Source organism: Apus apus, chromosome 3, assembly GCF_020740795.1.
Source record: "Apus apus isolate bApuApu2 chromosome 3, bApuApu2.pri.cur, whole genome shotgun sequence".
NCBI lineage: Eukaryota > Metazoa > Chordata > Aves > Apodiformes > Apodidae > Apus > Apus apus.
In genome coordinates, this window is record NC_067284.1 from 93,397,295 (window position 1) to 93,468,677 (window position 71,383).

At 41.4% G+C, this 71,383-nt stretch overlaps 2 protein-coding genes across 4 annotated transcripts; both read left to right on the plus strand.

The window, feature by feature from the left end:
- The first annotated feature begins 6,882 nt into the window (after positions 1-6,882).
- Positions 6,883-31,822, plus strand: WTAP (WT1 associated protein). 3 transcript variants are annotated; one of them, XM_051615305.1, is made up of 8 exons: positions 6,883-6,909; positions 11,174-11,211; positions 11,302-11,357; positions 16,650-16,708; positions 18,420-18,547; positions 23,717-23,895; positions 28,663-28,817; positions 30,595-31,822. In XM_051615305.1, exons 2-8 carry the CDS (start codon positions 11,182-11,184, stop codon positions 31,176-31,178), a joined length of 1,191 nt encoding a protein of 396 aa, XP_051471265.1. In that variant the 5' UTR covers positions 6,883-6,909; positions 11,174-11,181; the 3' UTR covers positions 31,179-31,822. The 3 variants fall into 3 exon arrangements, with proteins under 3 accessions (XP_051471265.1, XP_051471264.1, XP_051471266.1); XM_051615304.1 differs by lacking the exon at positions 6,883-6,909 and adding an exon at positions 7,264-7,359; XM_051615306.1 differs by lacking the exons at positions 6,883-6,909; positions 28,663-28,817; positions 30,595-31,822 and adding exons at positions 7,264-7,359; positions 24,108-28,632.
- A 2,915-nt stretch (positions 31,823-34,737) lies between these two features.
- SOD2 (superoxide dismutase 2) lies at positions 34,738-42,670 on the plus strand. The gene is made up of 5 exons (XM_051614246.1): positions 34,738-34,844; positions 35,851-36,053; positions 38,444-38,560; positions 40,974-41,153; positions 42,156-42,670. The coding sequence occupies exons 1-5, from the start codon at positions 34,816-34,818 to the stop codon at positions 42,299-42,301; spliced, it is 675 nt and encodes a 224-aa protein (XP_051470206.1). The 5' UTR covers positions 34,738-34,815; the 3' UTR covers positions 42,302-42,670.
- Positions 42,671-71,383: the final 28,713 nt, after the last annotated feature.

Consider the following 71,383-nt stretch of genomic DNA (forward strand, 5'->3'; position numbering starts at 1 on the left):
ACACTTATCTTAGATTTCACCAATAGCTCTGCAGAGCAACTTCATCACTCAAAGTAGGGTTCTCCTTTTAGAGTTCAGTCTGAAGGATGAGGCCAATAGGAGGGAATTGCTTGTGATAAGATTTCCTCAGTTACTTCAGGATCTCTAGCTTTTGGCAAGAGAAGAATCCCCTCAGATAACTTAAGGAAAAATGTCTGGAGAATCCTGTAGGCAGCCAAATCCTTGGTGGGCCAATCTTCTAAGGATACATCAATGGGCAACTGGCATGTGCTACAGCTTCTTGTTAATGATGCTATGCACTCGGGACAGGTGGTAACACTAATAAAGACCTCAGATTAAATCTGGATTGGACTAACATGTTTGGCGTCTTTTCAAAATCAGTAACTAGTAGATCTACCATACAAGAAAAGCTCAGGAATACATGATTTTAAGCAATACAGAATGACTGTTTTACAAAAATATTGTAGCATTCCTGAGCAACACTATGAGACTGAAAGTAGTCTTTGCCTCTTTAAAAAAATCAGTAGGGAACGAGTAATACAGATGTATAAGGACAGCACTGAGTAACCTAGTTTACCAACTGTATCATGTAAAAATACGTTATTCTTAATGTAATATTTGACTGATTAGAATGCAAAGTCAGGGCTGCAGGACCCTATTTAACTGTGCTTGATGGTGCCCAGGATTGAGATCCAATTGCATACAAGGCACATGTAAATACAAAATAATGTAGCAACTGCACAAAGGCAAATAGTTATGAAACCTGTGGTAAGTTACTTAAATATAGGAAAGAAACTTATTAAACATGACTAGGCAGCTGGGCTTTTAAATTGAGTATAGTTAATGAGCAGCAAACTACTGCCCTGTGTTGGTACACGTTACCATTTCTTGGAAATCTAAGCTCAGAGAAATTAAGTCAGTCAGTAAAAATTAGGACGTCAATTCAGAACAGAGAGCTCACTTGCTATCAGTGAAAGAGTAAGGCTACATTGCGCAAAGTTTATTTATTAGCTTTCTATAAACACAATGAAATGGACTTGTGCCTTATGTGAAGTACTCACAGTTCAAATAATTTGGCAATTTCGTTTGGTAATACTGGCTCAGTCTTACTAGTTAGGCTAAAATTTAGAGCATTTCAGTGTTCATTAATTTACTCTTCTGCTAAAAATTGTTTTCTAAGTTTAACCCTTACAGAGATCAGTGTTGTTACCAAAATGTGAAACCCTTGCTTTTTACCATAAATCTGACACTTGGTTGGTGAAGATACAGAAAAATGCTTTCGCTGGGGATGTGAGTTTGATTAAGACCTAAGTAAAAAAAAAAAAATAAATAAAAAATGCACAGAACAATTACTTTAAATTTATAAATCTTGATAGGAAATCATTCTGTGATTTTAAAAAATAAAACCAACCTTAACTTTCCTGTAATAGGAAATTCTCTAGTCTTTAAATCTTAGACAAAAATAATGGTACCAATATCTGCTTTGTTGGGATCCTTACAGAAAAAACATGCACATGGGATTCCTCAGGGAAGGAGATGTGGCTCCTCTCCTTCCCTGCTGATGTTGCCTTGCATCATTCCATACTGTACACCCAGAAGAAACTGGTGTGCTCCTCTGGTCATTCAAGGAGATACATGATTCACCTCCTCATCACTGTTCAGTTGATCTGCAGCTGTGTAAGAACACTCATGGCAATGGAATAAACAAATGCCAGCATCTCCTCATGATCAACATGTAAGTTTAAAGCAGAACTGATCCATCTTCTCATTTTATAGAACTGGCCCTTTGCTGTATGATATACTTAAATTTGTCACGGTTTGGTTCTGAGTTGGCAGTCAAACCAATAAGAATAATGCTCTCAATCCACGTCCCCATCCCCCCCAAAGTAGGGAAAGAGGGAGGAAAAAAATGAGAGAGGTTTTCTGGTTTTAAAAGTGAAACAAATTTATTTTAATTATTAGTGATAGGGGAATATATATATATATATGAAGGGATGTGCAACACCCAATCCCTTCCCTCCTCCCCCAGTGACTCTCACAGACTCCCGGCTGAACCGGGGGGAGTGTTGGGGTGCATGGACCAGGTCCTTGGCTGTGGAGAAAAGGGCTCTGTAGAGCCAGAGGGTGACAGAAGCAACAGTAAGCAGAAAAAGAGAGAGAAAAAGGAAACCAAAGGCTTGACTTCTGTAATGTCTTAACCTACACCAAAAGCCAAATAGAGAAAATATTATGAGAAGGGAATATTCTGATTTGCTGATCCTGCCTTCAGTCTAGTCTGCTCTCCCATGGGGGGTGGTGGGAAAACTGCACTTCTGAGCTTCAGAAGTGTACTGAGTTGTTATCAGTCCACTGTTGCTGCTAGAAAGAGTTCACTGAAAAGAAAAAAAAAATCAGCAAAGAGAAAATTCGCTCCACCCTAGCTCAGACCAGGACAAAATTTAATGTCAAATAATTGGCCAACATTTGGGACTTTCACAACTAACAATGGTAAGAGTACTCCAGTTTTCCTTATTTTTATTTTGTTTTTTCTTCTTTGCCACCAGCATGGAACACATTTGGCTATTTTTGTGGGATTGTACACTCAAATAGATGTCTTCACAGACAGGAGTCAAACCTTGTTGCAGTAATTATGTAAGACACCTCATAATCCTTGATACTTTTGTGGTCCATAGTTCTTATCTGAAAGCATTTAAGAGGTATTCGCCCTTTAGATACAGATTTTCTGAGCTTTGTCTGTGTTTGAATTTACTTTTATTCATGATAGGGAACAAGAATTGCTCTGATTGGTCTAAGCAAAAAGCCAGCTTTTTGCTCTTTGACAAAGGGACAGCAAAGTTGTCCTTTTTTTCTCCTTAAAAAAAATTAAATCAGCTACCAAAACAAGTAACCTTGACAAGCAGCATCATTTCATTAAAACCAGGGCCTTTTTCACTTGGGAAAGATCTGAGGAAGACTTTCGATTTCTCCACATACTGTGACATCATGTCAGGATATACAGGGCACTCAGGCTTGCCAAGCACCTTTAGTAAGTTTCTCAGGTCTAGAGAGACAAATCTTTCGCCTGATTTTCTTATCAGGATAAATTCAGCACGAAAGGTATGCTTCAAAGAACAAACTGTTTTCCCAGTAAGGATGAGATTTACATTTTCTAAAATTCCTTGACCTCGAACTCCAAACTGACTGAGTCCCTGGAAATCAAATTACCGATAGGCAAAAAATGTTCTTGGCTGTGTTAAGAGCCTGTGTTTTCCTTGAATCTATTTTTGCCAGGGGAAGCTCATAATCTAATCAGTGTTTAATATAAAGTGCTGTCCTCCCCTTGGACACAAAAACCTATTTATTATTAAAAAAAATCATGACCTTTCTATGGCTTAAAAAAAGGTATAGTAAATATCTGGGTTCATATCCTCAGCAACTCTATGCACACCTGTAATTCAAAGGCAAACTTGCAGTATTTGTCAAGCATCCCAAAACTGAATTAATTTGAGTCACCATTTGGCTGCAATTGTATCTTGATGGATTGCTAGTCAGGGGATGTCGTCAGGAAAGGCTCCCGATGTCACTCACTGCTGCAGTTAGTCCCTTACAGGAACAAAATGCCTGACCTGTGTTGCACACCCTGATTCACAGGTGTATGGTAGCAAGTCTTGTAGAAAAGAGCTGCCAATCAAATTGGCTCTGTGGAGCTTTACATTATCATACCGTTGATTTTATATGCTTTCATGCAGTTTTATATATATATGTGTAATAATAAAAAAATACTGGTAATTTAAAGAGAAGTCCTTATAAGAACTTTCTGAGGAAGCTCTCATTACTTCTTGCTTTAAAAACTGAAGATTCCAGTAAGAGCCTTAAAAATGTCTTCTTGGGGATATAAAGAAAGCATTAGACCTGCAGCCTAGTGTTCACAAAGCTTCTGTAACAGAGGGAGAGTTCATGGATGTCAAATTTAGGCTTTTTGCTGCTCAGATTTTTACCTAGTAGTTACCTGGAGGACCTCTCTGTGTCACTTTCTCCGCTGTGCAGCAACCCATATGCTGTATCTTCCCCCCACACCTGTAGGCTACCACAGCCTTTCCTCGTGCCCCCAGAGCTCCAACAGCAGCAGCACCGCGCTTCGGCCTTCCTCCGTCTCGTGTCCTGACAAATCAAGGACAGACACTGGAAGAGCTGATTAGCCTTGAGCTCCTGGTACTGCAAGGTCCCTTGAAACGCCATGAAATGTGCACAACAGTAGCCTGAGCACCGCTTTACAGCACTTTCCCCTTATTTCCTAGCTTTCCTGCTAGGAATCCTTCAGACTCTGATTTGATGAGTCCCCCCTCCTAGTCAGTGCTCTTCCTCACAGCCAGTGCTCCCCCCCCAGGCCTCCTGCTCTTCAGCCACCAGCAGCCGGGAGGCAGCACCTGCTTTTCCTGCAGGGCAACAAAACGAGCCAAAGCAGATGGGGACGAACAGCATCCCTCCCAGCTCAGTAGCGTCTCACTGCTCGTGTTCCTGCTGGCTTCCATCACGGACCAGGGGGCGAAAAGGAAACCCAGAAGCGGGCAGGTGAAATCAACGTCACACCTTGCAGTTAGTTATTAGGTAACTAAGTTACCAAACGATGTGCTGCTGTTCAAGGAACCTGAAACCGAACGAGGCAATACGAACAGATTTTAAACAACAACTAACAGAACCGTTCAGTCAGTATCTCCTACGCAGGCCCTGGGCAGGAAAGCAGCAGTGCTGCGGAGGGGCAGGCAGTGGTGCAAAGGGGCTCGCTCCAATGCCAAGTAGCTTGTCAGGACATCTTTCCTCTTTTTAAATCAACTTCTCCATCAAAGCCGAACATAAAACACAGTGTGCAACAAGCTTATCACACAATTCAGATGACCTCTAAAAAACCAGAAGAGATACAAACACAATATACTTCATGAAAGCGCAGTGGTTATTTTTACCTTCAACATATTTATTTATTGTGTTTAATTACAGCAAGCTGTCCTGCCCATGTGTCTGTAATCTGGTTGCTGCTTCATCTTATAATTACACATGAATGAATACATTAATTTGGCTTTTTTGTTGGTGCTTGGACAGGCTGTTACATGCCCTCTCACCTGAGGACAAAACTGGGGCTCGGGGTTGTGCTAGCCCCCATTACTTGAAAAGCAAATGTAGTCCTGTTAATCACACTGTTAATACACTCATTCCAGCAGCCCCAAAAAGTCCCAGGTTAGTTCTCATAGCATTAGGTGATGTGCAAACAGAATAAAAGACTATTTCAGTTAAATGTTCTCTTCCCATAAGTTTCTGAGGGTTGGTTAACAAATTGCTACTCTTATTTTCTCAAACAAAAGTTCCAGGTCTGGGCTGATAATGCGCGTGTTAATATGAAGGGAAGAAAGGCAGGGCAGAATATAAAGCTCTGCAAGCTGATTCTACTTATCTCTAGACATCTCTGGCTGCCTGCCTCTTGGCTCAGCTAGCATGTTTCCCACAAATGTAATCTACACTTGTAAAGATAAATTTTAAATATCTATGTGCTGACAAGGGGTAAAAAATGCAGGAATATTTTCTACATGCTCATGAACACAAAAAACACACCAGTGGAAGGTTTAAGGTACTGTGCCTTATGGTCCATCTGAGCTAGAACTTTACCTGTAGCACCAAAAACACACAAAGCAGGCCTGGTTTCTGAATGTAGCAAATAATAGTCCAACTCCAGGTAAATATTGAGAGATAAAACCACCGATATAGAGCAAATGCTAGGTAATTTATTCACATAATAGAAATACACAGAACAGAAACAGCTTAATGTAGAGCTCTGCATCCCTTTTATTTTGAAAAAGCTTCAACTTCTTGTCCTGACAGAAACTGAGGATCTTGCAGACAAATCCTTGAAGATCATGGTCCTTACCCTTTTTTGGATAACCATGTCAAATCACTTGGAAGTATGTAACGGGTTTCAAGTTCTCACTGAAAACCTGTGTGATTTTATATATGAATACACACACAGATGCAGCAACGTGTACATTGGAAACTGTTCTGTAGGAAATAAAGATTCTTCTATCAGTAAGAGAGCCGATTTCTAGAGCATCTTCAACAGCCACAGTGAGTGACAATCACACCTTTGTGGCCCAGTTGAGACTGATTTAGCCTACAGAAGCTTTTGCTGATGGCAAAAGGGGAATGCATTTACTTGCCCTAACTTCATTGCTTCAGAAATCAGAAGACAGATGTATTTGATTTTAAAGTAGCAGCTCGGTGCTAGACTGCAATGAAGGGCAAACTGTATGTTTTATTCTTTATTTTTCATAAATACTGAAACAGAAGTGTAACTCCTTCGGGAGCAAGTGGAATTTAACGCCCTCTCATTGTCGACTAAAGACACCGACTTGAACCGACCACGCTGAGCGCCTCAGCAGACTGAAAGCGGCCACTCCCCGGGCTGGCCGAGCGGCAGGAGCCCCAGGAGCCCCAGGAGCCCCAGGAGCCAGGCTGGGCAGCCGGGCGCCCACCTCGCACGTTATCAAACGCTACGCGCGGCCCTCCTCTTCAGAAATGCCGCCTTTCCCCTCAGCAGCCCCGGAAGGCGCCAAGAGCACCTTTCCCAGGCGACGCCCGGGGCTCCCGCCCCCGCCGCTCCTCCCCAGCCCCTGTCACGGGCGAGGCCGGGGCCGAAGCGCGGCCCGAGGCCCTGAGGCCGCCTGGCACCGCCCGCCCCCGGGCAGGAGCGGGCCCCGGGCAGGAGCGGGCCCCGGGCAGGAGCGGGCCCCGCGCCGCCCCCGCGGGCACCTGCAGCGCTTTCCCGCCGGCCGGGCCGCACCGCGCCCGTATCCTTCCGCCCGCCCCAGGATGCCCCGCGCCGCCCCGCCCCGCCCCTGGGCCCGGGGGACCGACGGGCCGTGCTGCGCAGACACCGCCGCCGCGGTAAGGCCGGGACGCCCCTGCAGCGCCTGCCGGCAGGACGAGCGGCCCTCGGGCGGACGCCCCCGGCGCGGCCCCGCACCTGCACCCGCGCCGCGGCCCCGCCGCCCCGCACCGCTGCGGCGCGCGGGCGCCCCGCGCCGGCTGCGCGCGCAACCCCAGTGCGGGGAGGCCCGTGGGCGGGGCGGCCGGGCGCTCATTTCCTCCTTGGGCGCCATTTTGTAGCGCAGAGAACCCGCAAATAAAGAGCGGGCGGGAGCGGCGCGCGCGGGAGCCCGGGCGGGGGGGGGACGCGGTGGCGAGCCCCGGCGGAGGAGCGGCGGCCCCGGCGGAGCCGGCTGCGGGCGCAGAGGCGGCGGCAGGCGCGAGCGGTGCCGGCGTTTGGCCCTCGATGTGACGGGTGCGGCCCGGGCCGCTAGCGCGCTGGAAGAGCGAGGCCTCCGCGGGCGGGAGGTGAGTGGCCGCGCTCCTCCCCGCCGCCGGCTCCCCCTTCTCTGGCGCCGCGTCCCGCGCCCTGGAGAGGCGGCGGGGCCCGCGGGAGGGACGGGGCACCGCGCGGTCGCGGGGCGCCAGGCTCCGGCGGCGGCTCCATCCCTCACCTCGAGCGGGGGAGGAGCGGAAGCACTTACAGCCATTTTGTGCGAGGCCCCGAGCCCGGCCCGGCTGCTCGGCTGGGTCCCTCCTCCTCCTCCGGCCTTCGGCAACCGCCGCGCCCGCGCGCGGCCGCCGCCGCACCCCCCGGCGCGGGAGACGCGTTTCTCCCGTCTGTGTTGAGGACGAGGGCGGGCGGCAGGGCGGGCCGTGCCTGGACTCGGGGGCGGCGGCAGCCGGGTCTGTCAGATGCGTGCGGCCGGCCGGCCGGGAAGCGGCCTGCAGCTGCGCTTGGCCCCGCCGGCCGGGTCCCCGCGCAGGAGGCGGGGCTGCTCGGCACGGGCCTCTCGTCCGCAGGCGTGAGGGAAGCGGGGAGCCCGGCTGCGCACCGCGGTTGCTGAGGCAGGGGGGAAGTCTGCACAGTCGGAGTGGTGTTTTGAAGCTTTTTTTTTTTCGTATTTCGGGAGCTTGGAGCCTGTGCTGGGGTTTTCCCCACGCAGCTCTTTTTCATATCATTAAAATAACTGGCAGTTACTTCAGGTGCAACTAGTAAAGCAGCATATCTGATAGTTGCTTTGTTTCTCAGGGATTTTTTAAGCCTGAAATCCCATGCTTTCTACACGTTGTAGGAAAAGGTGTACAGACTGCTGGACTTCCTGAAACTCAAATGCGCTTCACCTTTTCAGTCCCCTTTGTATTTAATTGGCCATAAAAGCCTAAAACGTGATTATATTACATTAGAATTCCTTCAGTGGCCATGACAATGTTATTTTAAGTACAGAATATGCTTTTTTTAATCGCTTGTTGCCAGGAACAGAGAGGCAGAAGGAGTGGCATGTAGCAGCCATCATTTCCCCAAAATGATGAAAGTGCTTAGTTAGGATAGAACAGTTAAGCTGTTCATCATGTAAATCTCAAAATATAATCGTGTTAATTCCAGTCAGTTATACAGGAATGTTGTTTTCGTTGATTCTTTCTGTTGTAGAAAATAGCACTCTATCATGGTCCTGCAGAGTATTTTTGATCTGTGCAGGAGACATCATCTCTTCTAGAGAACCAAGTGATGAGATGTACCTCTTGCTGCACAGTACTTGAAAAGTTACTGTATTCGATTCAGAGAATGAACACTTAAGTTATGATGTATTCAAGTTCATCTGTTGGTGAACAGAAAGCTAAGGCAGATCACTGACAACTGATGTAGTCAGCCTGATGCTCTTAATGTTTCAGAAGAGTGCTGTGCAAAATGTTAGAAAAATGCAGCAGTGATAAACTTCTAAGCTGTTCCTTAGGTTGCTGCATGGGAATAGTGATGTGAAATTCACAGATACAGAAAGAGTGCTGATCTTTAGATGTTATCAACCTAGCTTTTCAAAAAATAACCTGTAGAATTTTCTTAGCTTGTGTTTTTTCAGTTTACAGCTCTGTCAGTACAACTGAGGACAGTAAGACAGTAACTTCAGTAATGCAGTGGTCTGTAATCTGGTTCTTCAGCACTTTCTTTCTCTTGTCTGAGAGCAGGAGATGACTTTGAATGGTGGTGTACTGGGAGTAGATGTTAGAGTAGTCAGCTCCGGTGCTGCTGTAGAGATCTGGGTGCCGGAACCTTGCTCGAGGTCTGGAGTTACTAGGTAGACTACCCATAGGTGGAGCATCAGCCCGTGATTTCTTTCAGTCACGATTGTGGCAGAAATCAAGTGTGTACAAATGTTGTTTGCTGGTGCTAGCCCAAGTCTTTGGAGAAGCACAGTGTTTATTTGTATTCTTCTGGTTTTCCTGAGGAGCACACAAGTAATGACTTAACATGTGGGAAACTGTTCCTTTCTTCCCCTGTAGCTCCCCATTACTGGCTTGTGACACGTGTGCACGATTTAATCAGTGTTAGCTCTAGATCCGTGTGACATCTGAAAAGCACATTTCTCTGTCACTAACTTAAATTTTGCTGAGGTCTTCAAGACTACTCCCCAACGCTGAAGGAGTTAATGTTACTAAGGATTTTTAGACTCTTCTACAGAGGGAGAGGTAGGCAACCTAAATACAGGTGTCATGAGCATTCCCCCTGTGATCTCAAGTTATTCTGTGCCGTTTTGGATGACCAAGTTGAGAACCAACAGTTTGTGTCGGTAGCCTCTTATGTTTGAATATGTTTAAGGTGCGTTTTTAGTAAAACAATCTTAGATAAGGAGCTGCATTCAGAAGTTGAAGGAAAATGCTTGAATAACAACTAGTGTGTGACAGAGAAGGGCGTGGGGGCACTTTTCAGGCTAGGGAAGCACTGAAGTGCCTGTGTGTTACTAAGATGTGGAAAAGAAAACTGCCATTTGTCATTGAGATGCTTCTACTGAATGTCTTTTGAAACATTTCCCTGGGTTCTAATGTCAAGCTTTATTTTATGAAGGGCTTGAAAGTTGTTTCATCTGTATATTTTACTTGGTATGGTGGTAGGTTGTGTTTTTGATGGGATGTTGTTGTTTGTTTTTTAAATAATTGAGGTCTCCTTTGGAAGAGTGCTGTGTGGTTGGTTAGTGTAGGCTTAAGAGGCTCTACTTAACTTGGTGTGTATTGTGTCTTATTGACAAACAATTTTAGGATTTGTTTGTCTTAGGGTTTGGAAAAATCAAATTAGTTCATTGGATGTTGTTGTGAAAACAGTAGCTAAGGTGGTCTGTACAAGTCTTTTTGAGATTATAAAGTCTTTTTTTAACTATTTAAGAGCATTGTTTTTATGAGGCTAAGTGTTCACAATGAAGAGGTTGACACATCCTTTTCCTAGTATATGTGCATTGCAGCAGCTTTACAGGCTTGTGGGATCTTACTGTTAAAGGCAACTTTTCTGCTGAAAAGCATATTGCAAAGATGCATGCCTCAAGTAAATGTATTCATTGTTACTTATATGCTTATAATCTTTGCAGACTCCTTCTTTTATATAATTGTAATTGTAAAAAATACTAAATATTATCCTTTTGAGGTGGGGAAGCACATAATTCCACGTGTGAATGTTTAACCTAACACAGTGCAATCCTGTTATGCTACAAATGCACGGACAAATTCAATTCCAGTTGTGCATCCAAGCCCTTTATTTCACATCTCATTTTTCCTATAAATATTCACAAGGGTTTTAGAACAACTGGTTAATACTTCCTGTTTATTAGAATCTTAAAAGGAAAGTAATAAGTACTTGGAAGAACATACTCTTTTGACATAACACAAACATCAGTGGTAATGTTCACAAATTATTTACTTTTATTACAAGGAGATACTGAAGTAGTAGTATAAATTGCTTTCCTCAGACCCTGATTATCAGCTAACTCAAAATACAACGTTAAATAGCTGTAGACACATAAAACCAGTTTAATCTAAACAAATAGGGACAGAGTTGGTTGTTTTTGCTTAGTTAGATAGGAAGAATTGATTACTGGTAGGCTTTTTAGACATGAAAAGAAAATTTTGGTTAACTTGTAGGAAAAAAATACATCTGTTGACTGTCTAGACTACAGCAGCAATCTTGTCATAGTGTTTTTTTGTACTCTGCATTGTGTGAAAACAGTATTTCAGTAGTCCAATATCACAAATTTAAAAAAAGGTAAAAGCTAGAACTACTAAGTCCTGAATTGTTCTGTATTTTATGTACACTAGTAACTGTACTAAGTAAAGCTCGTTTTTTTCCCTCCTCCTTCAGAGTTCACAATGACGAATGAAGAACCTCTACCAAAGAAGGTATGTTGAAAAATACTTGTGACTTCCCCTCCACCCCCACCAGGTAGTCATGACAGCCTGTTAAGTTGTGCTTTTCCTTTTGCTCTATAGGTTCGCCTTAGTGAAGCAGATTTTAAAGTTTTACCTAGAGACGAGCTCATCCTAAGGTAAAGTAAAAAGCAGTTTTTCCATCTGAGCATTTTAATGAACTTAGAGTGGAAGATGTGTGACCTCCCTCTTCCACTGTTTTTAACATCTTTCTTCTGAAAAAAATTTTATCCTCTTCATGATACATCTCTCTTGTAAAGTTCTCATCTTGTCTCAAAGATTACATATAGTCGGGGGGAAAGACCTTTTCCAAAGAGAGAAAATCCTGAACAATATTTTGTGGGAGTTATTCTCTTTGCTGGTAACTTTAGGAGTTACAATTGCTTACATTCCTTGCTAGATAGCAAGTTATTTTTAAACATCAGAAAAATGTTATTTCTTTACTCTTACAGCAAGTTTTTTTCCTTAGTCCATACCATTGTCTTCTCAGCATGTTCAGATATTAACAGTAAAATGTTCACATTAATTTTTCATCATCTAGAACTTGAATAAATAAGAGCCTGGTCATCTTTTTCACCTTTTTGAAAGCTAGGTGTCACAATGGAAAAAATAGGCAATCCTGTCATGCAGATCACCTGCTTAAAGAAACCAACCCAAGCAACTTGTCTCTGTATACCTGAATTTACAGATTTGTTAACAAGAAGCTAACAAAGCCAGGCATCTCTGGGTCATCTGTTTGTCTGCTAGAGTAGTTTCTGTGTGTGTTTTGGTAAACTTTAGGTCTTGCTTTTTGTACATTGTAAGTTACTAGCATTATTAAGGTCTTTCAGGTTAAATACTGCTATTTCATAGAACAAAGACAAAACTGTGTAGAAACATTAGAATACAAATGTAATACTTAATGTGTATGATCACTCTTCTGGGCAAACTATAGTGCCAGCTACTTCTGAGGTGACAGTTCTTTATAGGGGAGTCAACATAGTCTGGCTCTGTATGTTTAAAACTGGTTTATAGCTTCCTCCAAGTATGTAGTCTTCTGGGTAGTAAAGGATGATGTATTTACACACTAGGAAAAAATGCTGCTTTGATGTTGAGTCGTTTATGCCTTGTGAAAGTTTCTGTACTCGATATTATACCTGGAAATAACAAACTCCTGCTAAGTCTGTAAAGCTATGGCTGCCCTTCCAGCTATAAAATTCTTGTCCAAGTACCAAAGCATACGTTCTGTGCCACTTTCTTTTTTATTGATAGTGTGAAAAAAAGGCATCAGGCTGTCATCAGTATCTGTAACTTGTGGTGATTAATTGCTACCATAGAAGAGATGTATTTCCAGCATATATTCAAATGAGAATGTGACGGAATACACCCAAGGAAGTAGAGTACGTCAGCAGCTAAACTGTGTTAATAGATGGAAGGAATTCACTAATGACAGCTGTGTTGATATCGAATCTTCTTAGTGTAGACAAAACAACTTCTGCTGTCAAAAAGGCTACCTGATTTAAGGAGAGTAACTGTCCATTATACCTATAAGTAGAAACTTAAATGATGTTTTGGCCATGTCCATTTTGTTTGGCGTTAAGCAGTCCTAGGAACAGTTTTTTCTTTGTATGGGATGCATATTTAATGGATTTTATAGTAAGTTCACGTTTATCGGGTAGTGTGGTTGATGAGCTGGAGGGAAGGGATGCCATCCAGTGGGACCTAGACAGGCTTGAGAGGGCCTGTGCAAAGCATGTGAAGTTCAACATGGCCAAGTGCAAGGTTCTGCACCTGGGTTGGGGCAGTCCCAAGCACAAATACAGGCTGAGTGGAGAACTGATTGAGAGCAGCCCCAAGGAAAAGGACTTGAGGGTGTTGGTTGATGACAAGCTCAACATGAGCTAAAAATGTGTGCTTGCAGGCCAGAAAGCCAACAGTATTCTGGGCTGCATCAAAAGAAGAGTGGCCAGCAAGTCCAGGGAGGTGATAAACATCCCCGTCTGCTCTCATGAGACCCCACCTGGAGTACTGTGTCAAGGTCTGGGGCCCCCAACATAAGTGGGAAATGCTTTCCTACTTAGTTAAAGATGTGCTAGTAGCAATGTTCAAATTTTAATTCTGATGTAATTGGGGGGAGGGAGAACTTCTGTTTATATAAATAATGGTGGGTTTTTTTTTTAAACATACTTCTTTTACTGGACTCTATAATGTTTTTAGGGGCAAAAAAAAATATTTTCCCTGATGAGCCAGTAAAGTGAGCTTAGTGGGAAAACACTAGAAATATGTAAACTTCAGGAATGCTATTTGTATGGAAACTTTAGTCAGATCTTTAACGTGTGGTGTCTTATGGGGAAGGTGCATGCTTTTACGCAGAGGATTACAGGGTGACTGGATACATTTTGCATTAAAGTTTTTAACTGCATCTGAAATAAAGATCTGCACTGGCATGGCATGACATCTGGGAGTTTGACTTTTTCTTAACAGTTTCCTGAGAGCAGTAGGCTTAATGCAGACCTCAGATCATACTTGCCTGTGTGTGTGGTTTTTGTGGGTGAGGTTTTTGTGGGTTGTTGTTTTGGTGGAGTTTTTTTTGTTAACTTTTAACTGAACCCTTGGAGTTTGCTGGAGCTGTGCTTGGTTGCTGTAATTTTTGTGATACTACATCCACTGTTATATTAGCCTCAGCTTCTGATGTCTAGTTTCAATATGGCATGGCTGAAATTCCGTTACTAGCCATCATTACAACATTCCATAAACTTGCTGTTGTTGTCACCTCTTTCAAGCTCTCTGTGAAAACTTAGCATGTGGATTCCTGTAATGGGAATGCAGCCTTGCATGTCAGCAGCTGGGAGTCCCTATTACTGAAAAATTATAGAAGCAGAACTGTTGTGTGTGGAGATTAAGTTTTACGAAGTAAGACCAAAATCATGCATCTGAAAACAAAGCCCTTTTTTTGTTCAGGTAAATACAGGTTTTCTGTGATGATTGTTCATTTAGAGAATGGTGTTAGAGACACAAAAATCATTCCTGTAGTAATTTGAGACCTAGAAATAGAGTTTATGTCAGTCCTGTTTGATCCTAGTATCATCTGGTCTTCTCCACCAGTATAGACATACTAAACAGAGAAGAAGGAATAAAATAAACTTTAACAATGTTCTGATTTGGAGCACTAAAAGTTGTCACTTATCTTCACCATATTTATTAAAATGCTTTGTTCTGTCATAGTTCCTTATTTTCCTTTCTGTTTTCTTTTTCATAATTGCAGAAGATACAACTTCTAACTTCAGCTTTTCAAAGATCAGAGTTCCACTTTAAATCCCTCTGTTAATGTGTGCTACTACAGCAAGGGAAAATGATCAGAGTGAAATAAGCTGGAAAGACAGTGTTTAGGAAAATAGATTTTTAAAGGCACTGAGCAAGAAAAGCTACTACAAGAGGAGGCTAAAAATTCAGAAATTACAAAAGGTGTTTAAAGTCTTAAGCCAGTTAATAGATGCATAAGTGAAAAATAAGTTACCAGGGTTGTCAGAAGACTGTTTTCAAAATACCTAAAACTAGTCAAAGTGAATACATAAAGAAAAACAAAATCTTTTTTCTGCCTTTAGTTTTATGAATGTTCTTCAGAAAGTTTATATTTTTTGTTGAATATTTTGGCATGTTACCACTGGGTAAATATATGCACATCAAATGAAGTATTAGAACTACAGGTTTGATTGAAAAGGAATCTTAAGGGCCTACCAGTATATTTGCTTATTTTCACGAGCTGAAGTAATTTACAGTAATTGTTTACTTCATTAATGTGAATGTTTTTCAACTTGCTGTTAGTCTGTTTAGTTGTCTGGTTTAACGATTTTTTTTAAATCAGTCACATGAAAAAAGTCGTCTTCTGATTTTTGTCTCTCTAGTTACTAGCTTTCCCATTTGCCTGAAATGAAGTGAAAAATAGCTCAGTTGTTAGAAAATTGCTTCTGAGATGTTCTGTAGTTGTAGCAAAATATAGATAATGCATATGTGTGAAAGAAGAGCTACTGTTTTAGAAAAAGTTCCAAGTTTTAAAGCTTGGCTTGCTTGTTCTCATTTGACTTTGTCAGTGTGGTCATCACAGGTATATTCTGTACAATTTTGTAGTTTTCCTTGAAGATTAACTGCAGCAGTCTTCAGCAGGTTTTTGACAAAGCACGTCTGTAGAGTCATGTTTCTAGAAGAGTTGGCAAGTACATGACTTGAAAAATCCTTAACATGATCTAGTGCACTCAGGGTTGTTTTTTTTCCAGCTAATCTTTTCTTGTTTCAATACAGCAGTTGTTGAGAGGTAACTTAGAGGTATCTTGGTGGCCATGGGCTACGTGATGGGGTTTTTTTCTGGGTATTTTTTCCAGTGGTGTTCTGTAATGTCTACCTGCTTTGTGTTCAGGTCTTCATTTCACTTTTTCTTTGTATAGCTCCTATTATGGAGGGTGGGAAGAGGGGAGGGGTGTCACAAATTGAAAGAATTATTATTTTCAAGCTATGAGTTGAAACTTAGAAGTCATATACTCCTGGAGCTGTATTTGAAGACCAGCTCTTTTGTTTCATGAAATTATGTAATGTAAAAATGAAGTTATTTCTTTCTGGGTTTACTATTTAGTAGACTGTTTCAGTTTCACTTTTCAGCAATTAAAATCTCCTGAACTAGCATAAAACTTCGTGGTCAAACAGTGAAGCTTATGTTTCTACCAAGTTCTTTTTGAAGCAGAGAGTTAAGTTTAAGGGTTAAGTGGGAATACAACTGCTCTCTTCTATGGAGTTTAAGAGAGTTAATTCATGCTGACTTCATGTTCACCTGAAGAGTTGCAAAATTTTGTTGCTGCTGGAAGGAAGAGATCTTGGGCTTACTTTTGCTTTTTCTAATGATGTGGTCTTACTTGCTGTTACAGATCTGTTTCATTTTAGACCCTTTAACAAGCAGTTTGAATTCACTAAATAGTAAAAAATTATCTAGTTAGGTGTTATAGTTTTGATTGAGATAGTGGTAGTGTGGGTTAGGGAATTAAAACAGAGCTGTTGTAATGAGTCTGGCATAAAACAGTTGTTGGGGGAAAGGGTAGTTGGGAGAATGGTAATAGAAACCTTCCACTTCTGCAAGCTATTTAGATTTATTTTTTTCAGAATGTGGAATTGCTTTGTTCACAATATTACAGTAAGTTTTAGGATGTCAATTTTAAATGTTGTAATGCACAGCTACCTTTTATACTTTTGAGATGCAAGGTCGATGTAACTATTTTCATTATTAAAAGCCCCTTTAAAAAACTAATTGTCTTTTATGCAGTTGGGTAATTCTCTATTGATGTTTTCTCATTATGGTATGAATGCTCTGAAAGTTTAGGAATGAGATACCTTGATTTAATAAATTGAGCTTCAGAAATTTTTTTTCCTTTTTGTCTCTGCAATAGGTGGAAACAATATGAAGCATACGTGCAAGCTCTGGAGGGCAAGTACACAGACCTTAATTGTAAGTTAGCCGAGTTTCAAAATGGCATGGTTACCTGAATGTTTGTACAGAGTGTTCAAGTAATGTCTGTGCTTTCTAAAACTGTTAGAAATCAGAGATAATAATAATCTGTAGGTCAGTTATTTGTCAGAACAAAATTCCCTGTTCTTTCTAGTGTAATTTTCAGCCTTTCCTGACTTTCTCAGCCACTAATTTTCTTTTGCAGGTTTTACACAGCTTCTAAGAAATGTATTTTTGCATCTGTAGGGACCATCTGCACCCAGAATTCTAGGCAGAAAAAAAAGTTTCAAAACATAACCCCACAAATAAGTGTATTTTCAGAACATTTCCATTAGAAAGAAAACTTCTTCTACCAAAATACTCTGATTGTTTGTGTCTTCAGTATTCTCACAGGATTGTAAACTACATGGGAAAGTGAATAGTTTGTAGAGGTCAAGGTCTAAAATGAGTTCCCAAGTAATATTTTACTTCATTAGGCAAATCAATTACTTGATTTTCAGTCTTGTGGTCTTAAAACTTGGTCTATACTCCAGTCTTGGAAAACAGAATATGGGAAAAACACCCTCTCAAACTGGAAAAGCTGGGCATGTTCTGGAAGTGACTGAATTACCAAGCCTAAGTCCTTACTTGTAAAAATTGTGTTGGCAGCTGGAGATGGGCTCTTTCCTATTTTCCCTTCAGTCAAAATACTTAAAGACTTAGTACCGCTGAATTTGGCAGGTATTTTTCTTTCAATCCAAACAGATGCCCTGTTTTCTCTGTTGTTAGATCCCTCTTCTACTGCCACCCTGTTGAATTTTGGAGAAACTGAAACATAGCAAATATAAGCAGCTGCTTTCATTCAAATCTCAAATTGCCTAATATAGATAAGTAGATTATTGTAACACTTCCAGTTTTGCAGCTTTGGAAACTTCCAAGACAGGCTGGAGTAATTGCTGTTACTGAAATATTTAGAAGTAATTGTTCTGAAGCAATTTGTGATGTTCCTAACTTAGATTTACAGCCATTTTTTTTCTGAAGTAATTAGAAAAAATATAAATGTTAATTATTCCAATTTTCTATCATTTTGTACAGTAACAGAATGAATGTTTGCTGTTTATATCAGTCTGCTTGCACGTGTTCCCGTTTGAGTAACTAGAAAATATGTTGGTTTGTCCCTTCTCATATTTTATATATTAACTTCCATAAATGGTAATAGAATTCTAGTTGTGACTGAACTGTGATTTCTGAAGTTCTCTAATGTCTTACGGTTTACTGAGGAAGTGTTGAGACCAGTTTGAGGATGATCACAAATGTCACTGTTTTACTGACTGGGGATTACTTTTTGCCAGAGTGTAGGCTTCTCCTCTCCCTTACCATTGACCTCAATATTTCTTATAGATAATAGGACAGTTCCAACTTTGAGTTGGAAGTAGTAATAGTTGGTTAAAAAGCAATTGAAAAGTTGCTTCCTATATAAACATGGCAACACTTTCAAAAGTCTCATAAATCTTAAGGATCAGAAAGATTTATTTTAAATCACCTGTTTTCAAGCTTTTCTAATACTTCACGATATTTTATCTTAGTTATGCTTATTACAGTTATTTTTATTGTAGTCATGCTTATTTATTACTCTCTTGTTTATTAATTTGTTTTTTAGATTTGTAGCTCTCTTAAAAAAACGGAGACTATGCTGTAAACCGTTCTTTTTGTGTGTTATTACTTCTGGTAGCTAATGATGTGACGGGATTGAGAGAATCTGAAGAGAAGCTGAAACAGCAACAGCAAGAGTCTGCCCGAAGAGAAAATATTCTGGTGATGAGGTTGGCAACTAAGGAACAGGAGATGCAAGAGTGTACTGTAAGTATTTAGAGAAGTGTTTTCAGCCTGTTACAGGAACTTTAGCTTTTGAGCCAGTACCCATATGCTGTGTTTTGTTAAAATCTATAGCATCACATTTTCTGTGCTTAAAGAAATCGTAGGGCACCTAAACCTCCACTGAATTAGTAAAGGTCACTTCTTAGAGCTTGCTTTTTAAATACAAGTCGTTTCAGTTGATTTTCAACAGCAATTGTGCTTGGAAGCACTTTTGGCTCAGAACAAACTTAATTCTTGCATGAGCCATGCTTACTTTCTTCTAGCGTTTATCAACTGTGGATATTTACAGAAAAATGTTACTTCTCACTATCACTAGATTCAGGAACAGATTGAAACGTAAGGGTACGATTGAGTTTACTGGGTTTCATTTAGGAGGTTTTAGGCTGGTATTTACATTGGATTTGGGTAGCAAGATACTTTTAAGCATCTGCTTGGCTAGGTAAGGGAGAGAGCTACTGACTTTCATAAAGTTATTTTGAAATTGGGCAGACAGGCTTACCAGGGTTTCTAATGTTCTTTTAGTGAATACTGTTTCTGTTTTTCTCCTTTATATCTTTTGGTATTCTGTGACTTTCTCTTGTGTTTAGTTTTGGTTTCTTGAAATGTCTTCTACCACTTCTGGACTTAAGATTTTTTTTTTTATTACCTTTTTAACATAATTTTCACCAGCTGCTTTAATTTGGCAGTTCCTGAGAGAAAAGTATAAAAGCTGCTTATTTGCTAGATTCTGTAATACGCTTCTGAGAGATTGTCCTATGAGAAATATGAGTTCTGTGCAAAACTAATAACTAGCATTGTAGCTTTCCTCTGTTTTCTTTTATGCCTTCCTTTCTTTTTTCCTGTAGGTTTTCAGAGCTGTCAGGTATAGTAGGGTGACAATTCCATACACATTATTTTCACTGCTCTTCAGACCATAAGATTACTTCAGTTTGTAGTAAGCACTGGTATGAAGAGGGCATGCAGCTTGCTTTGCAGTGGCAAAAAATGAATCACAAAGGCTGGAAGGAATTTGGAGTTTGTCTAGTTTAGCATGCCTGCTGAGAGCAGGGTTGGTTGGACCAGGTGACTAAGAGCCCTGCACAGTTGGGTTTGGGGCATCTCCTGGAATGGAGACCCCAAAACCTCTCTGGGTGACCTGTACTAGTATTCAACCACCATCACAGCAAAAAGCATTTTCATACCTTTAAGTGGAATTTCCTGTGTTTCAATTTGTGCGCATTACCTTCTGTGCTTTCAGCGGGCACCACTGAGAAGAGCCAGGCTTTGCCTTCTTTACTTCCCACTTCAGGTATTTATGCACATTAAGATTTCCCTGAGCCTTGTCTTCTCCAGGTTAAACAGTCCTGGTGCTCTCTGCCTCTGTCAGATGCTCCAGCCCCTCAATCTTCATGGCCATTCGTTGGTCTCACCTGAATATGTCCATGTCTCTCTTGTGCTGGAGAGCCCCAAACCGGACCCAGTACTCCAGATGTCTTGCCAGTGCCGAGTGGAGAGGAAGGATCACCTCCCTCAACCTGTTGACAGCACTCATAATGCCTCCCAGAATGCTAATAAAGATCTGTTCTGACACTATAGTTCAGCACTTCCTAGTAGTAAGACTACTATATTGATCTTGTTCCCTTGTTTTACTGATAAATTCTGCTACGAGGAGCAGCAGTAATAAGAGGTTGTTTTTTATTTTTTCTTTTGAACTTAGGAGCACATAGCTGAAACAATAAATTAAAAAAAAAAAAATTAAAGTGGAAGTTTTTAATAAAAACCTAATTTATGTGTACTATTTCCACCTTTCTTCCTCCCTTTTTCTAAAAGAACAAGTTAGAAAAAAAATTCAAGTAGTTAAGACCGTGAATTTTGAAAAGAATGTAGGATTTTTGGGTACCCTTCTTCACACATGTTTATTGATGTGATGTGTAGGCTTTCCAGAACATCTGTTTAGAAGAATTTCTGAAGAGGTTTTAAAAATTTCAGTGTATTTAAAGAAAAAAAACCATGGTGGAACAACTCACCAAAAGGAAACAAAAATCAAACACACACGTGTAACCAAGCAACCAATATTTTTCTAGATATTGACACGTGAATAACATGAAGGATGTAATCTCCTCCTTAGTGCGTAGAGGTAGGAAGATGCATCCTTGATGAAGATGGGTGAAAGCTATAATAGAGACATTAGTGCCTAAGTGTTTTGAAGTTAGGATGCACATAGTTTCATGAATCTCTGGAGGACTTCTTGGCTTTTTATTACTAGATTGTAATTTTTTCCAGTAATGTGTAAGAGTGGCAAAATAAATCATACAATGTTTTGATTTGGAAGGTACGTTACAGATCATCTAGTCCCAATTCCCACTAGACTAGGTTGTTCAAAGCCCTCTCCAGCCTGACCTTGAGCACTGGGGAGGACTTCCACAACTTCCTTGGGCAACCTGTCCCAGTCTCTCACCACACTCAATAAAGAATTTCTTCCTAATAACTAATATAAATTTATCCTCTTTCAACTTGAAACCGTTCCCCCTTGTCCTGTTACTGCATGCAGCACAGTTCTTACAAGGAACAGCTGAGGGAACTGGGGGTTTTTAGTCTGGAGAAGAGGAGGCTGAAGGGAGACATTATGGCTCTCTACAATTACCTGAAAGGAGGTTGTAGTGAGGTTGGTCTCTTGTTCCATGTAACTGATGATAGGTGAAGAGGAAATGGCGTCAAGTTTCACCAGGGGAGGTTCAGGTAGGATGTTTAGAAAAAATTTCTTTCCTGAAAGAGTGGTCAGGCATTGGAATAGGCTGCCCAGGGAAGTGGTGGAGTCACCATCCCTGGAGGTGCTCAAAAAGATGTGCAGACATAGCACTTCAGGACATGGTTTAGTTGGATGGTGTTGTTGGGTTGATTGTTGGACTTGATCATAGAGATCTTTTCCAACCTTAATGATTCTATCTGGTGGGCTGTTGAAAAATACCAGCTAGTGTGTGCTTTAACTTTTGGAAATAGGAACAGCCGTTAGACGCTTCAGTGTCAGAAGGGGCATGTCCTGGGATTTGACATTGGACATAACTATTCCTGTCTATTCAGCTCTGGACTGAGGCTGGTTCTTACTGTGGGCGTACTCTTCTGCTCCCCCTTGCCTACCACCTGAAATATCAATGGGAGGAGAGATGTGGTTAGAGGGGGCAGAATGGGAGGTTTGGACTGGCTAAGCAGGAAGATGAATGGAATAAGGAAGTAGGCAGAAGGGTTAAGAGATACGGGCTTACTTAGGAGTGGGTCATTTTGGGTGAAGGTTGTTAGATCTGGGTGGATGAAAAGCCTGACAGGTGAAGAGTTGCAACTCAAGAAAGCATTTATGGAGGGATGGAGAAGTTTGTGTTGAAAAAGCTGGAGGAACAAAGGTCTTTTAAGTTTAGGGAGGGAATAAGCAAGGGTTGTTAAGCTTGAGTGCTGCTGTTTTAGGAACAACTGATGTGTTATGTGGGGCATATTCAAGGGGTCTGTGGTTGCCTAGGAGCATAAGCTGGAGACACCCAAATGAGACTGTTAAATGGCTGACATTTGACAGAATCAGCTGGATCCTCTTAGAGTGTAATTATGCCTTTATGACATGAGTGAGGAGCAGGTGGCAGCAATTCTTTGTGCTACTGGTCCAAGAAACCTGTTGCAGTTCTTAGTCTGGCAGTAGAAGAGGGAGGGAGCTGGGTCAAGGTAAGGCAAGGAACATGGTCTTTTTTTCCCCTCAGTGTCTAAATATAGGTTTCAAACCATGTTGCTGTATCTTAATTATATCCCTGGAATATGTTGCTACCTGGAGTTTCTGTATGTATGCAGACATCTGTTGAACTAGGTGTTGAACCTTCTACCAGGGCTAGCCCTCACAAAGAACTGACAGGTTGAAATACTTCCAGTAGTGCATGTGTTAGAAAGTTGAGTAGATAGAAAAGATATATCAATATAAAAAAATTACATAGATAGTTATTCAGTGAGGTAAAGGACCTGTAGGGGTAAAATGCCATCCAAAAAATATTGGAATAATTTAATTTGGACTTCCTGCTTCTAAGTGATGTTTGTAGGTGGCTTCTTGAGTGCTTAATTTCTTTAAAATATTTTTATGCAGTGCTTTATTCCCTAGATATTTTATTCTGAACACAAAAGTTTGTCCATTTGAAATTTAAAATATTATGGTTATTTTAATTTTTTAAGTTTTGAAGTATTTTTATAATATCAAATTAATGTGGAGTTAATGGAAGTATTTTGGTAATTTTGATAACTTTGAAATGAAGTTTAATAATTGTTGCTACTTAACAATATATAAATTAAACCATGTTATCCTCAGTCAAGAAATGACTGAGGTTTCTACTGCATGTTTTTAAGGTAAATAGAATTTATTTACATATAAATGGTCTGTTGTGATGGGATTAAAACACAAGAAACTTTCAAAAAAGTTAATCTTGTTTAAATACATAGAAGTTTTGATGAATGCTATGTTTAAAATAAATCCTCACAGTTGCTCCTTCTGAAATTTTGACTGTTTTAAGTCTTCTGGGTTACAAGCTATAAAATTGTAAATATTTTGGGTTGTGTTTACTGCAAGAGAAGCAAATTCAACCAAAACATTTTTTAATTGTTAATATTACTGAATTGTTATTTAAAAAATAAATATGCAAACTTGTATCATAAGTGACTATCAAATTTACAAAAAGCCTTGAAAGTTTATAAAAAACTTTTTAGTAGTTGCTTCAGAATATTCCTTGCTAATATTGGCTCTAATGTTCCATAATAGTTTTTACTGAAGTTACAGGAAGTTAACCAACATCCATATACGTTTGCTTTTCCCTGAAAGACTGCAACCAACTATAAAAGAAAGGGAACTCTGTAATGCTCCAACCATTGCTTTGGCAAATGTAAACAGATGTAGAAAACAATTTGAAGCAGAGGGTTGTGTTGGGGTAAAATTGGCCTTGAAAGTTTAAGCTTGGGAGGTGGGGTAAATACACACATTGATAGGGTGCAGGTGGCCAAAAGTGATTTTTATCCTTTCTTTTTGAAGTAAGAGTCTTGAAAAAGATCAAGGTTCCTTGATTCGAATTAACTTTTTATTTGTATCTATGTGACTTTTAAGATTTCATTTAATGTTGTATGAATAACAGTCTCTTTTCTTACTTTATACAGAATCAGATTCAGTACCTCAAGCAAGTCCAGCAGCCTAGTGTTGCCCAACTGCGATCAACAATGGTGGACCCAGCCATCAACTTGTTTTTCCTAAAAATGAAAGGTGAACTGGAACAGACTAAAGACAAACTGGAACAAGCCCAAAATGAACTGAGTGCCTGGAAATTTACGCCTGATAGGTAAACAAAACAAATACTCCCCAGTCAAGACTTCCCTGACAGTCCCACTACGAGAATGCTATGGTGGGACAGCCAAGTACTCGTTTCCACACCAAGACTCAGACGTTTTGAGGCAAAAGCCACATTCTTATACTGTCCAGCTTGTAATGCTTAATGTAAAACTTACCAGATGAACCTTGTGTTTCAGCTTTTTTTCTCCCCCTTTGCTTCAGAGGCCTGACAGCGTCGGACTATTCTGAAGAAATGGCCATCTTCGAAAAAAATCTTTCCTAGAACATGTAGACATTTGCAAAATTGTTCTATTTGAAGAAAATAGAGGGAGAAACAGAAGTCTTAAGTCTGTGGCACACTGTGTCTACAGACAGTTTGGAGGAGAGAGAACATAGAGATTATAAATCATGAATTGAACATGTAAAATTCCCATAAAATGTAGAAGTGGAATGTGCTGCGCTCTTAACCTTGAGCCTAGTGACTTAGAGACACTAAGTCAGTTTTGCCAATAAGACTGTGGACTTCCTGCTTGTTCACTGAACTGCTGGGTCAAAACTTGATGAGGTGAATTTTGCGTTAAAGAGTTGACTTGCTAACCAGTTTTGAATAGCCACGAGAGTGCTATTTGATATCACAACAGTGATAGTGTACACATTTGACTGTTCAGCTTTGGGTTCCCTAGCATTTGATGGAGCCTTAAGTCAATGCTGCTAATGAATGAACTGTTTTCTGGATGGTTGGTAATACTGTGGACACCTCAAAATTAGGACTGTACGAAAATGTACATTCGATCTAATTGCAGGTTTAAAATCGTTGGAAACAATATATATTTGATCACAACTAGCATGTAGAAGAAAAACTGGTTGTGACAAGTATTTTGCTGCATGTTTTCATGCAGAAATGAGAATTTTTTGATCTTCTATACTAGAAACTGATCTCAAATGCTTAATACAGAAGGCACACAATGGCAACTGTCTTCAGTGTTGGTGGGGTGTTTTTATTTGTTTGTATACCGTTTTTTTTGTATTGCACTTCTATATAAAATGTGCCTTGACATAGTTGTAATAGTTGAAGGAACACTACTGGTTATACTGTTGTATTGTGAAACTTGTGGGACGAACGAGAATTGAACAGGTTGTTGTTTCTGCATTGTCTCGTTCTCTGAAAATAAGTCAGTATTTTAACAGACCAAAAAAAACAACTTTTAAGGCATGCATTTTCCTCGTTGGAATCAGCAGAGGAGCCCTTGCTATTCTCTTGATGCCTTTGTTCTGTTGTCCCGAGTTACTTGTAAGAGTAGTGATTTGGGACAGTTGGGAGTGGCATATCTGAGGTGTGTAAAGTGAAATGCAGATTTGGTATAGCATTTGTGTGTTTATTTTTTCCCTTAGCAATTTGAGTACTATTAGTGATCTGAGGTTTTGATTTTTCAGAGCAGTTGGACAACCTCTTATGCCTCAGTCTGATCCTAGAAAATTCAATTTTAAATTAAAAAAGATACCAAACTGTCACAAAAGGTGGTGTATTCTAACTGTTTTGATGATTTCTACTAAGATGGCATTACATATTTTTAACTGGGAAGTATCTTAACTGTTGTGCTTCAGATGGTTAATATGGGATTGAAGAGTAGTGGACTTAATGCAGGTTTATTTTTTTTGCGAGAGTAATGGCTTAACACCAAAAGAAAAACCAACAGAAAAAGTTTACCTTTTTAAAAGTGATACATCTGGAATGATTTCGCTATAGCAGTATCTTAAGATTTTAATGATCTAGCATCAAAACAGAGGTAAGACTTGCATTAATAAATTGTTAACGTATTACCAAGCCATTTGTAAAGCTGCCTATAATGTGCAGATAGAGGAATGCTGTTCAGACTGCTTTTTTTAACTTGGAGTTCAGAAAAATTATTTAATACATGAAGATACAGGTTGGTTGTTAAGTCCTCAGTCTCTAAATGTGTGTGTACAACTAAGGAGAGACAAGTAACTTACCAGTTTTCTTTCAAGAAAAAGTATCAAAAGAAAATTGTTATTGCTGTAGCTATGACATACCCTGATGTGCATCATAAAAATTTAAGTCAGCAGTGTGAGTATGCGTAAGTAATATATGCAGTAGCTAGAATACAGGAAACTTAGTTTATTTCCTGCTAAATAGTTGTGGCTGTCTTCGTTAACTGGGTTAAATACTATTGATTTCTATTTTGGAAAGGTAAAGAGTTGGTGACTCATGTAACATTTATAGGATTTTTCATTGTCTTAGAATCCTGCCTTGCACCACCCCTCCTTTAATTGCATTAATTGTCCAGTCTTGTGTGCAACTACTTCTGTTTCATGACATCTGACCTAGTCTTTGGAAGAGATAATTCTCCTGTTCAGATCCTGAACTGGTGTTCTTAGGGGGTAACATGTTAATTGAAACCCTAAGTGGTAATAGTTCTGGACCTTAACCATAAATAGGGGTGTAATTGTTGATATTTGGAGGGAGAAATACAAAGGGTGTGTATTCAAAGGAATGGCTATACTAAGCCTTGTTAGTTGCCATTAAACAGAGTATACACTCAGATTAAAAGTTAGTAGAAATGTCATTTGTAGTAAGTCTAGTACAACAAACACTACTGGTCTTCTGAAATTTAACCACTTATATTCTTACAGGTTTTGTTGCATGTATGATCAGGAGGATTTGTGAAGACAATACCAAACTTAGTTTTATAGCTAGTAGGAGTTATTTTAATAGTTACTGAATTTTAAATTCTTGCATGTGTTTTGTTTGGGTTTTTTTTGTATATTGCAAGAGAATGTTACTTGATGCCATACTAGGTCTGAACATCTGGAAAAAAATTAATGGGAAGAAATAGCATTATAGGTAACTATGCAAATTTCTATACAGGTAATAAAAATTTTACATCTTGGCAGGAGTTAACATGAAGAAATTATTGGGATTCTAAAATTGTCCCAATTCCAAGGTAACTGGTACTAATTCTACAGTTGACATTGTTTTGTGAAGAGAGAAGCATTAAGCACTGTGAACTTCTTCAGCTTGTAGTCATGATGAATACAGTAACAGGAGTTTGCAAATTGCTAAAAATCATTGCATGTCTGCCTAATAACTTTTGGGTTATGTCACATTGGTTATCTCCAAAGTGGTCCTGCTTTACACAGAATGAACATCTCTAAGGAAACTTGCATCTTAAGTGTGCGACTTGGACTGTAGTAGGTCAGCACAATTTAAACTTCAAGGACCTGGCATTGGACATCACATCAAGAAAGAAAACAGGTTGCTGCCTTTAGCAGAGTTTCAGGCTTCCAGGACTTTACACTGCTTCTGGAGCAACCCATCTGAAAGATTTGGGAGATTCAGTCGGAAAATGTTAAATGGGGCAGAGTTGGCAGAACTTTAAAGTTTTTGAAGGCTCGAATACTTAAAAGGTAGTTGACAAGGAAATAGTATTCTAAATTCTTCTGGTTGGGTATTTTGGTTGCAGGAGAGAACTGTGACTGTGAATTGTAGCAGAAATTTCCTGTTCTACCTTTTTAATCCTCAAAATTTCTTTCAGTCTTTGTCACTTGTTTAAAAGCAAACAAAACAAATTTAACGACCTTCTTGGTCTTGAAAAGTAATGCAAGTCCTGCCATTGGATTCACAATAAACCTGTTCAAGTTTGGGTTGATTTTTTTTGGTGGAGCTTACACTTCGGTAGAAAAGAGAACAGCTTCATAATGTAGCTGAGCCTATTAAAGGAGAACCATTTGTAGTTGATACTCTGACTTTAGCAGATCAAGAGTCTTAAAGGACTTCAATTTTTCTCTTTTATGGAGTCAGCTGTATTGCCTATATATTAATTTGCATATTACTTCCTATAATGCTTTACAATGCAATTTTTATCATGAAGATTAAAGATGTGTGATGTTACCCACTTAGTAAAGAAAATCTTGTTAGTTAAAAATACTTTTTTCCTACCTGTTTTTAGTTTCTTTCAGAAACTGAACATTACTCATAATCTGAAATCTCTCATTTTAAAGGAAGTAGTTTAATAATATACTCCTTCCTTAATTTCCTGCCAATTTTTAACTATGTTTTACTTGCTCCTCACCATTCAAGATGTGCTTAGGTAAAGCTGATCATGGAAATAATGAAACAGACTGTGTACATTACTGTCAAATACATAAATTTAGTTGAAAAATAGACATTTGATTTTTTTAAACAAGATACCTGGACAGCACTCCAAAGGCTGTCTAAGCCTCTTAAAAATGGATAGCACTATGAAAAATAAACATACATTTAATATTTTCCCCCAGGCAACTTTATTCTTTTCACCCAACTTTAATTACTAAGTTATACTAGTACAATAAATGAAGATGGGTTTTGTTGATAATTCGGTTTACATGTGTAATTTCTATGCAGCACTTGATCTTTTGAATTACAAGGCACATCTTTAATCAAATATTTAACTCCATTGAGAATTAGCACATGCAAGATTGTGCATATTGATAATCTAGATGTTGGTATCAGAAAAAGAACAACATGCTTATTCATGAATATCTGCAGTAATAAAACTTGACTTCCACTTTACGGGACAGTGACAGAAGATCGACCGAGATTGGAACATCACATGGTAACTATAGAGAGACTTTCTGCTATGACAATTATGTTGAGGCATAATGTTCCTTGAATTGTAACATGCAGAAATTGCATCTCCTTTTTGTCTGTAATTGTAATTGGGGAAGATTACTAAAGGTTTTATATTCATTTTGTGATAGATGGCTCTTTCCTTTGCAGCCAAACAGGCAAAAAGTTAATGGCGAAGTGTCGAATGCTTATCCAGGAGAATCAAGAACTTGGAAGGCAGCTGTCCCAAGGACGTATTGCACAGCTTGAGGCAGAGTTGGCTTTACAGAAGAAATATAGTGAGGAACTTAAAAGCAGTCAGGATGGTAAGGGATCTTTTTAAGAAAATGGAAGTTGCCTTGCACTTCTGCTAGTTTAAATTCCTGGTGTTATACATACTCTAAAACCATCTTTGCCAGAATTAAAAAGAACAATATTGAGTAAAATATGACAATTGTAAGGTTTCACTGGTAGCCTTAAGTTTTAAAAAACAACCAAACAAAAAATTAACTTACCTTTGGGGGACTGGTTGGGTTTGCAGCTGCAGTAGTGCAGCAGCGTTTGAATTTGAAATTGCCAGATTTCATACCTTAGGCCTTGCTTTTTCATAGGGAATCTTTGCACACATTACTGGTGACTTGGCAAGGTGAAAGCTGTTAACACATGAAGCTAAGCATGCATTGAAAACAGCATGCTTCTGGTTAACTGTCTCATTTTGGAATTATTTTTTTTTAAAATCAACTTTTTATCAATGCCTAAAAATAAGAAAGACATTATTTTTTTTGCTTCATATTATGTCCAAATATTACACCAACATAAACCTAAACTGAAATTATCTATAAACTCTGACCTCTTGCATAACTTAAATGGAGGGGAAAATGCAAATAGTAAAAATAATCAGTTGGGAGTTCAGCATAGAATGAGTGGGGTCTTGGGACATGAGCTATCTTGATATCACATAAAACTGACTAGGTTTTGAGTTTACAACTGAAGTCTGTAAGATAGCATAGACTTGACTGGGCATTATTTAAGTCTGACATTGCCTGTATTTTTAAGGGTAGATTTCCCTAGCATAGGGTCATATTTTTGAGAAGGTAGCAGTAAAATACATAATAACTAGAATTCTTAAGGTAAATTAATCTTTCTGTAATGACGAGTTGTTTGAATAGTTACCCTTTTACTTCTTAACTACTGTTTAGATAATGCGCTTATCTAAATTTATCAAGTTCATAATTGAAACAAGCATGGACATTCTTTAAAGATTTCTGTTCTTGAATTCAGTAAAGTGCATTCCAGAACTGAGATGTGTTCTTAGCCCCTATTGCTTTTTTCTTCTGTGAATGAGGATTATGATAATATTGCAATAGGAGTTTTCCTAATTATTTTTTTTCATTATAGCAAGATCACTTACATTTTATGAAGTTTTCTAATAATAAGCAGTTTATATTTTATTGGCTCCATCATAGCAATGGTGCAGTTGAATTGAAGACTAAGGGAGACAGTCTTTTACCATTTCAGGTCAATTTTTTTTTTTGCTCCAAAATGCAGTCCTAATTGTAACAACCTTTTTCTTGGTATATAAGTGCAAAACACCTTGTAGAATCAGTTAAATTCTGTTGATAAGAAAGTCATACTTTTGGTGTTCTGTTACACAGGATTTAAAGGATTAAAAAAAGAACTGAAACTTCTTGAAATGTGACTAAAATGTCTTTTTTTTGTTTTCACTGATTAGGCTCTTGTAAATATTCAGATCTGCTATATACAGACAGTTCATGGTCACTTTTACAGTTTTTCTGCTAAGGTTTTGTATTTGAGTAAAAGTAGATACATGAGGATGTACTTGCAAAATACTAATTGTTGGAATTGAGCTGTTTTCCAAATAGCCTTCTTTCTTGCCCAGAATTTATTCTCATATATTCTGAGTAGCAGTATAAAAAAGTATGTAGGTGATAGTTAAGCATTTCCTCCTTCAGAGGCAGAGTATCAAAACCAGTGCATACCTCATGGCTGAAAAATTAAATGTTGATTTTAATTGTTTTGTCTGAGATTGAAGCTTTATATGGGCTATTAAGTATTTGCATCAAATGTGTTTTCTTTATATAGAATTGAATGACTTCATCATCCAGCTTGATGAGGAGGTAGAGGGTATGCAGAGTACCATTCTAGTTCTTCAGCAGCAGTTGAAGGAGACTCGCCAGCAGTTGGCGCAGTACCAGCAGCAGCAGTCCCAGGCCTCCAACCCAGGTACCAGCAGGACTCCATCTTCTGAGCCTACAGACCAGGGAGAGGCTGTGGGTAAAGACTGCAGCCGTCTGGCAAATGGACCAAGCAATGGCAGCTCCTCCCATCAGCGGACGTCTGGGCCTGGATTTTATAGGGAGGGTAGCGGCATGGAAGATGACTTCCCGGCTTCTCCAGGGAATGGTAATAAGCTGTCCAACCACTCTGAAGATAGAACTGGTAGAGGAGGTGGTAGCTACATAAACCAGCTCAGTACTGGGTATGAAAGTGTAGACTCTCCCACTGGCAGTGAAAACTCTCTCACTCACCACTCAAATGACACAGACTCCAATCATGATCCTCAAGAGGAGAAAACAGTGAGCATGAAAGGTAACAGAACTGTGGGTTCTCGTCATGTCCAGAATGGTTTGGACTCCAGTGTAAATGTGCAGGGTTCAGTTTTGTAACATTTTTCTGCAGCATTTTTATACAGTGTCATTTAAATTGGGAGAGGATACTGTCCAGAAGCCGTTTAAATTAGTGCATACTTGTCACGATTTTGCCTTTTTGTGGGTTTCTTTTTGCTTCAATACCTCTGCCACTTTGGAAATTTTAACAGTTAATTACGTTGGATGTTGCTAAAAGGACGTTTGTGTAGCTCAAGTTATTTTTATATGAGTTAATGTGAAGTTGAAATGGAAATTATTTCCATAAAGTATAACATAAATGATGATGTCTGTACAAATCTGTGTATATCTAGAACCTGTGCTGTGTAAGGGCATTCTTACTCATACTGTTATACTTCCACCACCTTCAAGATTTGTCATAATAGCTGTGGGTTTATGACTGCCAAGTTTGCCCAGTACAGTAGTTTTATCACTAAAAGATGGACTTACTGAAGGAAGTCCTGTAGTAGTTTCAGTGTTAATTACAGTTTTTCCCACCATACATCTGTGCATTTTCTCCTTAGGTGACCGAATGTTTATGAATTGTGTGCATAGTTACTCAGTTTTTAAGAGCTGTTGTATCCTGTTTATGCATATTGCTCTGTGACTCCAATATTATCTTACCTGTACTGACCAAACCTAAATAAAAACTTTTAATAATGTAATTTTCCCATTGTTCTGCATTGGCTTACATTGGTTATTTGTATGCAGTGTATTTATAGTACTTGCTTTCATATTAAATTTGTTCTTGTGTCATTCCTATCTGATACACCTTTTTCCAAATACCTGAAGTTGTAGGTGTACACTATTCTACTAATCTTAGGGTCAGCCTGTAGTGCTTATTTTACAGGTTTTGTCCTTATCGGCAGATAAGGAAAAAAAAAAAGTAAAAAAAAAATAATAAAAGTAAACCTTAAGAGTTGGAACCTGACTTTTATAAAAGACTAAAAAAAACAACAAACAACAAACCCAACGAAAAAGCTACAAGTGTCCAACAGGTAAATACACAAATGAAACTACAAAACTTTAGGTAGTAATTCAGCCTTTTAAATCTGAGCGCTGTTGTTTTTAAATGCCTACCTGAGGGAACTGACATCTTAATAGGTGCAGAGAAGGAAACAATTACCTTTAAGTATACTTCTATTGTTCAGTAGCAGTGAGTTAGGAATTTTTCAGACCCTGAATTCCTGGTGGTTATTTTCTGTTTACTAGTTTAGTGATGATAGCACATACACAAGGGGATGAAAAAGCACTGGCTTTTTAGCACTGTTCAAAGGGAGAATAAAAGTACTTAGCAGTATACTTTCTGGTAGATGTCAGTCCAGTTTCAAGTTTTTTCTGCTTGTGGAGCTTTCCTTTACCAGCTGACTAATAAAATTCTCATGCATAGCCACTAAAACAATAGTAAATACCTTATAGCTTTGCAATTAATTGTGGAAACAGACTGCTTGAAAACAGTATTTCTCCAAAGTTCTATGGCATACTTGAATTTGTTTCAAATTTACATTTATAATAAATTCCTAGATTATAGAAGGGTGTCTGTGGTACCATTTTAAAGTGGCATATTATATGAGAATTAGCATCTGCAAGTGGTATTGTCCAAGACAAATAGAGAAAATACTACTAACTCTTATCTATGTTACAGACATGGTAGTCTATGTGCCACTGCTATTTTAATTTAATAGGGTTCACTTAAGTTTATTAAAACTGCTTAGTAGTTGTCAATGGAAGCATAAATTCCATTGGTTATATGTGGTAGTTTTTTGGATGTTACTTCAGCCCTTTACCTGAAAAATAGCAGTTATTAGTTGAGTGCATGAAAAGTGACAACTACAAAAATGTACCAGCATCTACTACCTGAAGTAATTTCAAGTTCACAGGAATTCCTGATGGTGATCTTGATCTGTAGTTGCTAGTGATACTGTATTTGGTCTTAGTGTCATACTGCTCGATTATCCATAGCACCATGTATTTGTACCTCCTGGATCCTGTTGGCAAATGTATTTGTAGGAGGCTTGAAGTGTTCATAATAGATTATAACTATGGCTTTATCTGATAATATAGATGGGGTAAAAAAAAAAGCCTTGCAGAAAAATCTGTGGTCGTGGTTTAAATCTCAGTCTCAAATATGAAAGTATCTCATGCAAATAAATGGTAAACATTGTTTCACTTAGTATAAGGAATTAGGGATATGTAAATTATCTTTGGAGTTACAGCAGTTGCTCTTAATTGTGGTAAGGGTTAAAACATGCATAGCTTTCAGGTGGTGACAGCTTGCTACTTAAATCTGTTACTACAAGACATTCATGTCTTAAAACCTTATATAAGGATGATTTTAATTTTCTCAAGTGTGATACTTTAGTTTTTAAACCTTTACTTTGCTATTTCAAAACTCAAATTAGACCCTCAGAAGTTAGTTGTTGAATGAACATAATCATAAGGCAAGATCTTTCTCTGCTTAGAGGACCTTCTAAATAAGCAGGCTGGGGTGTTTTGTTTAATTTTTTTCAAAATGAAAGTGACTCAGCAACTGCACCCATGAATAATAAGATGCATCATATATTTGACTTATTACGGCAAAGCTTTAGTGAATTGCAGTGTAAGAATACACAGAGAAATGCTAAAATGGTAATATTCAATGCCTGGCTATCACTGCTTTATTATGACATTTAATAATCCTGCATGTAGTTGGCTCGTTTTAACAGAAGGTGACATTTCCTTCATCACCAATAAATAAAATACATTCCTCTTTAAAATTAGGTACTTTCTTAATCTAGGGTCCTTAAAGCAGTGAGGGGACAGACACTGCTGTACTGTGCCTCAGTAAGCTGATTCCCTATGGGTCTCTCCTAGTGGATTTCACAGCAATTTCCAAAATAAGGCAACTTATTTTCAAGAGGGATGTTCAGACCTAATCCCTGCTGAATTTTTGTAACTTGTGGTTTTGTATAGTTTGATAAATGTCGGTTCTGTAAGATCTTAGAAAACAGATGTTTATTTAAAAAGATGACTAACAATGGAGGGGCTTGTGGTAGCAGAGATTATTTATGTACAATCTTACCTCATGTTTCTCTTGTCTGCAGAGTGTGACCTAACTGAAGTAAGAGTTCTCCTCACTGACCTTTCTGTAGGAACAATTATTTAATGGGTCTTTGAACTCATTTGCACTAAGGACACCAATTATTTTAGCCGGTGGTGTTAAGGTTACCCGAGTGAGGGATTCTCACCAGCGTTAAAGGCTGCTGAATTGCTACCAGAAAGCAAACATATTTGGAGACAAGATGCGCGCAAAAATGAGGAAAAGGACAGAAACAAAAAACTAAGTCGTAGACGAAATAGCTGGAAAGGTTTTTGTCAGCGCTGCCGGTCGTGGCAGTAAGCTGGCAGAAGCATGTATTTGCCAGGCAGGTTTTCAGAGCTGTATCGTGCTGCCGTGTCCCCGCTGGCGCCCGAAGGCCCCGCAGCGGGCAGACCTGCCCGGCGGGCATTTCCTGCGCGGCCGGCTCTGCCCTCGGGCCGCTCCGCAGCGGGCGGTGCCCCAGCCGGCCGCCCTCCCCTGAGAGCCAGGCTCGGCCCCCGGGCCGCCCGCCCCTCGCCCCGCCTTTCCGCCGCGGGGGGCCGGGCCGGGCCGGGCTGCCTGTGCCGCCGGACCGCCGCCATGTTGTGCCGCTTCGCCCGGGCGGGCAGGTGAGGGCCGCGCCGCGGGGCTGCCGCGTCGGCCGCGGCTCCGCGAGGTGCGGCGGGGGCCGGGCCGGCCTCGCCCGCCGCCTCCGAGAGGTGGCGGGAGGGGAGGAGGAGGAGGAGGAGGCGGTGGGGCTGCCCCCTGCGCGGCTCCCCGCCATTTCGCGGGGAGGGAGGTCGCGCTGCTGCCCGCTGCCCCGCGGCGCCGGCCCGGGTGGCGGCGCGGCCGGCGGGCCGTCCTTCCCCCCGCGCGGGCTCTGCCTCCGCCGAGGGCCTGGCGTGGTCTGGCGTGGTGCTGCCAGATCCTCTCGCCTCGCGAGCCAGGGCCGCCCCTCTCGGCCGCTCCGAACAGCCCCGAGGGTTTTGCTCTTATTTTGCCTCTGGTTTATGCCAAGGTCACGGAAAGGTCTTCGAGCGCTGACCTTCCCCCGAGCCCAGCGGCTCTCCCCTCCCCTCGGGCACTGCCGTGGCTCCGGGCGAGCGCGGGCTGTTACGGTGGGGAAGGGTAACGAGGAGCTGCCCGCTTTTCCCAGCCGGGCGCGGCGGCTGCCCTGTCGCGGCGCGGTGTGGTTTCCTGGTGCCCAGCACGGGGGCAGGGAGGAGAGGTTCGGTCCTGGGAGTTCGCCGACGGGTTTTCAGCCTTTTTATGTCCCAGCACAGGGACCTTGCAGATAAGGAGGGAAGGACACTTCAGGGACATCTTGGCTTCTGTTGGGTGAAACTGAATGTCAGCGTGTTACTGCTGGCTTTCCATTCCTAGGCCCAGCGCAGCTTTGTATGACTGTGCTGGCTTGAGAAGCGGCAGCTTTACATTGTGAAGCCCTGTATCTGGGACCTTTATGTGAATTAATCTTCGCAATTAAGCAATTAAGATGGAAATTTGACCTATTTACCAGATATATCACCCTGTATACTTAAAACAGCTGATCGTAATGGTCACGGTTTTGGTCTATTTTAGCAGTAAAGCTGAAGGATTGAGTAAGACTGCTTCCTTCTGTTTTTTCTCTTGCAGAAGTGGTGCCAAGTTGATAGCGCCATTGGGATGCTTGGTCTCTAGGCAGAAGCACACTCTTCCTGACTTGCCTTACGACTATGGTGCTCTGGAGCCTCATATTAATGCAGAAATCATGCAGCTGCACCACAGCAAACATCATGCCACCTACGTGAACAACCTGAACGTTGCTGAGGAGAAATACAAAGAGGCACTGGCAAAAGGTCAGTATACCCAGAGTCAACAGATGAGACAGAGGCTAGTTGATCTAAATGGTATAGGAGAAAAAAGTATGGAGATCCCTTTGTTCCAGGGGAAACAGTTTCTTTTACAGATTTTGGATTATGTAATTGAAGCTCCCTTTTTTCTCTGAATTTGATTGTTGTGGATTTTTTCTGTATTTATATTAGTAACCTGAATCAAAGACTTGAGTCAGTAGGAAACTGCAGTCATTTTACTAAGCAAATACTTTGTAATGGAAGATTAGTAATAAATCTGCCAAATTTGTGCACCTTGATCGTTTTAACATCAGATGCTCTGCTGATTCTTGTGAAATAGTCGTGTGCAAATGAAGCTAAGACAAATGTATGGTTAATGTATACAGCACCAAACTGAGCTCACGAGTCTGGGGCACCTTTGTGCTGCCTGTCTTGGGTGTACTTAATTGTCTTCTGGGGCTGTGTTGAGGAGTGCGGTGAGCTTGAGCAAAGGCCAGGGACTCTGTACAAATAAATTACAAGATTCTTCTGCTGAAACTTGTTACTTATTTCCCATTGTCTTTTCCAGTGCCAATTTCAACAGAACTGATATGATGGCACCACAGATACTGTGTTCTAAGGTCACTGGTCAAATGCCATCTGTGGTTCCTAGTGGTCTTGGGGAAGAGGTTCCTATAAGGAATGGTGGAATAAACAGTGATAAAAACAGACATTTAATACATCCTTGGTTATTTTTGGATTTCTGGCTTGTGTTATGTTGTATGTTCTGGATGAACTAGAAGAGGTCATTAGGGCATGCAAAATTCAAGGAAAATATCATGAAGATGCCACGTGAGTGAGTACAGGAGGTGTCTTATCTTTCACTTGATACCTGAATTCAACAAATACTGTTTGTAGGAACAGTAGTTTGGATGCTTCGTTGCAGTCCTGTACCCATCTGGTTTTGTTGATGCAGAGATCACATTAGTTACAGACTGTTTTTTAACTTAAAGATATTTTTGTGAATTGGCAAAATATTAAACTGTGTTGCATGTGAAAGTGAATTTGTGTGGGGATGACATTATTCTGAAGAAAAGTTTGTAGAAAACTGTTCAGTTTCTACATCTTAAGGAAACTCTTCACTGTATTTTTTTCTAGCAAAATCAAAAAGCCATAGGTGTGTGATTGAGCATTGCTGTAACCCCTTTTAGCAAAGCATTGAATTCTGTATATTTGGGAGATTTGTGAGTCATATTGGAGCAGCTTCATCCAGGTGTTTTTTATTTGTTGAAGCTTACCAAGGCTGTTGTAGTTTCTGAAGGATGTGAGGAAGTATGCACCATCCCTGGAGGTATTTAAAAGACATGCAGATGTGGCAGTTAGGGCCATGGTTTAGTGGTGGACTTGGCAGTGTTAGGTTAAAGGCTGGACTTGATCTTAAAGGTCTTTTCCAACCTAAATGATTCTGTGGTTCTATTAGGATGAGATGCTGAGAGCCTGGAATCCCTTATTTAAACCTTAGTAACAGGTGTGCTAGTGCTTGACGGCTTGTGTTCAGGTGTGTTAAGAGGACTCATTTATTGCTATAGAAAGACTTCTACTGCTCTTTTTGAGAATGGAGGAAACAGCTGCCCTTGCTGATTCCGAATTGGAGAATGTATTGAGTGGTGGAAAAAGCTTCAAAGTGTTTCAATTCTTTTAAAAGCCAAAATAGCATTCAAAATACTGTAGAAATAGTGCAACGCCATTTAGAGGCACAAGGCACCAGTGAATTCTTTTAAGCAATATGGCATGTTGTAGAGAAGGATGAAGTACAGGGCTGTCTGATCTTGATTTCAGATGCAGGGTTGTCATGTGGAGCAAAATAATCTGTCACTATCTCCACATTCCTCCACAAAAAACCAAAATTAAACAAAAAATAGGAGGGAGAAGAACATTTTGTGTATGTGCTTACAGTACTCTACTTTCTCTGAAGCACAAACTTCACTATAAATTGTTTAAGAAGCTTAAAAAATGGTAGTTTGCAAATCAGAGGGCTAATGGGTGAACAGTGTTTTTTAAAGTGGTAATACTGAGCAATATACAAGTGCTGGATCCTTAGAGTTTTCTGGAGGTACTAGTTGCTTTATTCTGCTGTAGAAGGGCAATAGATCTTACATGTGTAGTGTGGATTGTCTGATAGGTGCCATATTGGCAGATTACATACCATTACAGGCTAAGAAAAGGTCAAAGATAAAGAAATCTTCACGTAGTTCGTCAGTGACTATCTAAAATACCGGTAACAGTAACAAACCTTGTCTTTTCCATAGGCCAGTAAGATTTTGGAGATGGATGGAGGCCTAGTGGCAACTTAGTGACTAGTGTGGTGATTATAAAGTTTTTATTTATCTGTGTATTTTTATCTCCTGTCTCCTCAGGTGATGTTACAACTCAGGTGTCACTTCAGCCTGCACTGAAATTCAATGGTGGGGGTCATATCAATCACACCATCTTTTGGACAAACCTTTCTCCTAGTGGAGGAGGAGAGCCTAAAGGTTAGTGTTTGTTACAGTGGTTTATTGCATCAGTTTTAATTGACCAGTAGATATGATGATCTTTTCTCCCCTTGAAAGGGTCTAAAGGATCTTATTTTTTGGAGTTAATTTGCCTTTCAGTATGAGAGTTATCACAATTCTGAGGAATTCAGGGTTTTTTGAATGCAAGCCTATAATATAAAAAGCTAGCCCGGTGCTAAGTATTTTTAATTTCTAAAGCTGATTATGTGTACACTGCCAAATACTTGACTATTGCCATATGTAAGGAAAGGCTGGATGTGGCATTTGGTGCCATGGTCTAGCCGATGTGGTGGTGTTGGTCATAGGCTGGACTTGATGATCCTGAAGGTCTTTTCCAGCCTTGGTGATTCTGTGATATTGTCCTTTCCCTCTTAATACGAGAAAATAGTTGTACAAAGCGGTGATAATTAAGTTGCCATATATGTACTTGGTTCACAGAAAGGGAAGAATTGTGCTGCAGACCACTTAACCTAGTGGCATAAATGTTCCGATTTGAATAGAAATAGGTAAGCAGTGGAAGCCTAAATCAAGAATTCCCCTTGGGGAGGACAGAGAAATGATTGTCTACAAGTGACCTGCAGTTGAAGGTAAAGGCCCTGTAATACAGATCTCATAAAAGCTGTTGAGAGAAACTTGAGGGATTTTGAATGAGGTTTCTATGCCTCATAGTTTAACCTCAGCAAGCAACTAAGCCTCACACAGATGCTCACTTACTCCCCGCGGGTGGGATGGGGGAGGGAATCAGGAAGGTGACTGTGAGAAAACTCATGGATTGAGATAAAGACAGTTTAAAGCAAAAGCCGTGTGCTTGAGAAAAGCAAAGCAAGGAATTCATTCACTGCTTCCCACGGGCCGGCATGTATTCCACCATGTCCAGGACTCCAGGGCTCTGTCACATGTAACAGTTACTTGGGAAGACAAACACGATCACTCTGAACATCCCCTCTTCCTTTTTCCCATAGCTTTAGATACTGAACATGAGGTATGAAATATCCCTTTGATTAATTGAGATCAGCTGCCCCAGCTCTGTGTGTGTGTCCCCATCTTCTTGTGCACCCCCAGCCTACTTGCTGGTGGGATAGTGTGAGAAGCAGAAAAGGCATTTGCTCTGTGTGAGCACTGCTCAGCAATGGAAACATCTCTGCATTATCAACACTTGTTTTCAGCACAAATCCAAACATAGCCCCGTTCCAGCTACTGTGAAGAATATTAACTCTATCCCAGCCAAACCCCACAAATTCTATCCGTAAATTGGCAGGCTTCAGACACTTCATACTTCAGTTCATTGTTCGTAGGTGACATCTGCTTGTGATCTTTGACTCTCACAGAAGTACAAAGATGCTCTGAAGATGATCTAGTTAAGACTAGAGCATAAAGCTTTGAAGCTTCAAAGCTGAAATTTCAACAAATACTTCTGGTATCAGTCCCTTTCTGATAGAGTTTGTTTTCAGATGATGTTCTCAGAAAAGATGCTTTAAAGCCTTTATTTTTGTCTCCCAGTTTCTATGAAGTTTCTTTGAAAGTCAGTAGGCCTAAAATGTCGTATTTCATATTCAACTGAACGGTTCAAGGCTTTTGTGCACTTTGTGCATTTCAAGATGCACCTGTAGCTATCACCAAGAGATTTTCAGTACCATCTAGGTGAAGAAATGAAGAATTCTCCAACACTGTACTGTATGAAGTATTCTTACACATGCTAATTAAAAAGGAATGTAGACACCTTCAGGTTTTGAGCAAACACTTAAATATCTGAAAACCAAAAATGTGCTAGGGTGTAGGGAAAAGGAAGTAGTTTGGCAGTGCATTGTTACAGTAAACCTAGTTTATGTTCCCTTTTTCACAACACAGGTTAGCTTAACTGTACAAAAAAGAAGGGATCTAATCACAGAGCCTACTTATCAAATAGACCATTTAGCTGTAGAAGCAGATGTAAATCTAAACTCCAAATGAAGTGGTTAAACAACTCTTACTATGTGTAGGTTCATTATAGTGATACCAGAGATGTCCAAATGCATATTTGTACACAAATCACAGCCACTTAGTGTTGTCCTTTTAGATATGCAAACAAGCGCTTTACCTTCTTTCCTGGTCATCCTTTGTGGTGTTCCCTTTCTTCTTAGTTAAAAACATAAACACGAGCGTCCTATTGATAGCACCCTGACTGTGTCTTTGAGGATTTTTGACTACTGCGTTAATTTCTTTCCAGTTTGCTTGCCCTCTTCAGCAGGTTGGGACAGAACTGTTAATGATGCAGTTACTCTGTCTAGACACTTCCTTCCCACAGAACCCAAATTTTTCAACTTATCTTTCGTTCTATTTCCAGGTGATATCTAGGAATTGAAATATGTTAAGTACCTGACAATCTCTTATCTTTCTGTGTTTTTTTTTAAAGGAGAATTGATGGAAGCCATCAAACGTGACTTTGGTTCCTTTGCAAACTTCAAGGAGAAGCTGACAGCTGTATCAGTTGGTGTTCAAGGATCAGGCTGGGGGTGGCTTGGCTATAACAAAGAGCAAGGACGCCTACAAATAGCAGCTTGTGCAAATCAGGACCCTTTGCAAGGAACAACAGGTTAGGTTTCTGTCCTTCCCCTCTACTTCTTGGGGATTCTCCGGATATTTCGTAGACAAGTGTATGAGATCTGTAAAGATGTTTGTGGACAAATGCTGAGCAGAATTGTTGGATAAATAAGGCTGAAAAACTGAATAACACTAGAAGTGTAGGAGTGAAAAACAGTTGCCATTTTTAAAAGAGCATTTGTAAAGCAGAACTTAAAAACTGAAGAGCAGTAGGGTTTAAAGCCAGTCTAGTCAAAGGGTAAATAGATGAGGCATATTGTGAAAATGCTCTCTCTTAGACAGCTTAGTTTCAGGGTGTTGGTCTCTTCCAAGTAACAAGTGGCAAGACAAAATGGCCTCAAGTTGTGCCAGGGGAGGTTTAGATGGGATGTTACAAAAAATTTCTTCATCAAAAGGGTTGACAGGCACTGGAATGAGGCTGTCCAGGGAAGTGGTTGAGTCACTATCCCTGAAGGTATTTAAAAGATGTATAGATGTGATGCTTAGGGACACAGTTTAGTGCTAGACTTGGCAGTGCTAGGGGTAAATTTCATCCCTCCTCCCCATGAAACCTCCCAATTAAAAATTTAGTGAGAAGGATATATTGGCACAAAACCAACGAAAGTAGTTAGAAAATTAGGAATTTGTGATTAAAATTTTGGAAGCAAATTGCACAGCAAGAGACTCCTTCATGGTGTAACTTCTCATAAAAATGCTTGCATAACTGTACAAAAAATGTAAACTTTTCAAAAATTACTTTCTCTCATTTCATTTATGCCTTCAAGGCAGTTCTAGAGTATTCATAGGTGCTTATTTGAATCAGTTCTTTTGGTTTAGGCAGTATGGGTATGTGTGGAGAGCAAACAATTCTGTAAAATACTGCAGTGAGCACCTATGTGCTGGAGAGCTCTTTGTCTCCCTGCAGACAATGATTCAGAAATTGGGTACAGCTTTGGGATGCAATGTAAGACTGTACACATAAGGTGTGTAATTTATCCTCCTTTATTTTTTACAGGCCTCATTCCTTTGCTAGGAATCGATGTATGGGAACATGCTTATTATCTTCAATATAAAAATGTTCGACCTGATTATTTGAAAGCCATCTGGAATGTGATCAACTGGGAGAATGTATCTTCAAGATATGCAACTTGCAAAAAATAGAGTGGAATTGTTACACAGACTACTAAAATGTCACGAGTTCTACTCTGATACCACTCTTGTAGTAGTACATGTGGCTTACAAGTGAATTGCTCTACTGCAGAAAACACTTAGCTCATCCAACAAAAGCATTTAATAATCAAGCAAATTGTCTGCTTGTTTAATTCTGTGAGAGATACTTACTTAGATTTTTGAAGCTTTAAACTGTTGTGCAACAGAGAGACACTTTAAATAATCCTTTCCATTGCATATAAAATCGTAGATCACCTTGTTGAAGCTTATTGAGGTAATGGATTTCCTTGTTGCACTAAAATACCTAAGTGAAAAGATATATTTCATGTTGCTATAAACAAATAAATGTCAAAAGAAGAATCTTCTGTAACTGTCTATCTATAAGAGACTAATTTTTAATAATAGCTTCCATTGTGACGTCTCCCATTGTGATGTTGCCAATTGTGACGTCACCAGTTGTGAAGTTATGATGTCGCCCATTATCACATCTCCCATTGTGACATCACCCATTATGATGTCTCTCTTTCTGACATTTCCCTTTATGACGTATCTGATTATGATGTCTCCTTTTATGACTTACTTCTTTATGACTTCTCCCATTATGGCGTCACCCATTATGATGTCACCCATAATGGGTGATGACGTAATGGGTGACGTCATAAAGGGAGATGTAAAAAACAGAGGCTTCATAATGGGAGATGTCATAATGAGCAACATCATAAAGGGAGAAGTCATCATGGTAGACATCATAAAGCAAGACGTCATAAAGGAAGACATCATAATCAGACATGTGGTAAAGGGAAATGGGAGACATCAGAATGGAAGACGTCATAATGGGTGACATAAAGGGAGACTTCAGAGTTGGCCATGTCAAAAAGGGAGGTGTCATAATGGGAGACATAATAAATGGGCACTTCATAGTGGGAGATATAATGAGTGACATCAAAAACAGAGATGTCATAATGGTAGACATCATAAGGCAAGATGTTATAAAGTGATGTCATAATCAGACATGTCATAAAGGGAGATGTCATAATGAGTGACATCATAATGGAAAATATCATAATGGGAGATGTCACAACGGAAAACGTCATAATGGGCGACATCATAACCTGAGACTTCATAATGAGCAACATCATAAAGGGAGACATCATAATAGGTGACATAATGGAACATGTCATAATGGGAGATGTCATAATCGGACATGTAATAAAAGGAAATGTCATAATGGGAGATGTTGTAATGGGAGATATAAAGGGAAGTGTCATAATGGGTGACATCATAATGGGAGACGTCATAATGGGTGACATCATAAAGGGAGACATAATGGGCAACATCATAATGGATGACATCATAATGGGTGACATCATAATGAGCGATGTCATAAAGGGAGATGTCATGGGTGACATAACAGCATCATAAAGAGAGATTTCTTAATTGATGATGTCGTAATGGGTGACATCATAAAGGGAGACTTCATAATGGGAGACATCATAAAGAAATATGTCATAAAGGGAGACGTCATAATGGGTGACATCATAAAAAGAGACGTCATAATGGGTGACATAATAAAAAGAGACGTCATAATGGGTGACATAATAATGGAAGAGGTCAGAATGGGAGAAGTCGTAATGGAAGACCTAATAAAGGGAGACATCAAAATGGGTGACGTCACAATGGAAGATGAAATAAAGGGAGACATCGTAATGAGAGATGATGTAATGGACAATGTCATAAAGGGAGACGTAATAAATGAAGAATTCATAATGGGAGATGTCATATTGGGCGACATCATAAAGGGAGAAGTCATAATGGTAGATGTCATAAAGCAAGATGTCATAAAGGGAGATGTCATAATCAGACATGTCCTAAACGGAAATATAAATAATACAAAGGGACATGTCATAACAGGCATTGTTAATGGCTGACATCATAGAGGGAGACTTCATAATGGGTGACATCATACTTGGCAATATCATAAAGGGAGACATCATAATGAGTGACATCATAAAGGGAGATGCCATAACTGGAGATGTCGTAATGGGAGACCTACCTAATAAAGGGAGACATCAAGATGGGTGATGTCACAATGGAAGATGAAACAGGGATCCGTCATCAAGGGAGACATCATAACGAGATGTGCTAAAGGGAGAGGTTATAAATAGAAATTTCATATTGGGAGGTGTCATAATGGCAGGTGTCATAAAGGGAGAAGTCATAATGGTAGATGGCTGGCCCCTCCATCTTGCTCTGGGAACAGGAGAGAGCTTTAGGTGTCTGTACTGAAATAAAAGAACACATGCTTTTCCCCTCCAGCTCTACCTTCCACCTCACAATTATTTATTTCACCTTTATCCAGAGTGTGTATTAAAAGTAGTTGTAAACCCCAAACACTGCAGAAAATGCCGTGACTCAGCTTGTGAGCTGGCAGGCTCTTGCAGACCTATTTAAACCTCTTTATTTACACAAGACCTTCTTGTCTTTGTTGTGCGTTCAAGGATTGGGTTCTCTCTAGTGTAGCGAAATAGGTTTCCAACGCTGCTGTGCCATTCTGCTGGTATTTTATGTGCCTGTTGCATTGACCTTGCACAAGTTCATCATTGCACAAGTATAAAGCAAGAGTTGTGTTTGCAGTCGTGTCTAGTACCATGCAGATAAAATACTGGTAACTCAGTACGCTTAACCTGCCTTTTCCTTAAAGTGCTTTCTGCTTAATTATTAAAAATAATGCCCATCATAGCTGGTTTTATGCCTTTGATTCAAAAGCAGAGCTGCTCTGCGGGTCCGTGTTAGGTGTGCGTGTTTGCGGAGCTGAAGCTGCTCCCGTCCCAGAGAGGCAGAGCTCTGCGTCCCCCACTAGGTGGGGGTGTGGATCCGCTCTGCGCTGCTGCCAGTAGCACTTCCCAGGGGCCATGTCCAAGAGGCAGGTTAAGAAGCAGTCTGTGTGCTCTCGCTACACAGGAGAGGAGCTCTTTAAGCTGTCGCTTCTATTTTCTAAATAATCAGTTAGCACTGAAGCTGCCTGTCAATATGTGGAGAGAAGGGAACTCTGCTGGAGAGAAGACAGTTGATTTTGATACATACACTCAAATAGAGGTCTTGCTATAATTATAGCCAGGCAGGCAGAGGCTGAAGGATGGTACTCCTAATTAAAATAAAGATGCTTCTAGGATTCCCACCTGGTGCCTCATCAGGCTCTAGCTGTGTCTGTGTAGGGACATACAAAGTTTTCCAACTATAATTGTGCTGCTTCCCTCGTCCATTCTTGGTTTTGCCACCTTTTTTTTCTGTGGAGGAACCAAGTCTCAACTTCCCTGGCTTCTCTCTTCTGCTGAGGTCCTTTACTGAAGACCATCACCTTTAGGGCGAGCTCTGCAGTGCTTTAGTTCCTTATACCTGGGTTCCTTCCCACATGCTGCTCCATAATTACTGCATCTTAAGGGCTTGTCCTTAATGCTACTGGCAACAGAGCTGTAGCTATAACAAGTCAGGTTTAGAAGCAAGTAGCATGGTCATTCAGCCATTTTTAGCAATGAGCTTTGCAACACAGGCAGTATCAGAAAACTACTCCAAAGGATTATTTTTTCCTTATTTTTGGAGAATAGGTTAGAAGTTTTCACACTGTTATTGCAAAGACCAGGGCACATCGGAGGTCTGTAAACCTGTAAGGAGAAGGAACGTGTCAATTTAATTGTCATTATTTGAACATAATGCTATGATTCTGATAAGTGCTGAATCACTGTATTTCAGTATTTGGTATTGACAGGAGTGGGTAATATTGCAACTTCTGTTATGCCTCTAGAAATTTGGTCCTGAGGTAGCTAAAAGCAAGGGCTTCCAGCCTGCAGGAATTTTGAAATTTGGCTGTGGTCAAAACTGGCCAGAATTTAAAACTTGTCAGTGTTTCCAGGAATCCAGAAGCTCCCCAGGCCCTACAGCTGCCGAGGAAGTATGATGTTCTTGTCTGTCAGGGCAGCTGTCATGGGCTTCGAGCCTCAGGCTTCTCCTAAGGTCATTCAGAGCTGTTTCAAAACAGAGCATTTTGGGCTCACGAAAGTAGTGTTTCAGAAACCTCTCCCTCTCTGTCTCTCTGTGTATCTGTCTTCTGACTAAATGATTAATGGAGATGTTTCCAGTCACTCTTAGCCCTTAAGTTGAATTCTGTTCATTAGGAGGCTGTAGGAAGGAGAGGAAACGCAGTCTTTGAAATGATGCATTATTGTACTGTCTTCAACTTCTCCCTCCCCTAAGAGATGGAAACAAACCTGGCCAGTCTGCCCCCCTGGCGGAGAAGACCTTAGCTCTTGGGTCCTCTGAGTGTGTGAGTTCATTTCCCAAGATGCTGAGATAAATTATCATAAGACTCCATTTACCCTTTTCTTTCACCTGGGCTCCCCCCCCCTACATAAGATTTCAAGCCGTTCAAAAGACCTTGGGTTTAATTTTAATAAATGGTGCTGATGTTTACAGGGAATAAATGTTCATGTATTTCTGCTTATTTTTCTTATGAAAGAATAAGAATCCCAAAACTAAAACTCTCACCTGGATTTTTTGTGGATGGAGAAATATTATTTCAGAGAGTTAAGTGTAGGGCTTGATGATTTTTTGCATAACTCAATAGAATGAGAACAATGAACTGGAATTAGCCTGTCTGAGAGTCATAAGCTCCAGTGGGAGTTTTCCTCTTGCCTTCATGAGATCCAGGTCAGTTAAAAGCACTTCCGAGCCAGGACTGATGCTTTTCTGGATTATCTAGTTGGGAATGGGAGTTGTTCCTGGATCTGATTTCATCCTAAACATAACTTGTAGCAGTTAAGTGGTGGTTGTTGTCATCCATCTGCTGAGACTCATTGCTGTCCTAAATGCATTCTTTATGGCTGGTGTGGGACTTTGCAACACACGTTGTGTGTGTGTGTCAAAGCTGTGTTTAGTATGGGAGAAAGCAGAGGATATTAAATGGAACTGCATGGTTTTGTTCTACATGGGGCTGTCTGGCATAAATACTGTAGGATGGCGTTCTGGTTTGGTTTGGTGGGTTTTTTGGTAGTGGGGGAAGGGCCCCAGGGATGGCTCCAGTAAGAAGCTGAGCAGCTCCCTCTGCTCCAAGCCCAGCCAAGGAGCCATTAAAGGGACAATGGATGCGCCTCTGCGATTAACATACGCAAGAACCACCTGAGCAGAGAAGGTGTGGTGGAGGAGAGCAGTGCTGGGGAAGGAGAGTGGTGCTGGTGGTTGGTGAGGAAGAAGGGGAAGAAGGTGCCCAAGCAGAAAGTTCCCTGCAACCCATGGTGAGATGGCAGCTGTCCCCCTGCACTCGTGGAGGAACGTGGTGGGACATTCCCTGAAGGCGCCAGGAGGGGTGAACTTGGCCAGTGGACTTGGATTTTGTGGCCAGTGGATTTGCTGCCTGTGGACTCTGATTGTGCAGCTTTGGAAGACCCCAGTGACAGGGCAGTTTGTTCTCAAAGCAGAACGTGACTCTGGGAGAAGCTCAGGCTGGAGCAGCTCCAGACCTCGTGGGAAGGACTCATGAAGGAGAGGTTTGTGGAGGACTCTCTCCCATGGGAGGGACCCCATGGGGAAGCAGAAAAGGACTGTAAGGACAGAAAAGGCACAGCAAGAACCACCAGCCTGTGAACTGACCCTAAACCCCATCCCCTGTCCCCTTGTGCTGCTGGGGTGAAGGAGGGAGAGAAACCAGGAACAAAGTGATTTGGGCCCGGGAAGAAGGGAGGGATGGGGGTAACATATGCAAGCACTTCTCTTTGTGTTGTGTGTGTCCTGTGTGTGTTTGATTAGTGTGAAATTAAATTATTATTTTTTCCCCAAGTTGAGTCTGTTTTGCCCGGGATGTTGATCGGTGAAGAACCCTCCTTGTCCTTTGTCTTGACCCATGAGCTTTGTCCTCCTCATCCCAGAGTGTGTGTGTGTGTGGGGGGGGGCGGTTTGAGTGATCGGCCATGTGGCTGTTCCTTTGTTGTTGTGTTGTCCCAAACCACGAGAGATGGATAAAGTGTGGGCTGGTGATTAGGGTTTAGTCCTGAAATTTGTCCTTGAAAGTCACATCTGCATCTACTGATTTTAGGCAGACCTGCCCAGATTTCTCTCCAGTGAGCACTGTTGTCAGCTTCATTAGAAATAAGTGTGTGTTTCTGTGGCCTCAGAGAAGTATCTGAGGAGATGGCTCACATTGAGATCTAGGACTGTTCCATCAAAACCCTCTTTCCTTTGCCTGAGCCCTTTGCATCATCAACTGGTGTGTCACAGCACTGCAGCAATCTTCCTGCAGTGTTTCCTGTAATTCATCCAAAGAATGAACTGTAGGGCAGTTATGCATGGGTAGGAAAGAGCAAAGCTGTCCATGGCCTGCTGAGAATCTGTCCCTGTGTGCTGCACCCAGGAGCATACACAGATCCAGCTTCAGAGGGATTCTGTGGGCTGCACTCCTGGCCTGGTCCCACTGTCAAGAGAGTGATATGGAGAAGTCCTAATCTGGCTGCTGCTCACTTGAAGCTTCTTGCAGAATCTAATCTGGACCTGACATCTGAAAATCCTAGTTGTGCTGTCCAATTACGGATCCCTAGGGATTACAGTTTTGAAGGGGCTAATAATGTGCATATGGCTAAACTTGCAATGTGATCATGAGTTTATCTCTGTGTGTGTCATTCTGCTAGCGTCTTCTGTTTGGAGAAAAAATGGCAGAAAAACCATCTGGTTATGCTCAGTCTTGCGATCCAACATCTGGCTGCCAGACTCGAGAGGCTGTGTAATCACTGCTCCTGTGGTTTCCATGCTTGGATTCTCAGCTACAACTGAGCATTGGACATCGTGGCACAGCGTGAGCTGACAATATGTTGGAAGGACAGAAGGTGTCCACCATTAGACCTCTTTTACATGAAAGTCTTGCCAGGTTAATCCAAGTGGCAGTATATGCATATGGTTCTCATATTGCTTCATCACTGAAGCCTCAATCTTAAAAAAAGCTCTTGCATGGGCTGGAACTGCGCTTGCAATTACCCAGATGTATTGTAGGTGAAGTGCTAGAATGCCATAAAGTTCAGGCTTCTGAACTGAAATTCAGGAAAAATGTTTTGTTTTCCTTCCCTGCCACTGCCCCAGGGAAATGAGACCCTCAGCCTTCCCCACTTAATTTATTTCTGGATGAATGAAAAAGGGTGGGATGGCAGCACCATTCATGCAAAGGAGAGAGGAGGTGACTGCTGCAGTTTTGCCTCTGTTCACCAGGTAGGCACTTCGGACACTCTGCCAAAGTGCAGGAGAGCAGCACTGAATTCTTCCACTGCTGAAGTGGACTTGAACCTATACCTCTCACCAGGGTGTCCTGCCTGCCATGCCAGGAGCATTTTGTAGGTAATGAATTCCGAGTCACTGCAACCAAAATTACTGAAATGCTGGTTAGTTGGAACAGTCAGGCAAAGGTGATCACCTCCAGCCCAGTGCCTGAGATGCTCACCTAGAAGGAAGACTTTGTATTTCCATAAAAAGCTGTGGGCAGTGTCCTGACTGCTTGTGGGGAGCCATCTGCCCTCATCACAGTCTTATTCCACTAATTAAGCCCCACATCCTCTTTCTGGCTCCAAGTGTTTGGTGACTTTGGATGAATTGACAAGACATTTTGAATCAGTCAACACCCTGTATTCAGTAAATAAGCTACTTGCTTTCCTCAGTTTTGCCCAAAGCATTTTCCAGCTCCATTAAGCTATTTTCTATTGGCTTGAAAGGGGAGCAGGAAGAGAGAGACCATATAATGGCAACTAAACAAGTACTTTGATTTACTATTTTTCATCATGATCAAATTTAGACTTAATCTTCTATGGATATTTAGGCTGTGGAGTGGGTTGGTGGTTTTTTTCAGAATAATTCACAATGGATTTGTTCCTGTCAAGTCAGAATGACTGTCTTGGTTGAGGTTGGCAATGACATCTAGGTTATAATTATAGCACCAAGTAGGAATCAGCAAAATGAAAAATAAGTGAAAAAGGAAGAAAGAGCTACCTGTAAAATAGCAGATAAAAAAGAGAAAATTACTGGAAAGTCACAGCTCCACTTTTTAATGTTATTTTTTTACAGGGAAAAGCAAAAAGACCCAAAACAGCTATAGGGTGAGAACAGGGATAATCATACCTTTTAAAAAGCACCACAGCCTCAGCTTCTCTTGGATAAATGATCAGGTTTTATCCTTTACCTTGACTGGAAATGCAATGGAAGAGGCAGAGAGAGGAGAGAGCCCCTCTGTTTATTTTTTGTACTAATTTGTATGCTGTTCTTGACAGTGGTCAGAAAAAGAAAAAAAAACAAATAAGCTGAAAAAGGGTATAAGTGGAAAACAACTAAAACAAAAACTGTGCTTGTAGAAAACCAGATATTTGGTTATATGTTGGTGAAGTTATGGGATTTTTTAATTAAGATTAAAAGCTGCCCAGAGGTGTTAGTATCATCATCATCCACCCAAAACAACCTCAGTGACCTTCTCCATAGACCTCATCTGTCAAGTTCTCAGTTTGCAGTTAAAGATTATCGAGAATGTCCCAGCCTTGTTAATGTTAATCTTTAAGAAAATATGTCAAATAGAAGACAGGCCCCACCTAGGCCAGACAATATCCTATTGCCAGAACAACTCACTCTCTACTTGAACTAACATTAAACTGAGCAGCATTAACATATTTATGGACCCTCTGCTCTCCTAAAGGTAGTTGCTCCTACTTACCAAAGAAAATAGTCCCAGAAAAGCCTGTAGGTGCTCATAGGGTTTAGTGTCTGATGCATAGACAGCCCACACTGAAATATCCCCCTTTCCTGATTGACAGCAGGTGCACACTCCAGATCACCATGACTTGGGTGGAGCAGGCAGCTGGATCAATCAGGCAGACAGCTGTCTGTGAAGACATGATCTACATAGGCAGAGAAGAGTGCTTCCAGCAAGAGATGCTATTTATTTCCATAGGAACTTAATAATCTTACGTTACTCTCTTTGCCACGTGGCAGAAGAGAGAACAGAACAGGCAAAACCCTGTTGTTTGGGGTTTTTTTTTCTTGTGGTCTCTAAACCTGTGCAGCTGATGCCATGCAAGTTAAAAAATCAGGTTTTGAACAAAAAGTCTTTTCCATCTTTTCCCCCAGGATCACCCTACTGTTGTTCATGGTACACTATCAACTCAAGTACATGGGAAAAAGAAGAGCTGTCACACTCAAGGGACCTGCTTTTCAGTATAACTCATTCTTCTTGGAGTCTAGCCTTTCACTGTTCTGATAGGAACTTAGGCAGAATTACCACTTTCCTATAACCTTTCTGTGGACTATTTTCTGCTTTTTGTCATAGGCCTTAACTGGAATTGTGCTTTTTATTGGGACCAAATAAAAATAAAATTAAACTTTTCCATTAACCAAAGGAATCCTCTGGTTAATAGGAAATGTAAGGGTTTCTCAATACTGTGCTTCATCCGTAATTCAAAGTAGCCAAAAAAGCAAACAAAGCTGACTGAAAATTTCTTGTGTTCTTCCTAGTAGGATGAAGTATCACAATGCAGTACAGAATGGAAGTGCTGCTTGATACAGCTTGCAAATGATCATGTGATATTTTGGGAAAAATTACATTATGTAGAAAGCAAGGAGAAAATTGCCCTGAAATATATACAATTAAAAAGTATACATTTAAAACATATACATAGAAAATGATCGGCTTGTATGTTATCTTTCCTTTGCAAAATGTTTTTGTTTTCTGAGAGCCAGGCGTATTTTTTTTCTTCAGATTTGGCATGCCACCTGGATTCTCTGAACTTGGTTTTGAGCTTCAAGCTTTCCATGGATTCCATTTACAATAAATTATTAATAAACTTAATTTAGTTTTGAACTAATCCAAGCAAGGCATTATAATTAAAAGCTTAGACTGGCCCAGATTCGGGGGAAAATTTTGTGAAGCTAGGGAAGCTTTTGATAAAAAATCATAGAAATTATTAAAAATGAGGAAACAGGTGAATTTGGGATGCCAATATGTAGAGTTCTAAATTGTGAACACATACGTGTATCTCCAATTTATGTTAAATTGTTCACATGTGGTATTAATAGCTACAACTATACTGGAGTAAGAAGTCGGCTGCGTTTCAGTGATCTCTGTATCAAGCAAGCATCAACACTTCTTTAAAGCTGAGTGAGTTCATGAGGTCCTGACTGCTGGTCTTGTCCTGTGTCCCCGGCATGTAAGACATACTCTTCACAAGTCCTCTGGGAAATTTCAATTGCAATTTCTGTAAGAGACAGGATATTGATACACTTCAAAAGGGATACAAGCAATGGGGACCAGAAAAATGCTGCTGCTTCTACTGCTTTCTGAGAGCACATTGGATTTGTATGCATTTGGAGAAAGATTGAGTACCTCAATAAGTGTTTTGTATTGTTTTGTTGGGAACTGAAAGAGTGTGATGATGGTCTGTGAATGTCTGATCGACAACACTGCATTAGAACAACTGTGAGCAAGCGGGCTATGTGCACTTCTTTCAGTAACATTTAACAGATTAAGGTCAAGAAATTTATAGTGGCATAACATTGTCTCCAAGCAATTACTGCTGGGGCTGGGGTGGTGTCTAGAAGGTCATGTCCTGAACCCTTGGCCTGAAATTAAATTTGTAGTAAAAGAGCAGTCAGTGTAAGTAGGGCCCAGGGACAGCTGGCTGTGCGTGGGATGGGCTGGGCTGGCTGCTTGTTCCCCCTAAGGCACAGCCATAAATACTGCTGTGGTAATGAGAGCTTGTAGACAAATCTGAGACAGTTCTTCCTCTGAGGGATGTTGACTTAGAAGTTCGAATAGCAGTATATGTTCTCTAATAAAGAGGTCTGAGAAATCTTGTGTTCTGAGGCCCCCTAGGGAATGTATTTGCCATATCCAAGGTATTTTTGCACAATAATTCACATCCAGCATCTAGAAAGGGGTAGAGGAACGTATTCCCAGAAGGGGAATGGGTGATACTGGTAAAATGCTGTTTTATTGGCATGCAAGCAAATGCTCTTTTTCTGAAGATATCTGGAATTACAGCTGTAGAGGAACTAACCATGTATTTGTTTGGAGGTAATCAATCATATTGTGGCCTGGCTTATGCAGGAATTTATGTGAACTGGATGATCACGGTATCTCCTTGTGTTTTAAAGCCAGTAAATGTAATGTATTTTACTTTCCTTTCTTGATTCCCACCACATATGCTTTACTCTTCCTGTCTTTCTCCCTGATTAGTTGATCTGTCCCTACCTCCAGAAGTTGAGAGCTTTGATCAAATCCTTGCCTACCTCTTACTGATGTGTGTAAACCTGTAGATTAGTAGGATGCCTGTGGCTAGTCTGAGCCTCTGCACTAAAGTGTATGAAACAAACAGATTTTTCAAGGCCAACTAATCCCACATGATACAAGAGAGCCTCAGAAAGAAAATATTATCTCTGTTTTAGAGACATCAATAACTAATCCCCATCTGAATTATGCTGATGTAGTATAACTTTGTTTGCTTCTTTTTTTCTTCCCCCCTCCCCAGTAGAATAAGGAGTTTGGAGAGGAATCTCTCATGGGAAAACTAAGGAGATGTAGTACTAATGTAAGCAGGAGGCTCAGGTTGCCAAGAAGATGGTTTATACATGACAAGCAATGGGTTTTTCTGTAGAGTATAAATTTAATTAAGATGTTCACAAGCCAGTTTTGTGTTCACAGGTTTTGCTTTATTGAGCTGAGTTGCCAACAGGCATCTCCTCTATGGTCTGTCACCAATTGCATGAACACAGGCACCAACCAAAGCTATTTTTTTTTTTTCTTGAAGGTAATCTATGAACCTGCATCATTTTTCTAGCATCCCTTTGTATGCATGCTTGTTAGCCTGGCACTTACAGCTCTCCTTGTCCTGCCTTCACCAGTACCGTGTGCAGAGGGTAAAAGCACCTGTGAGTGATGCTTAATCCCTTCTTTCCTTACCACAGCATCCCATTAACTCTCAGGCTTTTGTGCTTTTTTAGAGAAATGATGTAAAGTTAAGAGAAACTGAGGCAGAATATATTGTTACTTATGAAATGTATATACTAGATAGAATAAAAAAGTAGTTCCTTGGGATCGTGGGATAACTTCGGTCATGGTTTGCATGAAAAGCCCTGAGGTGGACCCTTTAAAACAATGGGAAAAAAACTCCATCGCTGCAGAGGGATGGCTGGCATGACAGATGTTCTTTCTTCTCTAGTATGGTGAGTTTATTCTTCCTTAGTATGCTGGGAAGGGAAGTATATCCCACCAAAACACCTCCTTCCACCATAGGGCACAGAGGGTGGTGTTTAACTGTAGCAGCCTGCTGTACAAGAAGTCAGGATGGAGCCTTCTCATGTGTTTGATAGATTTTTAGACTAAGCCCTTTTCTTTGGGTTTGTAAGGGACATTGTTGACACTGCTGTTACAGCTGGTGACTGTGTAGGGGTCTGTAGCAGGAAGTGTTCTGGAAAATGTGAAAGGCAGGATCCAGCCCAAGTATGTCCTTCTGCAGACCTAGGAGAATTTCACTGCAGCAGGTGACCTTTTACCTTGATTCCTGGAGACAAAATAGCAGTCTTAAGAGTGGACATGCAACTTGCTTTGCAGTGCTTCAGGCTACCTTCTTGTCCAGTTTCTGCTGTGCTGATGACCAGCTATTTTTAGTAGCATGGGCTGTGTTCAGATGCCTTAAAACAGCTGCCTTTCTTTGGAGTCGTGGCTGTGCCTCTCCCCTGACTACAAGGGGAGCTAAGGTCTGGGAGCACAGAAGGACATGTTACCTTGGTCATATGTTCTGCCTGGGTGCAGGGCAAGAACTGGGGTACCCGGTAGATCCTGCTGAGGTGCTCACATATCCATAGCCCCAGGCTGCCCCTGCTGCTTCAGAGCCCTGTCCCTGGCTGTCAGACAGGGAGCACAGGGGCATCCTACCCAGAGAGGGGCAGCAACTGCACTTAAATCCATTATCCACAGGGATATAATTTCCAGTGCTGTAGTGGTTTTGCTACTGTTAAGAGGCTCAGATTCCAGTCCTGTGTGTAGCTAGTGACTCTCAGATACACGGGATGTATGTATGTGATGTATACATATAGTTGTGTACTCTTAGACACACAGGAATGGTTGTTCCCGAATCCAGCAGCCCCACAGTGTTGATTCAGTGCTGGAGAGGGGTGTGCTTAGAAGAAAACCATTTACCAAACTGTGTTTTGCCGACTCAAAGCCCCAGTCCAGCCAAGCACTTTCAGCAGGTGTTTGATTATGAGCAGAAGAACACTCACAAGCTTGAAGATCACACAAGCATGAATTACCTAGTAGAGCAACACTAAAGAAGGGCAGCAGCTGCCCAGCTCTGCCATTCAAGAGCAGTACAGGGTTCTTGGTGTAAAATCACCTTTTTGGACAACATTTTATCATGGATTACACTGATTCTCTTTGGTAGCCAGCACTGATAGTTGATCTCTAGAGATTTCTTCCAACTCTGAAAATTCCATGAAATGAAATGAGAAGGGAATCTAGCAAGCATAAACCTAAACCTCTAAAATTCCCAACTCTGCAATGACATGATTGTCAGTAACAAACCATGTGTGAAAGCTGAAATTTCACTTTGAATTTGTCAGTGGGCTCTTTTAGTACTAAAAAGTGAGAGGAGAGGAGAGGAGAGGAGAGGAGAGGAGAGGAGAGGAGAGGAGAGGAGAGGAGAGGAGAGGAGAGGAGAGGAGAGGAGAGGAGAGGAGAAGAGAGGAGAGGAGAGGAGAGGAGAGGAGAGGAGAGGAGAGGAGAGGAGAGGAGAGGAGAGGAGAGGAGAGGAGAGGAGAGGAGAGGAGAGGAGAGGAGAGGAGAGGAGAGGAGAGGAGAGGAGAAGAGAGAAATTACACTCCCTTCTGAAGTGCCAAGCGAATGCACAATAGTTGCATTCATTTTATTAGCCTCCTGACCTTTCCCTTCTCTGGTGAGGTTTCTTTTTCCTGTTAGCTCCTTTAGAGTGTCTACTGAGATGGCAACAAAACAAACACTATTATTGTTGGCTAATTCAAGCTTTTAGCAGGGAGTAGGGATGCATGGGCCATGAGCAGTCAGTTGCCTTGCACCTCCAGCCCATGACAGGCATGGGGGCCGCACCACTCCTGGGACACCAGGTCCTGGTAAAAGCCTTCACCATCAACACCTGCTTACTGAGGATGCTGCATCTATTTTCACAAAGCACTTCAACTCACACTTGACTCAGAACCTGGCAGTAATTTATTTACCTTCAATGGATGAGCGTTAATTCGTTTTGTACCATTTGTGTATTTTTACACAGATACTGGGGTTTTCCCCCACCTCTTTTTTTTTGTAACTGCCCCACAACACCTCTTTCTCTGGAGGTGATCAGTGCTAGACCATGTGGGGATGGCTGAATGGATCCTGTCCCCAGTGTTTCTAAGGCAGGTTGGTTTGCTACGATGCACTGGAACTGCTGGAGAGACAGGTGTGATAATTGTGGCAGCACTTGCCTAAAGTCCTATGCAGACTCTGTGTCCTTAATTTACCAATCAGTGTAACTGGCTGCTCAGCATCAGTGGAATTGGGTGTTTAATATGAATTTACACCAATCAGTAAAGGTCAGCTGTCATGCTGGCATGGAGTGGGACTGTGGAATTTTTTTACTTATATGGAAGTCTGAGAAAACTTAAGAAAAAATTCTGGAATATGCCCAGCAGACTGCATGGTAACAGAGGAGATGCCTGAGGAATTTATAGCTGTGGGGAGAGAATAATAATCTTTTTTTCTAAAGAAGTTTTGATCCCAGGAGGGGAAAAAACAACTCAGAAGGCTAGTGGAGAATTTATCAATTATTTTTTCCTTTGTGGTAACTTATCTGGGACCTATATACATAAATCACAGTACTAACACAAACACTGCTCAAATTACCAGCAGCATTTAAGCAGGGGAATCTGGGGCTGGGATCTCACCAGCTTTCCAGAATGCCAAGATTGCAGTGCCATGTTATTCTAACATTAGTCACTTATAGCAGATAAGATTGCATATAAACCACAAGCCATCTGCAGTCTCAGGAGGGCCAAGCCAACCCATTTAGGAACAGTTAAATTGCTAGTTCTTGAACATAAATGGCAGGATGATAAATGTGACCTGTTTGCCTTTAACTCCGGAAAAGGACAGCCAATTTTTCTTCAGTTTAGCCTGAGGGAAAAAAGCATATTAAATCTTGCATGTTGTCATTTGGAGTAATCTCTTTTTAGAACAATGGCTAACCACTTAAGAATTTAAGGGAGATGGCCTAATCAAATCCGTATAATTACTTTGTTCTCCTAAATAATTTCTTTATATTTTTTTATCACTCAAGAGACTTAGTTACTTGCTTTAGTCTGGGGGATTAGACACTCTTAAAACACAGACCACCAACAAAACCCCTCACATTTCCCTCTTCCTGTGGCTGTCTACATACTGGGAAAAAAAGTTTACAGTAGTTGTATTTATTGTATGTGACATGTCTTTCAACTGCTGTGTCTGCCTGGTGAAGAGGGAGCTGGAAGCATCACTGACACCCTGACATGTGCCGTGCTTGTCTTTAGAAAGAGATGGGGAAATTGCTGTTGTACATTTAAAAGTGAATGAATTACTGACTTTGCTATTAGAGGAGATGGGGTAAAACGGAGACACTTCAGACAGTGAGGATAATGGAGAAGAATAGGGTCAGCACCCATCCAGTTATGGAACAGGCCTTTTCAGCAAGGCTTTGGGATCATGCATCACCTCAGGCAGGGTTATACTGAGCTTTCTGCTGACAGCCGTATCAAGGTGATCTGGTACCCCAGATTCCCACCCCAAAGACTCAAGAGTTGGGACTGCAGTATTGCAAGTAAAATAAAAGCAGCTGCAGCATCACAAGGCCTTGCCTGCAGTATGAGCAGTGATGTTCACGCCTCTCTGTGATCTGATGTTGTTCCCACCTTGCCAGTCATTTGAACGCCATAAGCAGCAGAAAGCTGCTAATGACTGGCAGAACAGAAACTCTGCAGTTCTTCCAGCTCCCATGGCACGAGGGGTTAAGCCAGGACTAGAGTGAACAAGAATATTTCTGCTGTTTGTGTTGAGAGGTGCTTTAGGGCTGCCTCTTAAGAGCTATTGCCCAGAAGGCCACAATAGTGAAGAAATAGCTAAGAATAATGTTTGCACGTGTTTTTACTTTTTTTTTTTAAATGCATCTGATGTATGTGCTCAGCACAGCATGCTGTGGAGATGGTTGCCAGGCTCTGCATTTGTCTCACACCTGTGTAGTGCCAGCTGTGGAGTCCTGTCATGTTTGCAGGGTTCCTGTGGAATACATCAGTACAAAAATATAGGTGTGGACAAATAACTATCTTATTTAATCTTTTCTGTGCATGGATGTTCTTGTAAAATCCTAGTTAAAAGACAGAAAGGATTAACAATACCTGCTTCCAATAGTACCTCTAGTTACCCAGTCTGAGCCATGGAATATGTCAAGAATGTATGTACCATTATGCACTGGGAAGACCCATGCTCCATAAACTCTGAAGCCTTTATTGGCTCAGCTAGAAATATGTCATAGAATCATAGAATGGTTTCAGTTGGAAGGGACCTTAAAGATCATCTAGTTCCAACCTCCCTGTATGGGCATGGACACCTCCCACTAGACCAGGTTGCTCAAAGTAATTTCTAAATGAGTGTTGCAAAACATTCTGTAGTCTTTTACTATTTTTTAAGCAGGAGTGGTCATGAGAATAATAAGAGTCCAAGAAATTCCAACCCAATGTATTCATGGCATCACATTTAATAGCAGTTGACCAAACACTGCAAATTACCTTAATGATCCCTTTTGTTTTAATAACTGGGCTACCTCTGTATTTTTCAAATAACTGAGGTTGTAAAGTTTTCTACTTCTTAACTAGTTTGTTTTTTGGTGTCAGTTAATGTTATGTTTTATTTAGTCAACGTGGTGGTTTCTTGCCAGTTTTATTTCATATTTTACAGACAAGTCATCTCTATAGGGTACTGTTAAAAAATATTTTCTAACATTTCATGTCTATTTGCTAACCACAGACAGTCTCCCTGGTGAAACAATATGAGTTCAGTTATCTTAATTTTTACTAATTTCACTTTTCTTTGAAAAGCCCCTTCTGATGTGGAGAGCACAGCTGCACAGGAGGAAGCCAAGAGCAGCCTGAAAAGAAAACAGTGGTGCTGGCAGGAGCTGCAGATAGAGACCGCACTTCTCCTGGAAATCCAGCCCCTGGGGAGGGGACCCTGCACTCTGCTCCCCTCTCCCTGTGTCAGCCTCCAGCTTCTGCCCCCACTGCACGGGAGCTGTGGGCCCAGGGGTTGGCAAGGCAGTCATCCCACCTACAGGTGACAAGGGCATGGATGGAGATGCCCCGCCAGAACCCCGGCTCTGCCCGGTGTGTTTGGCAGGGACTGTCATAGTGGCTCCCAGCAGCCTGCCCAACATGGCTCTGCTCTTCCTCCAGAACAGTGAATACTGCGGAGTGACTTACACAAAGGGGTGCCAACAAAAAACATGCTGCTGCTCCACTTTTTCCTCTTTAGTGATGTGGACTGGCAGAGCCCTGCTCTTTGTGATCAGTTCAGGAGGCTTTTAATACTTTCCTATCTTGAGCACAGGAGTGGAGTGAATGGATTGACCTGTGAAAGCTGGTTGCCTTGACCTTGGGGTGTACATTGCTTGTAGTGTTAGGAGGCTGATTAATATCAAACTGGGATTATGAAAGGGCTGTCTTCACTTTGGAGCTTTGTTCAGAATACAATTATCTTTACCAACTTCTTCTACCCTATCCTTATTAGAAGCCAGCTGCTCTAAATGCTGTCTTTTTGAAGGTTCAGGATTCCCAATATATTTTCCATGTGATTTAGTTTTAAACACTGAGCATGCCCTTATGGCCAAAAGACTTTCTCATCTCTGCCAGCATGTGGATGTAAAATAACCCATGCAAGGTTCAAGCTCTGAGTGGTTTGCAAGGTTGAATCATTTTGTTAGAAGCAGGAGCAGACAAATGGAAAGAACAATTTTAAGCACACTCTGTCACTGCAAGGTGTAAAGTATGTGTTGGGTATAACTCCTGTTTATACTTGTGTTGCAAAACAGTTCAAAACCCAAGTTCAAATATTGCTCTTCTTTGTGCAGTGGAACAAAGTGCTCATCCCACACAAGGCCTGGATGCCTCGAAGGCATCCTATTACTCCAAGCAGCCTTTCCAGGGAAAATATGGCTCTCCAGATCCTCAAAGGCTTACATCTGAGGCACGAGTGCTGAGTGTCAACTCTGTGGTAATTCACCCCTCAAAGACCAGAGGGGGGGCTTGCAGAGACACATGCTAGATCCTAGCATTATAGAACCTCTAAATATTCTCTCAAAAAGTAATTCCTATCAACAGCAGCAGCAGCATAGTGTAATAGTGTAGAGCAAATTGTCCCCAAGGATCTACAAGAAAGGCCTGTTCTGCATGCAAAATATCATCACCAAAATACCACTGTGCATTTTAGCAGGTGTGGCTAGATAGGACAGTGTAGGTATAGGGTAGTGGGGGTTGAGTGGCTTATTCTGATTTATTTTAATCTGTTGAAAAAAATAAATGTGTTTAAGCAAAGCCAAAATACAGTATTGCAATATTTGGTGCCTTATTGGCTCAATCAGAGTCATTAAAATACAGAAGTGCAAATTACTATGTAAGTAAGACCTGAGATGCTCTTTCATGGAAGGAAGATCTTAGAAGAGATGTGGGAATAACTGACAAGATTGGACATAAAATACATCTATAGGAACATCAGAGCAACCAAGTCGGTCAGGGCAGAGAACCTCCCAGCCCAGCAAGCTAGTCCCTGCCAATCTCTAACAGTGGAAGCCAGGGAATGGCATAAGGCAGGGGCATATGTGAAGGGATGCTTCTGCATCCTCCAACAACTTGTATCTGAGCCAGAAAGGAGTGCTTTTTTACGTGATAGGTCTTGATCTACCTCTGGTTCATCAGCTTGTAAAGTTGTCCCTTGTACCCAAATAGACTTTCATATCTACAGCTTCCTGTGCCAAGCGTATTTGGAGTGGCAAGATACTGATGGTGGATGCCTCACATTGTGAATAGAATTAAAGGTTTTATCTGCCTGTTCACCATTGTCAACAGTGAGATCCAGGCTACTCAGTGTTCTTGCGGAGATTTTTTAGAATCAGATGTTCCAAATGACTTGAGATTAAGTATTTAGTAATAGTAATAATACGTGCCAGGCTTCTGACACAAAGTGTCTGCAGCGATGTCTGCCTTCTGAGGTCCAGGTATATTAAAAGAGTCATAATTCCCGTTGTAGTGATTCACACTGCATTTCTCTGTGGTGATTTTCCCATCTGGCATCCTTTATTCACAGCAGCATCTCTTCTTCTCTTCCAAGATCCTGCTTCTTTTTACTTTGTTGTTTTTCCTTTAAGGTTTGTCACCAGTACAGGGAAGGTAAGTGGATATGGAAATGGTGTTGAGCAGGATGAGAAGGAGTGCACACCTTCAGAGCAAGCATCCATTGTCATTGGCTTTTCTGATTTCATTGCAGCTCTGGTGCTTTCTCTTAGCTGCCTTCATGAAGGAAAACTCTAAGTAACAATGAAGCCTAAAGTTTGTCAGTCATACACAGTTGCTACGTGGGTCCGGATGCTGAGCTGCAGTCTCTCAAACTTTTTATTTGGGATGCAAAATATTCAGAGACTGGAGGGAAAAATCTTTGTGTAATTTCCTAAAGAAGCTTGAATGTGCTGCAGCCACTGTCTGCCTACAGCTCATAAATTAAAAACAATTAATGCACAAGACATGTTGAGTCTCTGCTTCCTGTTGGCCTGTCTCCTCCCTCTTGCCTTGCACAGTCAAGCTATAAGGAAGCAGTTTTTCTGGTGGAAAAAACCCGACAATCAAAACCCAAACCCAACTCCCCAAAAGTGAAAGAAGAAAAGCATCAGGGAAACAAACTGAAACACAGGAAGACAAATCTTGTGACCCATTAGCTCTTTTGTTTGCAGTGTAAATCACTCCATTATAATAATAAATTTGAGGAGATATTTGGACTCCATATATAAATCTATTGCCAACGTTTACAGACCAAGTGGCCTGAGTGATGGAGCCTGCGATCCAGCGCTGGTGCGGTTTGAGGGGAGGCCTTGGGGAGGGGGAAGGGAGCCTCTGCAGCAGCCAGAATATTTTCCATGAGCAGCTCTGTAGCTGGAAACAGATGCTCCATTCTGCCGTCCAGCCAGCAAAATAATGTAAAAAACATTACAAAGATACCCTTCAAAGCATTCTTCTCCTTACTCATTGTCCAGCAGTGGCTTCTCCTCCTCCTAGCTCCCCACCAAAAGCCCCACGTAGGTATTGTGAGGGTCTCTCTCTGCCCCACTCCTCTGAGAAGTGGGAAATGCCCCCCACCCCCAGATGGATAATATTGCTAATTCCTGTCCCAGGTCCTGACTGAACATCAGAACTACAGAAGGGCTTTTCCATCTCCTTGACAATATTTTCTGAGCAAATGTGAATGCTGGGCCTGCCGGAACAAAAGGTTAAACTCACTTCCCAGCCAGCCATCCACCTGGTCACCAGCTTGCCCTCTGCTGCCTCAGGGTGCATTTACCCTGCACCTTTCTCTGTGTGGTTCAGTTCACGCACTTAACCGTGTTACATAGCTATGAGTAGTGATCAGACCTGGGGGTGTAAAAGACCTGTCCTCATTTTGATTCATAACCTTTCTGTACAAGGAAAAGGCTTGTTATGCAGGGTACTGTGGCCTGGCACTGTGCCAGCCATTTTAAGTCAAGGTCCAACAGCTGGGTGCCAGGAAAAATTTGCTCAGTGACACAGTTGACTTCAAAGCAAAGATGTCCCACCAAGCCCCTGCTAATCCTGCTAAGGCTGGGGTTTTGGAGCTCTGCATTTACACAGTCAGGTTCAAGTTTGTGAAAAACAGCTGGATTATTGAGGCTGGATTTTGTACTGTTGCCTGCTGCTTCTCCCTTGTGTATGTTTCTGCACAATCTGTGATTCTGCCCTTAGCTGTGTTGATTCCCCATGGGAGTATGTGCTGACTGAAAGCAAATTCAGATGGACAGAGGCTGTTTGCTGGTGGCTACAATGCAGGCACACCTTAATGTAAATTTTATGTCTCCTTGTCTCCTTAGGGGCATGTTCCTGTCTCTGCCCTTCTACTACTGAAGGAGCCAAGTTGAGGGCATGTTGATGTGGAGGTGCCAAGGGAGAGGTAGGCCACATAAAAATGGGCTGAGAGAACTATTGAGTGAAAGGATGGGTCAGAACAGCTTTTGTGCATGTTGGAGGAAAAGAAGATGCATTAACCAAGATGTGAGACCAAGAGAAACTAGTTTTACTGGTAGTTGTCCTGTAATTACACATTGCAGGTGCAAGATGCAGACAGCCAAAGTGTGAGGATCTGGAGAAAAGCCCAAGTTCAAAGTGAAACCCAGGTTGTAGACAGGGTGGTGGGACTTTATCACAATGGCCAAGAAAGATGTGCCATATCCCTACCTCAGCTGTGCCACAGCTTTGCTGCTTCTTGCCTTTGTCCCTTTATCCCTTCTTGAGGCTTCCTGCCCCCTGCAGGATGCTGCTGTCCCCCACACCCCGATGCGGGGTGTCAGGTGAGCCCCTCCAGACGGTGAGATGCAGCAGTGTGTGGGACAGCTGTGGGCTGCTGTACTGGGTGAGGCTTTGGGCAGTCCTGATGGTGGGGGAGCCTCTCAGCTGGGCTTGACCCTTCCGTTATACCGTGCCTCAGTGGGCTACTGAAGAAAAAGTTCTTGCTCCTGAGAAAAACTGGTTGGTTTAATGTAGTTGACTGCATTTTTTTTTTCCTACCATTTTTTTGACTTAAAAAAAAAAATATCTTTCTCTTACTCCTAGCTTTGCATCCTTTTCTGCATGAGATGCTTAATGGTGTTTCAAATGCTGCATCCCAAAACCAGCGTGGCTGCTTTTCTAGCCTGAAAAGAGGTTGGTTTGCTTTCCAGTGACCACATAGATGCCTGCTGCTTGCATTCTAGTGACTGGTTTCTAGTTCCATATTTATTCTTTAAACACAGCATTTTGAGCCTCTAGGGTCTACATGAAGCAGAAATCCAGTGTTTCCCACATGCCCACCAGTACAGGTTGTGGGACAGATTTTTTGGGGGAAGCATTCCCCATGCAGGTAGAATTTTGGGCTTCAAACTGTGAAATGACTCTTCTTTCTCTCCCTCCCATGGCATTTTTCACTCCTCCAATAAGATATTTTGGGAGATTCCATGTCTAGCTACTTCTTATGTAGGAAAACATACTTGCTTCCCAGCTTGTCTGCTGCTTTTTTCTTCTGAATCTCTCTTAGAAAGTGAGAGCAAGTGCTAGATTTTCTTAACTATTGCTTCTTTCAAAGTCACTTCTACTCTACCCATGATACACTACTGTATTTGTCTTTCAAATAGCTTTTTATTGAATTTGATTAGCACACAATACTTCTCTTTTACAGAACTTGCATTTTCCTCTTTTAACACAGTATTTCCAGCCAACACCAATTTCCCCCCATCTTTAACAAGGCTTCTGGGAATATAAAAACTTTTGGCAGCAATAGAAACAGTTCTAATCCTATCTATGCAGCTCTTGTTGCCATTTGGCTTATTGTTTTTGAGTCTGTACCATGCTAAACACTCATTTTAGTCAGACTGCTGGTTCTTGTTTTTCTTCTTACTAGGATATGGAAAGGGAAATGGAAAGGGAAAGAAAGGGAAAGGGAAACAGAAAGGGAAAGGATATTGTTGGACTGAAAAGATTCTTGAAAACAGAAAAGCCACCACCATTATTTGAAGGGAGTTTTTAAAACATTATTACTTATTTCACAACTGCTGTAGGGCAGTGAAGACAAAAGGCGAGTATTAAAAAACAAAATGGAGCATATTCCAGGACATGGGGCACAACTCATGCCTCTCAAAACAGAGGCTTTCTGCTCACTCCTGTCAGCACCCTAGGAGTGTGCCATCAGTTCTTTCTGGGGAGGACGGGCATAACCACTCACGGGAAATCCACTTGCTTTTGGGTAAGGATATCACAAAGTCTCCAGATCCCCAGGTAGGAGGGCATCTCTGAAGGTCACCTAGTCCAGCCCATCTCTTGACAAACAGACAAGTTCTGGGGAACCCCCAAGGCAGGGAAGCACCCTGGTGCTGCAGTGCCTCCTGAGGAAAAGATTTTCTCTCATGTTAAGAGAAATCTCCTAAGCCACAATCCACAGTCATCGCTCTCCTTTGTATCATCTAGCACCAGTGAAACTGTTTTGGCTCTATTATCTTCACAGTTCCATACTCTTTCTGTGCTCACAGCTTTCTGCCTGTGCAGCTGATGCTTTTCATGGCTTAGACAGCACTTAGACACACCTAGGGGTTCAAGCTGAGACCTGACCAGAGGCCAGCTGTTGTAGAGGTGATACTGGGGTGTTGGTGGGGCCACACAGCCACCTGGATTTGTCAGTCTCCCCACTGTTGGGGTCAATGGCCATCACAGCAAGGCTGCAGCTCAGACACTCCAGGAGTCACCATCTGAGATGACTCCACTTTATGCTCTTTGTGCTAATCTTTGTTGGCCTAAACATCTTGTTTTCACTGCTGGATTTAATCTGAAATCAAGTTACTGTTGGCTGAATCAATTTGCTGGGTGGGGGTCAAAGAAGGGTGAGTGTGGGCACAGGTGAGGAAGAGCCACCCTGTCTGTTCTACCTCCATGAGATACTGCACAGGCTCAGCTTGAGCTGGCGGTGAGTAGAGGTGGGCAGGTTAGTCTGTGGAGGTACTAGCCTCTTTCATGGACTGTGGAGCAGAGCAGATGACCTGCTTGTACCAGGTGTTTAAGTTACACACAGTAAAAGTAAATGAAATGACACCCACATTTTGCCAGGCTTTTCTAACCATGTAGGTTAAGAAGACAGTGAAAGTTGAGATTTTCATCTAATCCAGATGCTTTCAGGAGTGGAGACTTCATCAGAAAGTTCAGTATCAGCAGCTCATGATACAATTGCAGATGTTGGCAATGCCAGCATTTTTAGAAGCCAAGTTGTGCAGTGAACAGTGGCGGCAATTGCAATATTTTCCTCATTTCAGAAATGGTTGTAACTCTCTGTAATGTCCATGAGACCTACCTGATGACATTCTTTGTAGCATTTTATGACAGATTACTTTGTACAAGCAATTAATTGCTCTCTCTGGATGGGTTCTGTCTTATTGATTACAAATTCAGAGCAGAAAACTGATATCAGTGCCCACAGAAGACAAACGAAAGAAGCCAAAGCATATGCAATTTACAATACGATCATACATTTAGCTCCGTTTAACATATGTTAGTGATGAGGGCACTGGCTGTTGGGTTTAATTGGATCCAGAAAAATTATTAATATTAATCCCTCTGGAATTATTGCTGGTGAATCTCCAGGAAGACTCACAAGTATTTTAGTACATTAAACACAAATAGAAAAGGAGCGGGGAGGAAAAAGAAATCAGCCTCTTTCTTATTTTCAACTCAAAGATTCCAGTTTCAGATCCTCACAGTCCCACAGGCAATGCTCTGGGATGCTGCATTCAAACAAACAAGAATAACATCCAATGACAGAAGTAACTTTCTCTGGGTCTCTGAGATGCTAAAATTTATCTCTATCATACTGTGATGCTTTCCTTAGCTAGGGCCAGCTGGATTGCTAGGGTAGGGCTCCCAAGTGTAGGACGACACCTCTCCTGCCACAAGTCAGCCCCAGGCTCTGCTGAGTGATTCCAAGGGTCTGTGTGCCCACAGCTGCTGGAGCAGACCCCTGTCCAGAGCAACCTGGTGCTCTCTTTGTTTTTTTCTCTCCTAAGACAAACTCTGGATACCTTCTCATGTGTTTCTCTGCAGGGATAGGAAGCCTGTGCGTGGAGCAGGTGGATCCCAGCCATCACCCTCATGCTGCTGGACCAGGCTGAACTGCAGAGGAAGGAAAGCTGGGCAGTGGGCTGGAGGTGGGCATGGGCCTAGGAGAGAGGCTCTTGCATGGCAAGTTCAGTTCTCTGGACTGTGGTCAATGGGGCATGTGGCCTCACTGTAGAAAGCAGCCAAAGAGATTCCACCCTGCACCAAGTTGGCTGCTTGTCCCAGTGGAGTCTGTGGGCTCTTCCTTGGCCTCATGGCATCCTAGGCCAGGGATTTCTCCTGATTTTCAATCTCATGGCATGGCAGTCCAGTTTGTGCTCTTTTGTGCCAGTGTCAATAGCATTCTTCTGTGTAGGCAGTTCCTTCTCTGCTATTAGCCCAGGATGTGTTCATGAAGCACTGGTTTACTCTTTCTGTGCTTTACATTTTCAGACAAACTGACCTGAGGAAAACCAAGCCGGTTTTTCTGATCTTCCTGTATTTGCATGCAAAAGAGATCATTTAGCACTTTCTAAAGAGAGTGTTTTGACAGACCAGTGGAAGGTATATTCCTGATTCCCTGCTTTAAGCAGAAGAAGGTCAGATTTCCATGCCTCTTAAACATTTGGAAAAAGAGGTTATGTTTCTTTATATTGGAAGACTAGAACCAAAATATTAACAGTTTGCCTAGCAGTTGTGACAGTCCTTGTGGCTTTCTTTTGTGAGACATGAGAAAATCCAAACTCATAGCTGAGATGTGGAGGAGCCCTGGGATAAGTTGTCTTCATTTTAAAGGAGGTATTAAAATGAACTGTTTTTATCAAGAACTGGCTAAAATATACTTATAAGGTATTTGTGCATGGGGAACCAGCTTTTGGGTTCATAATGAATTTTTATCTTTTTTTCTCTTCAGTATAGGGAATTTCTTCTGGTATGAAACACCCAGGGTGTACAAAGAATTGGCCACACTGCGACGTCCAAAGGATGTGTCAGGCCATGCATTTTGCAAGGGGTCTGGAGGGAGGCAGGTGGGGGAGAGTGGGCACTATGCATGTTTTGCTCTGCACAGCTTGGGCACCACCTGTGTGCCTCTGTGGTGGCCTATGCAATGGGCAGGGTGGATGTGGCAGGACTTCAGGGATGCTGGGTCAGCATCTGCATCTGGGAGTCTGGACTGGAAAAAGCAATTGGGAAGAAAATGTCTTTGACTGACTGATTGAGCCAAATGAGAATGAAAAGAGGTAAATTAAAAAGACAGCACAGTGTGAGGTGACACTCAGAGGGAGCAGCAAAAGAGCACCCAGCAGGGAAGGAGTTAAAGAAAAAAGGTGACAAAGGGGAAGAACAACTGTACTGTTGGTGTTCAGGCTTTGGGGCAGCAAAGAAAATGGTTTGTTAAGATGCAAGAACCCAAAGACTTTGTGCCTGGAGCTGGGCTGGTGCAGGGAGAGATGGACTGTACAAATACTGAGGGGCAGAGAACCTTCAACAGCCAAGAGAAGAGGCATTTGCTATGAAGCAGGGGCATTTCTCTGCTATAGACTGAACAAACAAACCACTGGTTCAAAACTTGATACAGAATGTGTCATGTATGGTGTGAAGCAAAGGAATCAATGTCTCTGCTCAAGCAACCTGCTATGAAATGGAAGGTCACTTGGGGGCACTTGTTAGTGATGGGATCAAAGAAAAGACTTTAAGAGTGAGTGGATGGTGACATATATTCAAGAGGCTATAAAAGGGGGAATCCTCAGGGCTGATATTTTCTCTAAGACACAGGCACAAAGCAATGGCCATGACAACAAAATATGCAGAAAATATGTGGCTGTTAGAAGATGGCAGCAGCCTGATGGTTCAGATTAACCCAGCAATAACAGCAAAGCCAAAGTACAACAGCAGGTGGGTCAGGCCTCAGCAGAGCTGCAGCTGAGCAACAAGCCATGTGTCCTCCATCATCTTTACAATGGAGTAAACATCTGGCAATGGGACTTCAGACCTCACGCTCTTTACCTAGTATGTTAAACTCTACTCTGTACTTTGGCCCCTAGGATAAATTCAAGCCTGGTTGTGAAAGAAATTGGTTCTGATTGCATGAGCAATCAGATGAGAAACTTACTGTTTCAACTGGTTCATTAAAAGAGTAGTGCCTTGGTAGGTTTGACATATGCCACCCAGTAGGAAGACATAAGCTTACCAGTCAGACAAGGGATCACACATAAGGTTTTGGTGGAGCATCTGAGACCTGGACCAATGTTTGAGGTCGTGCAGTCGTGGGGAGAGTGGACATGAATTCTATGAAAGAAGTAAAGAGAAGTGTAGACTCAGTGGAGGAGTAGGAAGGAGGATAAGCTTGAGGATGTTTTTGTATTTGAAGGGACATGAAGACCTGGAAGGATAACAGGCAAGTGAAGAAATCGGTCAGAGAAAGTACACTAGAGATTTTAGAAATAAACAAAGATTATGAGCCTGTAGATGTATGAATGTGGCATTCTACAGGCAAAACTGTATGATGGGGGCAGCACCTGGTAATGGTGCTGGCTACCAAGCACACTGAAGGGGTGCAGCCCTTGGGGTCAGCAGGTTGTCAGCATGAGCACACAGGGTTTTGCCAAGCCCAGCACTGCCCTGCTTTTTGGGCAACAGGAGCTGAAGCAGAGCAGATTCCTGAAGACTGCAAGACACGTTTAACTTGGCTTCTCTCAGAAGGGTCTGGTTTATATGTTTTCCTCTTGGCACAGTGCAATTTTATCATTCATTTTTACTGTATAGGAATTATCTGCACATTTTGGAAAGAATGCCTGCCAAAAGGAATGAGTTCTGTTGCTTCAAAACATAAGAGTCTTAAAAAAGCCAAAGAGGTTTCTTAGCTCTAGTGCTGAAAACGTGGCACTTCTGAACAGATGATGTCCTCTCCAGAGACACAGCAGCACGGGGCTGTGAACACTCCCAAAAAGCAATTGGACGTCTAGGGCTTTCTCTTTGCAATATAGTGAATGGGGCCTGCATTGCCTAAAATTATCAACAGCATAGTAATTGTCATTAATGTTTGGCCAATAACCTCATTTATTGTGTTGGCTGAAGCCTGGCTGAAAGTTCAGTCAGGCACTGGACTTAAGAAAGTGTCTCTGGGAAAATATTTTATTACAGAAGTTTAAAAGTGCTTACACTCTAATCCCTATTTGATGGTTAAAAAAGAGCTTTAAATGAAATAAAACAGTTGAACACAAATGTATGTATGTCACTTACACAACAAACTTGTTTGTAACTTACTGGTAAAGTGCTACAATTAGACATATTTTTTGACTTATGGCATCTTCTGACTGATATTTTACACCTGTCCTCAGTGGCTGAAACAGGAATTCAGAAACATTAGTATGAATACCAAAAAAATTCTGATAAGGGTGCATTGAAGTGCTGTAATTAGCCTGTTCTACCTGCCTCCCTTTGGAGCCTGCATGGCTTTTTAAGGTGTTGACTTTTCAAGTACTGCCCACCCTGCAATTTAATTGTATTCAGCATGTGTCTTTATTGTATATATGCTACTCCTGAAGTATGTCCTCTACATCCCTCTGCATTTATTGTAATGCCACTAAGCTTTTTTGTCAGGTCTTTTTTTGGTAAAATCTCCCATACAGTTATTTAAACTTCTTTTTTTCCCTTCATTGTTTAGAGATTTATACTGCAGCAATCCCACAGCGTTTTCATGTCTCAAATCCACTATCTGCATGAAAACATTGATGTTGTTTTCAGAAGGGAATTTTGTTCCTACCTTTTAACAAATTTGCAGTTGAAGATTTGGACCGTAACCATGAAGCAGGTTAAAAATTTCACTGGCACACTGGGCTAGACAATCTTGAATTACCTAGGGTAAAATATGGGTTTGTTATGTTTCGTTGTTACCAACAACAAACTCTTCTCTGGTTCATAGGGAAAACATTAAATGAGAAAAACCCTGCTAGTTGATTAGCTGCAGGGGACAGATTATTTAATCTGAAAACCTGAGGTCATTGCACTGACAGCAGGGCATTCGGGAGTGTGGTTAGAAGTCCTTGCCTCTCATTTTAATTTAGAGAGCTGTCTGTCGTCTCCTATCCAGGTAGCCTGATGGCAGCTTGCAGGAAAAGGCACAAGCGTTGTCCGTGT

Excerpts from the sequence above, each read along its gene's own strand:
- WTAP (XM_051615305.1), top strand. The coding sequence starts at position 11,182 with ATGACGAATGAAGAACCTCTACCAAAGAAG. Across the intron at positions 18,548-23,716 it reads AGGAGATGCAAGAGTGTACT|AATCAGATTCAGTACCTCAA; the intron begins GTAAGTATTTAG and ends TACTTTATACAG. Across the intron at positions 23,896-28,662 it reads TGGAAATTTACGCCTGATAG|CCAAACAGGCAAAAAGTTAA; the intron begins GTAAACAAAACA and ends TTTCCTTTGCAG.
- SOD2 (XM_051614246.1), top strand. The coding sequence starts at position 34,816 with ATGTTGTGCCGCTTCGCCCGGGCGGGCAG. Across the intron at positions 38,561-40,973 it reads TGGAGGAGGAGAGCCTAAAG|GAGAATTGATGGAAGCCATC; the intron begins GTTAGTGTTTGT and ends TTTTTTTTAAAG. Across the intron at positions 41,154-42,155 it reads CCCTTTGCAAGGAACAACAG|GCCTCATTCCTTTGCTAGGA; the intron begins GTTAGGTTTCTG and ends TATTTTTTACAG.